Source organism: Sarcophilus harrisii, chromosome 3, assembly GCF_902635505.1.
Source record: "Sarcophilus harrisii chromosome 3, mSarHar1.11, whole genome shotgun sequence".
In the NCBI taxonomy this organism is placed as follows: Eukaryota; Metazoa; Chordata; class Mammalia; order Dasyuromorphia; family Dasyuridae; genus Sarcophilus; species Sarcophilus harrisii.
Window position 1 is genome coordinate 378,521,487 of NC_045428.1, and position 60,948 is coordinate 378,582,434.

At 36.0% G+C, this 60,948-nt stretch overlaps 1 protein-coding gene across 1 annotated transcript; it reads left to right on the forward strand.

The window, feature by feature from the left end:
• The first annotated feature begins 27,441 nt into the window (after window positions 1-27,441).
• On the forward strand, window positions 27,442-60,735 carry NEMP2 (nuclear envelope integral membrane protein 2). The gene is made up of 9 exons (XM_031960303.1): window positions 27,442-27,639; window positions 46,292-46,404; window positions 47,292-47,523; window positions 47,672-47,744; window positions 49,386-49,479; window positions 51,804-51,918; window positions 53,961-54,186; window positions 58,008-58,184; window positions 59,279-60,735. Exons 1-9 carry the CDS (start codon window positions 27,513-27,515, stop codon window positions 59,496-59,498), a joined length of 1,377 nt encoding a protein of 458 aa, XP_031816163.1. The 5' UTR covers window positions 27,442-27,512; the 3' UTR covers window positions 59,499-60,735.
• Window positions 60,736-60,948: the final 213 nt, after the last annotated feature.

Below are 60,948 nucleotides of genomic sequence, written 5' to 3' on the forward strand. Positions count from 1 at the left end.
CAGCCTCAGTTTATCCTCAATAATAATAAATCATTCTCATTTATATCTTGTTATTGACTTCAGAAGAGAAAGTGAAGCTGGTGACTTTGCACAGCCTTCCATCATTATAATCCAATTCACTTGCACCTCCCTGATATCATGGTCTTATTCAAGAACAAAGGACAAACAACAACCCCGAGGAAAAGTAGGAGCTGGCCCACTGGGGACCCAACTGGAACATTTGGGCAACCCACCTAATTTCTTTCCTCCTTCCATTCTTTTTCATCCTTCATGCTTTTCTGCCATTCTTCCTCCCTCCCTCTCTTCTTTCCTTTCTCCTTTTCTTCCCTATCCCTCTGTCCAGGAAAGAAAATTTTGATTACTGAAATCTCATAAGATATTGAGATTTACAGGCTACGTTCCTTTCTCAAGAACCATACCTTAAACACAAATCACTCGGGCTCTCATTGATTGGCCAACAATAGATTTTAGATCAAGTTGCACTTCGTCATTGTTTGGGCCCTAATTGGCTTGAAGTGAATGTAAATAGCAATTGTTTCTGTTTTGGCCAGAAACCCTAAAGATCTTTCCTCCTCAGATTGATTTTTCTTTAACTAGGTAAAAGAGGCCATGCTCTTAATCACATAGGTGGTTGCCTCAGTTAAACTGAGACATGTTAAAGTTCTTAGTTTAAAAAGACCAAGGTCTCCCACTGCATTTAGGATCATATCTAGTCATCTAGATCTAGATCTTGCCACTGGATCCAAATAGCTCTGAAGGTGAAAGCAAAGTTGGTAACTTTGCATAACCTTCTCACACTTAAATCCAATTTACTTGTATATCATAGCATCACCTTCCTGATTCATGGTCCTCTTTGAAAAAAAAAAGAACAAAGAAATAGCAACAATCCTCAAGGTACTACATATGAGCTACGTTTGGAAATGTGCTTCAGGTTGGTGTTTCAGGCAGAAAGGCTTATTTATGAATTAGCAAAGATGGAAACATTTCATTTTGTGTTTGCAGTGTGGAGGGATAAGTAAGAGAGTCAAGGGGTAAATAGGAAACTATTTGAAGAATAAATATTACTATATGCCCTTGACTCAGGAAAGATCTCAGAAAGAGATGAGTTTGTAAAGGATCTTTGAATAAATAGCATTTTTTTTTTTATCTTGTGAACTATACAACACTTTTGCTTAAATAGCAATACCCTCTTGGAATTTTGCTCATTAAATCTTTGTTGTGGTAATCAGTAGCCAGCAATGAATAAATGTCTGATGACTCTAGGTGGTGCTTATTCATTCTTTCATGTTTTTAGCTGATTGATGATCAGCAGATTTTCTTTCTGTTCCTCTTAATAATAACACTGTGGTATCTTTGCCTTTGCATAGGCTGAACCCAATACTTGGAATGTACTCCCTCATCATTTGCACTTCCCAGCATCCCTCACTTTCTTTATAGTTCAATTTAAACATTATCTTCTTATCCTTTCTTGATCCTTCCAATTACTAGTACCTCCCTGCCCTTAATCTATTTGAATTTTCAAAATGGATCAATGACATCACAGGATGATCTCAATTCTTAGGTGAATTGGATTTGAGTACAGCAGAGTTGAACAAAATCATTAGGCTCATTTTCTCTTCCAGAGTCATCAAAGTCTAGTGGCAAGACAAAAATTAGACATCTCATATTGTCCTGTGATATCCTAGTTGATTTTTGGCATTTTTAATTTCTGACCAAGCTCTAAGCACTTAAAGAGCTTGCTTCAACCATCTTCATGGTCATTGGAACAAATTGTTCTCATTTATCCATTTACCAGGGGAAATCATCACCTGTTTGTGCTAGACACCCCCTAACTCATTTAAATTACCCTTAATCTGGTTTAGCCCATCTGCCTTACATGGTTTACTGGGGTATGGCTGCTGTGCATGCTATAGCTTCTTAGAGCTATAGGTAAGCTCTAAGGTAAGAGTTGAGTGACAGGTGGACACCAAATGTAGATGAGCTGCCCCAAAAGGGCTCAGCAAGTCATCATACCAGAGCTGATAGTCCTCTTTGAACACTCCATATATTCCATTTTATATGTGCTTATATAAGTATATACCTCCTCTATAGAATTTATATAGAAATCTCAAAGAATGAGTTCTCCCTTCTTCTTCCTTCTTCTTTCTCTTCCTCTTCTTCTTCTTCTTCTTTCTTCTTCTTCCTTCTTCTTTCTCTTCCTCTTCTTCTTCTTCCTTCTTCTTCTTCCTCCTCCTTCTTCCTTCTTCTTCTTCCTTCTTTTTCTTCCTTCTGCTTCCTCTTCTTCCTTCTTCTTCTTCCTCTTCTCTCTCTTCTCCCTCTTCTCCCTTTTCTCCTTCTCCTTCTCCTTCTTTTTGTCTTTATATGTCAGTGTTTGGATACTTGTTGATTGATGCACTTAGAAACAATATTTAGCACTATTCTTTTTCAAAACAATCATTTATGAGTTAGGCATTGTCAAGAAACTAATAGGTTGCTACCACAATGAGTAGTCAAAACAAATAGATACCAAGTTAATATGTCACAAGCAGAAACCTGTACTAGACCCCCTAGTAATTAAGTTACTTCATCTGCAACTCACTGAATTATAGAAATACCTCCTATTTGATATTCCTGTTTCAGTTGCTTCCTTCCTGTAAAATAACTTATCTCTCTCATGCTTAAATTTAAACACATACATTTATACTGAGCACTTTCTACTATAACACAGGCAAAGTGGTGGGCTGATTCTAACTCCATTATAGTACTTTGTAGCTCTTACCTGGACATGTAAACACATACTTATTTTTTTAGCTTAGTTTGCTTCTGAAAATCTGATCTCATTAGAGCAATTCTAGATTCACCATCATATAGTTATATTCAAAATTTCTCAGTGTTTTAGGGGTGACTAAATTGAGAGGAAAATGTATTCTATTTACTCAAAACCTTAGCTAAGTCCCCATCAGTGCACTTCTATTTACACAAACTAAACAATTAATTATGACACTTTTAGAGCTTAAATAGTAACTCATTTAGTTATCATACTATATTTAATTAGAAGTAAGGCAAGAGAGATAATAATAACACAGATGCTTATATATTAATCAATACTTGAATCATCAAATACATCACAAGTCATGTGTAACTTTGGGCATCACTCTTCCGCCAATATACTCAGAATCTATGGAAAAGAGTGGATACACTGATACAATGAATCTGGAAGGGAAGAGCATAACAGAGGAATATCTAAATGCTCAGAGTAATTTTTAACTCTAAAATATAAGCTTTGATGTGATCTAATGAAGAACCTTTGTACCACATGAAGCTACTTTGCTGCCAAAAATTTACCTGTCGACCCTCCTCTCTCCAGTGAAGCAGCTATCCTGCTGACTCAAATCAAATCAAGTAACATTTACAAGATCTTTCAATTTACAATCACCTTTAAAAGGGTGTTTAAGAAAATGTTATCTCTTCATTAGGATAGCAGTTCTCTTGAGTCAAAGAACTGGAAAGCTCATCAGACTGGCTATCTTTAGGCTATAAAGACCAAAACAGACATTCATTCACCAAAATGTTACCTAACATTATACTAGCTGAAAAGGAGAGAGTTCACCACAAAAATTCATAGAGGTTGCCTCTCTAGGGAAGACAAGCCTAGCCAGCTCTTTTAATATAGCAAAGTGGCTGTAAGACCTGTCTTTCTCCTTTCTCTTTTTCCCTCTCAAAACAGAAGTGTCATTAATTGGAGACAGTAACTACAGAGAGCACCTTTTAAAAAAAATTCCAGGTATATTAAAGGCCAATCACTGGGATTACAATCTTTATACACCTAATCACAAAGCAGTAAAGCTGCTTTTCTCATTTCCTGCTATTTCTTCAATCTTTGCTTGTCTCCACCTCAGACTCTTCTCATAGACCTCTTATGCCTTTCAATGGCTTAAATTAAAGCATCCTGGCATTCACTGACTCACCTTTCACTTAAAAGGGTAACTGTACCTAATTTTCCCTTATGATATCAACAATCCTTTTTAAAATCATATTTTGTTTCCAAATATTATGTGTGTATATATGTGTAATGAGAAAGAGAGAGAAAGAAAGAGAGAGAGAGAGAGAGTGTGTGTGTTTTAAGCTCTTAAATCTTAAACAAGTTATATACAAATGCTGAGGAATAGTTCTTTATATTATTTTCCTAGTTTTTAATAAATTATCACATTCTTTAAGTCTTTCCAAACTATTAAACAATTTACATATGCTTGAGATGCCCTTCTACATCTTTTATAAGATGATTTAAGTTTTTATCTACTTCATAGTTCATTTTCTGTCCCAAACTGCTCAAATTCTGTCTGAAAGCTATTTCTCTTTGTAAACTTATTTTTGAAGTTTTTTTTGAAACCAAATTCTTTTTCCAGATATTAAAATATTTATCTATAATCATGGTGATGGCTTACATCCTTAATTAATTGAATTAACTCTTTTCCTTCACACAAAAGTATTTTTTTCTGTACTTTCCATTACTTAACTACCTTATATGAAAAGAATCTTTAAAGACTATACTTGTTACAATTTTATTATCAGTTGTAATAAAATGTTACTAACGTAGCTTCCTTCAAACCAAAAAAATGGACATCAACTAAACATTGAAACATATATCTCTATTTAACATCATTGGATGGGTCTATACAATGCAGAGAATCTGAGAGGCAGATAGGTAACCCACTGGATAGAGTTCCAGGCTTGAAGTCAGGAAGACATGAGTCTAAATCTGGTCTCAGGCACTTACTAGCTGTGTGACCCTGGGAAAATCAATGCTTTTAGGCTTCAAGTTTTTTTTATCTGTAAAATGGGGATTGTTAATAATACAAAATGCTTAGCACAGTGCCTGACATGAAGTAAGTGCCATAGAAATGTTAGCTATTTTTAATAACCAGCCAGCTCCCAGTTCCTAATTGGTCATCTTCTCTGGCAATGGGAATTAAGAATAGTATTAAAAGAAATAATTCATATGAACTAGGATGGTGAATAATTGAAATCTGCAGAAGATGCCCTGTTATTACTGGTCAGTCATATTTGATTCTTCATGACTCAATTTTTAGGGTTTTCTTAGCAAAGATACTGGAGTTGGTTTGCCATTTCTTTCTCCAGTTCATTTGGCAGATGAGGAAACTGAAATAAAAAAGGTTAAATATCTTACCCAGACTCACATAGTTAATAAGGCTATTTGAGATCAGATTTGAACTCAGGAAGATGTCTTCTTGATTCCAAGCCTAGCATTCTATCCACTGTGCCACTTAGCTGCCCAGGAGTTACCTTAACATCATTTAAAATATTGATTTCATTCTACTTATCTTTCTGTTTTATTAATTACTCACACTAGTAGTTCACTAGTAACAGTTTAAGTTTAACCTCCTTTCCTTGTCCTTCTGCCCTTCTCTGTAGAAAGGTCATAATGAATAATAAAATGGCTTATTAGAAAGATAACAAAAGAAAAGCAAAATGAATCATATTAAAAGGAAATACCAAGCTTAGTAAAACAGGGAGGAAATAGATATAATTTATCGTGTCAGTATCTTTGTGTCTTATACCTAAGCTTTAAATGATAAATACCTGAGAAAATTTTTGAGTTAAATAGAAGTGTGTGTGTGTGTGTGTGTGTGTGTGTGTGTGTGTGTGTGTGTTTGGGGATACAAATCTCACACTGACATCTGCAATCTGAATTCTAGCACTAATGCTACTTCCAACCCAATTCAGTCCAATTTTCCTTTCAAAAGCATATCCATCTGAATTACTCTCAAGTATGCTTTAAAATGTGCTTACCAACTCCAGCTTAAAAAAAAAAAAGGATAATTGGATTCAAAAGCTTCCTCCCTTCTCCCCTCCCCCCGCCCTCCCCCAAGTATGAAGGGCAGGTTGAATGGCTATTACTGCATCTCAGATTAAATGTAATCTTGTTTCCTGTAATGAGAAGTTAATTTCTTGAACATCGAAGAGGTAAACATGAAGTCTATAAAGTGATATGAACAAACTTTACAAAATGAAACAAGCAAAATATAAGAAAGTCTCACAAAACTCCAAGGAAAAAGATTTATGATTTCAAGTTGTCCCTAGAAGCAAAAAGAATTCTTCCTTTTAAGAAACAAAGAAGACTAAAAGAAGTTTTATACCCCAAACTCTTTGTAACCTGTGCTGGTGACTTGAACTCTTCCTTAAGAATTATTGTTTGCCACTGGACTCAAATTTGGAGGGCAAGGAGTGCTGAATTTGGATACATTCCCTTACCAGGAGTCTTGGGTGTGCACTCTCACAATGAGGCAAGAAGCTGCATGCTAGGAAATGGAGAGGTAAGGTACTACAAGATCTGTATGTTGCTTTATGAGTCTGGGAACTTATTCCTCTGTTGTCCTTCAGAATCTGAGGCAGATATGCACAGAGCACAGCTCCTCGGGGGAAGAAATGGTCTTCCAATGTCTACTATTATATCCAACCCAAGCTCTATGGATGTCTCTGGATTTCCTGCTTGCCATGGGAAGAATTGCAGTTAAAAGCGATTGGGGCTAGACTTGTGATCAGTATGTGTCTGAGTAACTGTTGATTATTAAAGTTGAACTTATATGCTTCCATGTGAGCAACAGCAAGTGCTCTCATCTGATATTGTTGGATCAGCCAACCCAGATACAATGCAACCCACATCAGCAAGGAGAGATCACAAAATCAATCACAAAAGCTCAGTGTCAAAAAATAATTCTTTGCTCATTCATCAATGCAGAAAAGAATATCTTCCTCTTACCTCTCTTTTCTTGATTTCTCTTGGTATAGTCCATGACCTGGAGTTTTCAGACACAAATTTTGCTACTATTCCCTTTCGACAAACTAATGGGATTAGTTTAGGAATTTTCTCCAGTAACAAGTAAAAGAAAGTTTTGAGGAGATGGTTCCATAGAGAATCAAATAAGTTTTCCCTCCCATTTTTGCTTTGATCAATAAACTATGTAGCCATACTATGTTGAATACTTTCTGTGAATGTGGAGGGTAGAGAACAAAAAAGGAGAGTTGGAATTTTAGTTTATAGACTTCATATTTTTAATACTTTGAGCAACATTTCATGCTATGCCCTTGCTAAATTCTGAAATCAAGCACTGTGAGTTTAAACTACTATGCATTGGGCAACATCTGCCGGGGGAGAGTCTTCTGGAGTCCAATTGTCTGTGACATTATTCTACGTAGGCATCAGAGAGGAACTAAAGTGGTTACTGCTCCAATGGCTGAAGAAGAGTATCACCTGATAGGCGACTCTGACACTGCACTCCCCCCTATAATTTAATATAGTAATATTAAGCACTTAGCACAGTGACTGGCACATAGTGGGTATATAACAAATGCTTCTTGATGAACTAATATACTTGTTGAGTCATTCAGTTGTGTCCTCTCTTCATCACCTCATTTGGGGTTTTCTTGGCAAAGATAGTGGAGTGGCTTTCCATTTCCTTTTCCAATTCTTTTTACCAATGAAAAACAGTGTTAGGTGACTTGCCCAGAGTCATACAGCAAGGAAGTATCTGAAGCCAGGTTTGACTTCAGGAAGATGAGTCTTCCTGACTCTGGGTCTGGTATTCCATCCCCTGTTCCACCTAGCTCTCCCCAACTAATACACTCTCCCCTATATATTTAAGGACAGAATCCTCTGCGACGGTTTATTTTACTCCTACTACTCCAGTATCCTGACTGTCACATATGGCAATTTAGATATCATACATTAAAAAAAAAGGGGGGGAGAGGGAGGACTAAGAAAAAGGTACTATAGTTATAAGCCTAATGCAATTTAAAATGAAAAAAAAAATTCTGTAAATCACTTGCTTTTCTTAAATGAGATATTGATTCTTTTTTACTAAATACTATTTTTTTCTGATTACATGTAAAGATAGAATTATTTGTATCTTACAAAAATGAACAGAAAAACTATGTCTTTCCTTCCATTCAAAATCACAGATCACAAGTTTCACAAATTTGCTTTTTTTCCCTAATCATCCCCACAACACAGAAATTAAAAACAAAGGCACTTAATGAAATAACAAGAAGAAAAATATCAGTAGAATATTTCCCACACACATCTAGGGTTCTCTATCCTACAAATATACATACCACCAAGGATATTAGTAACTATATATAAATAGCATAGATAGAAGAAATATTTGTGGTCAGAGCACAAACATAACTATAAAATTACTTGCATCTGGAGTAGACTATGGGTGGGGGGAGCCACATATGAGAAGATGACACTTCGGGGGTATATATAGATACAAAATAGAGATTGAATGACTTTATCTACCAGGGCACACTCTTTAGAACACTGGCCCTCCCCCAAACTTGAAATTACCATATCAGTCAACAATACTCTTGTCACACTATAATGCTAAAAGGAAGAGAAAGTTGTAGACTGGGAAAGGGAAGAAAACATCTGGATACCTAAGTAGATTCATCCTAATTAGGATACAAGCCACTGGCTCAAGTTGCTGAATTTCTAAAAATGAAATTTCAAGGATTGTCACAATCAAGTTGAGGACTTATTCTTTTTTTTTTTTTTTTTTTTTTTTTTTTTTTTTTAAAGTTCAGCTTCATCCTAGGGCCTTTCAAATCATAACTAAACTTCTCATTAGGCAGTCTCCTAAATGGTAAGTAAACAGTTGACAAAATTCTCCAGAAAGGTGAGTATCTTTGAGCTGTTGATCCTATTTTAGTAATAGACCTTAAATGTTCTGATATCTTTAAATATCTTATTATCCTGGTCATTTACATTTAAATAAGGGTTATCAATAAAGATGACCAGAGTCCCTGCACCTTGTCAGTGCACCACTTCCTTTTTAAAATGTGAGGGGAGAATTTGAAGTTTTGAAATATGTAAGGTGGAAGTGGGAGAGAGATAAAATCTCTTTTTATTTTCAAAAGTTCTCCCTTGAATTCCCATTCTATTCTAGGAGGAAAGGAAAAACTAATTATTGTACAGAGTTTGTGCAATGGGGGTGGGGAAAAAAACAAAAATCTTTCTTTACCAATGATCTATTTGTGTATGAAGCTTATTAAGAAAGAACATAATGGTCATCAAGCACATTACAGCTTTTTTTTTTCTCTCTCTCTCTCTAGGCCATTCTTCAGCTTGTCCCACTAAGTGTGGGAGTGAGAACAAGTCCTAGCATGTGAATAAGATAACAAGTGAGTAGGTGGACAGGTGGGAGAATAAATGAGAATGTGGGTGTGTGGGACGGCAAGCTGGGGAGAGTCAGGCCAGTGGAGAAGGTCTGGCAGGTACATGAGATCAGGTGGAGGTGAGCTGGGGAGAGAGTGATGAGTGAGTAGGTGGATGAGTGGGAGAAAGAATAAACAGGAACAAAGACCACCTTTCTCAAAGTAATTTGAAGCTCTTAAGGGACTCTTCCCACTGAATGTTTCTTTAAAACATGGAAATTTTGATGTTTCTTTCAGGAGACTATAACTTGAAATCTGCTTGCCCCAAGATCATATAATATTTGAACTTACTATATTATGAAAATGGATTTTGCTTTCTATCCGTTTATCCTCTAAAGTACACTAGATTTTTTTGTCTTTTTGTTGCTGTTGTTAATGCAGCAAGCACTGTATATTGGGAAGAAAATTTGAGTCATAAGATTTGGACTGGAACCCTTTCTGCCACTAATTAGCAATATGACTTTAGGTAAGTATTTTAAACTCTTTGAACCTCAGTTTCCCTCCTACCTACTTCACAGGATTATATTAAGGATCAAATGAGAAATCATTTAAAAAAACATTGTTCAAGCACATTATAGTCAGTAAAATGAATGCAAATGTAAGGTGTTTTTATTATAGTTATTTAACTTCCTCCATACCTTGGAAAGTATACATAAGGACTGAAGAATTTGAGAATAGATTGTAAGATATGGCAGAAGACTATCTAGCATGGACATTCTGCTTTGTTCATAGAACATACCTGTGCTCTATGAACAAAGCAGAATTGTAGTAGCTTAAAAGTAACATGAGATGGGCAAATTTAGAGACATCTCCACTCCAAATGTTCATGTGAACTCTTTCTGCTTGACCTATAATAGAGCAACAGTCAGCTATGCTGTATTTTGATCCCAACACAGTGATGCCATTTTGATCCTCTTTGAGCACCAAGGATAATAACAAGCCAACATATGGAATGAATAAATCTATCCAAAAATCAAATATATCAACTCTCATTTCTCTTTGTCTATTGACCTTCTTTCTACTCATTCTTTAAAGCCCAATTCCAATTCTACCTCTTTCAGGGATCCTGCCTGGAATTACCTACCTTCCAGCTGGCAACAACTCTGCCTACTCTCCCACATTGTTTTGTACCTTTCTAGTGAATTTATCATATAAAATTGTGCATGTATTATCTATGTGGTATCTCATCTACTCTAAACTGTGAGTTCTCAGAAGTCAGGTAATTGTGTCTTATCTAAACTTTGCATCTCCTCAAGTCCTTAGTACAATGGACTATAGAAGAGCTTAATAAATATGTGTCACTGCTATTGTTAACATTTTATAAAGAGATGATTTTACTTTTTTTCTTTTTAATATTTAGATTTCACTTAAAATCAGAAGGAATACTTGCCCAGAAAGAAAATTTTAAAATTCAATCAAGTTGTCTGAAACTAAAATAGAAAAGAAATCTAACATATACATATATATAAACAGTTATGATATTTACTCTAATTATTATTACATTTAGGAAATCATGCCACATATGATGTTAAAAAAGTGTCTGAACTCAGACACTTAACACTTCCTAGCTGTGTGACCCTGGGCAAGTCACTTAACTCCAATTGCCTCAGGAATTCTTTAAAAATTAGATCTTCAGTTAGTATTCTTTCAGTGTTCTTGGTCAGATATCCCAGGTAGAAATATAGGACTGAAGAGAACTGAAATAAGCATGATATCAGATAGCACAAGACCTGGACTGCTACTGACACTGTACATATTATGTATATACCATTCATCAGTCAGAAGCTCTTGGCCCTGATTTGACGTAGCCCAGAGAATGAAATGTGGCTAAAAATATGGTAAGACCAATAGGAACACAACTGAGAGACTAGGTGGAACTAAGAAAAAGGATTGGGCAAAGCTTCAAATTTTGTAGGAGAGTGAGTGAGGAGGTTGGTAGGCCTTAATTTTTTTTTTTTTTTTTTCCGTTGAATTCCAGGTTAAACTAGATATCACTAAAGTAGTATAAAAACCAATCCTTTCTCACTTCCTTCCCCTTCTCTGCCTTCCCCCCATTCCCTCCCTTATTCCTCCTCTCCCCCTCCTCCCTTTCCTCTCCCTTTTTCCCTTTCCTCTTCCTTCCTCCCTCTTCCTCCCCCTTCCTCCTCCTTTCCCCTCTTCCTCCTCCTTTCTCCCCTTTCATTGTCCTTCCTCCCCCTTCTTACCTCCCTACCTCTCTTCCCTACCTTCTTCCCCCTTTTCCCTCTTCCCCCTTCCTTCATCTTCTTCCCTTTCCCCCTTCATCCCCTTTTTTCCCTGTCTCCCTTCCTTTCTTCCCTCCTTCTCCCCCATTGTCTTTCTTCCCTCTACCTACTTCATTCCCCTTCATCCTCCCCCTCCTTCTCCCCCTCTTCTCCTTTCCCCCTTCTCCTTCTCCCTTTCCCTTTCCCCTCTTTTCCTCCCTCTCCCCCTTCCTTCTCCCCCTTTCCATCTCCTCCTTTCTCCTTTTCCCTCTCCCCCTTCCTTCTCCCCCTTTCCATCTCCTCCTTTTTCCTTTTCCCTCTCCTCCTTCCTTCTTCCTTTCTCCCTCTGCTTCTCCCCCTCTTCCCTTCTCTCCCTCTCCTTCTTCCTCTCCCTCTTTCCCTCCTTTTCTCCCTCCTTCCTTCCCTCCCTCTCTCTCCCTTCTTCTCCTTCCCTCTCCCTCTCCTTCCTTCCCTCTCTCTTCTTCTTTTTCTCCCCTTCTCCCTCCTTCCCCCCTCCCTTTTCCCTCTCCCCCCCTCTCCCTCTCTCTCTCCCTCCACCTCTGTCCATCTACCTGTCTGTCTCTCTCTGCAAATGGACAGACAAGTGATATACACAAATTTTAACATCTCCCCCATGGTACAGAATGAAAACTATTTTTATGGCCTAGGATATAGCTAGGGTGAAGGGACCAGGGACTTTACTTCAGGGTACCTGACACCCAGGGGTTGTGCTTCCTTGGGAAGTGTTGCCATACCTTGAGTTTCTCTGCCAGCTGCATATTCCACACCTGCTGCATGACCACCAGCTCTGAGCAGTCACCTCTCAACAGTGTCATCACTATTTCACCCATTTCTTTGGGGATCAATATATAGCAGATGCTTTTGTGCCCTATGAATTTTGTGGGGAATTTCATGTTATTTTCAATGGCACTTAATCCTGTGATATATCACTATGCCTCCTAAATTATTTCCTTTGAATTAAATTATCTGCGGGGGGAGAGGGAGAAGGAAGTGTCACTAATACACATTCTCTTCCTTTACAGATGTGCTACAGATACCTAGTACAGCTTCAGTAAACCTAGAACAACTATTGGATGCCCTCTAGGGGACACCTAGAAACTTTTATTCAGGAGAGAAGGCCCAAAACAACTGCAGTAGCAGCTTCTTGATGCCTCTTCCAATACTAAAGAAAAAATAAAACAATTAAAAACATGACAGTGTTACTCATGATAGTGTCACATGTGGATTGTCTATAAGTTCCATGTGGGTCTAAATCATGTTGGAAAGCTCAAGGGAAAGCACAATGAATAGGAAAGGATCTATGCAGCAGGTAAAGCCCTGGGCCTGGAGTCAGGCGGATTCATCATCCTGATTTGGAATCTGACTTTCAGATACCTACCAGCTGTGTGACTCTGGGCAAGTCACCTAACCCTGTTTGCCTCAGTTTCCTCATCAGTAAAATGAGCAAAAGAAGGAAGAAAAAGCAAATTACTCCAATATCTTTGCCAAGAAAACTCCAAGTAGTGTCACAGTGTTGAACATAACTGAAAAAAATGACAAAAAACCCAAAAAACTAAATATCATATATGGAAGCCAAAAAGTTAATGCATCTTGGGCTGCATCGTAATTTCCACGACTAGGGAGTTGATAATCCCACTGTTCTCTGCTTTCATATCTGTTGTATCATATTCAATTTTAGGCACCACAGTTTAAGAAGGGAATTCATAAGCTCAAGAGGTTTCAAAGGCATGAGGGGAGAAGGGGAACCAAAATGGAGCCCTAACAATGAAACTCTAAATAATATTTGGATCAAAGAATAAATAATAAAAGAAATTGGTAATTATGTGAAAGAAGCAGGGAAGGAGGGAGGGAAAAAGGGAGGGAGGGAGAGAAGGAGGGAAGGAGGGAAAAAAAAGAAAGGAAGGAGGGAAGGAGAGAGACTGACTTGGTTTCAGACACTACCACTAGGTGGCTGGGGGACCTCGGACAAAAAAGAAAGAAATGAAGGGGGAAACCATCCAAGATTTAGAGGAATTATTTTAACTAAGTTGGTTAATTATCACTAAGCAAAAAAAAAAAGGAAAGTCAGCAGAACACTGTTGACATGGGTGGTTTCCAGTGACACACCTGCCCTGTGGTAAGAGTGGGCAAATTCTAACCTGCAGTTCTGAGGACAGAAATGGGACTCTGCTTCCTTCTTTCCTTTTGGCTGCTCCTTGAAAATAGAATAGCCTAGCCTGTCTAAGCATTCCAGGAGACACCCTGGGGAGATTAGAAGGGTGGTAGCCCATTTAACTTAGCTCTCTGACAGCTTATGGCCTCAGAGAGCTGTGTGACTCACTTGGCTCCACCTCCTTTTTTATGTCTTTTTTTCTACCACATTTTTTTATATTTCTCTTAATTACTTCCCTAGGTGGGGCCCCTTAACTACATTTCTTTCTAACCCTGTCATATAAAATGTTTGTTATTTATGAAAGTTGGTTGATTAAAATGTCCTTTAAAGTATTTTGAAAAATCTAAACAAGAGGAGCCATCTAGGGAAATAGAAGCATTGGGAGTGGGGGGGAGGGTGTTGGGTCCTCACTCTGTTTCTAAGGACCTATCTAGCTTGAGCCCATCCCTTCACTTCTGACTCAGTTTCTTCATCTGTAAAATGAGGAGGTTAGATTGTATGACCTCTAAGATTTCCTCTACACAGCAAGTATACTAACAAGTGCTATTCTTCCATCTTTTCCTTTCAACTCTAAATCCATAGCCTTAAGTAAATAGATGAGAGAAAAAGTGAATAATTAAGCTGAGTGTTTGGCCTTTTGATTCAATATGCAAATACCTGAGAGAATAAATAGATTTGTCATAAGTACCGAGCAAAGAAGAAAATTCATTTATAAAAACATTTCCAGATGCTATTTTTCATTTCTATCTTTATTTTCAATAAAGGTTTTGGTAGGTGACAAAAAGATCGGTATTAAGAAAGACAGCATCCTCATATATAAAAAGAGTGGGTTGAACAAGATGATAGTGAAAATTTCTTCCAGTTCCAAATATTCTATTTTAAATATAATAACCATAAAATTACTATGTTGATTATCTTCTTGGCAGCTACCTTAGTCTCTTTCATAAAGTTAGAATCTTTTTTAAGTCCATCAAACAAATATACTGGTCAAAAAATCATGGAATATTTCAAACTAATCTATGTAGGCAGCTGGTTGGCTCAAAGAATAGAGTGCTAGATCTGGAATCAGAAAGACCTGAATACTCTTCAGCATCCTGGGTAAGTCATTTAACTTGTTTGCCCCAGTTTTCTCAACTGCAAAACTGAAACTGTAATAGTGCCTATTTCCACAGGTTAGTGTGAAACCCAATAAAATAATCTTTGTAAAATGCTTAGCACAGTGCTGGGCACATGGTAGATACTTAATTAAATGCTTATTTCCTTGTTGTTAAGGACCATGCCTAGGTGAAGGGGAACGTCATTTCTCTCAGAGCCTCCACAGCTGTGTAACCTAACACTTGAAGGAGTTGCATAGCAGCCTTAACTAACGCAGATGCTCCTTGTGGATTGAGAATGAAATAAATTGTAGGCAAGAGGGAAGAGGAAAGAGGTCAGAGAACGCAACTGCCTCTCAGTCTCTTTGTGTCATTATTATCCTCTCACATGAAGTAAGAAGTCTGAATTAGACCTCCAGCAGCCACTGGCAGGTGGCTTCCATATCACAATACCTTGCCCCTTCAAACCTACTTTTCATCCATTAACCACAAAGACCCTGCACGAATCAGATGTAATGATACAAGTAATTTCATGTAAGTCAATATACAAAAATATACCAAAAAAGGTAAAAATTGGGAAATGAAGTAAGCTAAAATACTAATATTTCCCCATTTCCAAAATATCTTTCTAACCATAATTAAATAATATAGAGATACATGAATAAATGAAAATGCATTAATTGCATACTAAGTTCTTGGCAACATGTAGGCAAGAGATTCAAAAACAGAAATAAGACAATCCCTGCCCTCAAGGAGCTTATATTGTAAGAGTGGGTATGACACACATATAAGGGGATGACAGCCAGGGAGTACAGGAGTTGTTTGGTGAGTCACAAGATTTATGAATGAAGCAATAAAGCAGCTTATTGTCTTTTCTCTGCCAGAAGCAATGGTAATACTGATTTGATTACTGTTCTAAGAACAAAAAATAGGAAGGTAGGTGGGGAACATATGTATGTGTGCAAAGTTCAAAGCAAAATATCCTGGGTTGTCCAGGGGGAATGAGGCTTGTTCTGGGGCCAGTTAAACATAATCCTTTATGCATGTTATGGTTTACCCAGTAGCCAATAAAGAACCCACAGTGTTCTAAATTGAATAATTTAACTCATCCCCAAAATTAATATTTCTGCTATTGAAATAGGTTGACAAAAAAAAGCAAAGTAGAACTTTTGTCATTTTTCTTTCATAAAATAAAATATTTGGGCTGCAAATCTCCTAATTGCTGCTCTACTTCCTGATAGTCCTCTCCCACAATAATGTACAAATTCAGCATTCATGATGCCCATCCAAGATATATGACATTGCTTCTAATTATGTAACAAATCTATATTCACAAATCTAGACAAAGAGAAGCATCCAGGTGGCACAATAGATAGAGTTCCAGACCTGAAGTCAGAAAGATTCATCTATTCAAATTCAAATCTAACCTCAGACAAATCTGTGTGACCCTGAGCAATTCCGTTTGCCTCAGTTTCCTCATCTGTCAAATGAACCGGAGAAGGAAACGGCAAACTAGTAATTTTATCAAGAAAACCCCAAATGAGGAAACAAAGAATTGGACACAACTGAATAACAGTGAGCAAAAAGAGAGAACATTCAAACCAGAACAAAGAAATTATCTTGTGTTTGCAAAATTCCTCTTTTTCAGGCTCTTCCTTTTCTGGTTAAACTTTATGCAATCTTTTTAGTTGATCATGATTTATTTTTAGAAAAATGAAAAGAGGAGAATAAGCTAAAGAAAAGTTCCTTTCAATCTCTAAAATTATATGATTCTAAAACTCAAGAAGCATTGAGATAAAGAGAGTTTAAATATTCTTATCCTAGGAACTGTGAATGGAAGCTAAAGGAGAAATCCCATGTTAGAAATGAATTAAAAATTCTGAAAAAGGCAAATTGGGAAAAGGACCTAATTTAAAGGACAAATTCAATGTTCAACACACATTTATTAAGCACCTAGTGAGTGCCAGGCACAGTGTTGAGACCTTGCCTTCAAGAAGTTTATGAGGGTTAGCTATAGACAGAATAACTAGGAAATGATTAAAAGTGGGAAAGTTTTGGAATTGAGAGTAGTCCAGATCCCAGGCATGCTAATATTTATATATCTTTGGAAAGTCAATTAACTTTTCTTTCAGTCTTTTGTGCTTTCCTAGCTCCCCAATTCCTTGCTTGTTCAAGACTTCTATTGATCACTTAATTGTAGTGTGGAATCTTAACTTTCCTTAAGCTCTTACATTCTGGAAACCTCTTGGTCAGTGGTACCCACTATCCCACAATACTCTGTGGAAACCCAACTTTTCAGCATTTCCCACATTTCTAAGGGCAGGGAGTGGACCACATGGTTTCTGAGGTCCCTTTCAGCTCTAAATCCTATAACAAAGAGGGGAAGTAAAAGCAGGAATCTAATGGAACTGGTTTTTATCTGTAAGAAAAAGTCTTAGACTACACACAGCAACAGTCAAGATCATAGTAGCAGAAACTCTAAACTCAACTTACAACGTTATCTAAGAGAATAATGGTAGAAAAGATAACTATGGCAACAACACAGAAAGGGATCAAAATAAAATGAAAATGAATGATAGAACTCATACAGTGCAATACTTATGATGAGTTCATCAGAGCTCCAGGCAACTTTTGGTTTCTTTTACTATAACACATTGATTTTTTTAACTTATGTCTAGCCTAAAATCTTCTTGCAGCTAGATGGCACCATAGTGTACAGAGAGTTGGGCTAGGTATTGAAAAGCCTTGAATTCAAATTTTTACTTTTAGGGGCAGCTAAGTAGCACATTGGATAAATCCTTGGCCACATGGAATCAGGCAAACTCTGGGTTCAAATTCTGCCTCAAATACTTACTACCTAAGCAAGCAATCACTTAGCTTTGATTGACTCAAAAAAAAAATTTAGATGTTATGGCCAAATCTGTAATCAGTGAAGATGTTATCAGTGTCTATCTCCCCAAGGTTGTGGTGAAGATCAAATGAGGTAATATTTGTGAAGTGATTGGCGTGTCTGGCACAAAGTATCTATATTCCCTCTCCAATCCACTTGTGTTTTTGTGTCCTATCTCCTTACAAAACTATCCAATCAGTCAATGAACATTTATTAAACACCTACTGTGTGCCAGGCACCTTGCTAAGCTCTGAGGATACAAAACGAAAAAAGTAGTCCTTGACCTTGAGAGGTCCATAGTCTAATAGAGGAGACAACATGCAAATAACGACCCACAGATTGGAAACAATCAGAGAGGAAAGACATTAGGGTTATGGAAGATCAGGAAAAGCTTCCTGTAGAAAGTGAGATTCTAGCTGGAATTTGAAGGAGACCAGAAAGTAGAGACAAGAAAGTGCATCTAAATTTAGTTCTTGACATTTTTTTTTTAACTTGATGCATAAGTTCTGAAAATAGATATCTAAAGAAGGGGAAATGATGATATATAATCTCTGTTATCTTAATAGCACTCACAGGTTGTACCAAAAATAACAGTCTCAATCTTTTATCAAAGAGCATGCAGTAGTAGAAGGATGTCTAATACTTACTGTAGCACCTGGGAGTTACATCTCATATCTGATTCATCCTGTGTGATTGTAATGCTGTGACAGTTATTGAAAATTAATTAGCTCTGAAGTGCAAAGAACTCTAAGAATAAGAATATAGAGGCTCGAAGTCAAATTGTGATTTCTTTCACTAAAAGTAAAAAGCTGAACAGAAGAACTAAAACATTCAGTCAAAATAATTCTGAAAAGGTTACTTACTTTACACAAATATACACATTTCTGTTAAGCATATTGTCATATGTTATCAATATAAATTACTTAATTTATAAACAATACAATATTTTCACCTTGATTAGAGATTTGTCAAAACTGACACCCACTATACAAGCATGAAACTAACAAAAACCTGGAAGTGAAAATATCCCTAAGAAAAAGATGAGACAACAAAACAGTTTTCCAAAGAAATAGTCATGGTTATTCTAGACAGCACTGAAAGGGAATGTAAAAATTGTCTAGTGCAACCCTCTCATTTTATGTCTCAGAAAAATGAGCCCCAGAGAGATCGTATAAGTTGCCCAGGCTCATAGCTAGTTAATGAGAGAGCCAGAAATATATCTTAGATTCCCTGTTCAATTGTGGGGAGTTTTGTATTTGGGTTTGTTTTTTTCATTCTGCCCGACTAAGCTATGTTTCCTAAAGGTGTATCGTCTTAATGAGCTCTAAAAAAAAAAAAAATTCACACCTGTATGTGACTTCTAAAAATCAATGTGTTATAGTAAAAGAAACCAAAAAATGAATGTTATAAAAATAAATAATATTAATAATAAATTATGTAGTTTTAAGGGTTATAAAATAATTTGCATACAGGACCAAGATAGGCAACATTAAGTATTATTTATCTAATTATGCAGATGAGGAAACTGAGGTTCAGAGAGATGAAGTGACTTACGAGGTAACAAAAAAATGTCAAAACCAAGATTCATATTTCGGTGACCTGACTTTGAATCATATGTTCTTACCACCATTCTGTACCACCTTCTCAAGGGAAATGAAAGTGAAAGTGAATTTAAAAAAAAAAGTAAAATGAAAGAGAAAACCCTTTTTATCAATTTGGAAAATTGAAGAAGAATAACCACTGGCAAACTAAAAAAGAATGATTTTTAAAAGGTGGTATACCCAAAACTCCAGTTCTTTAGGAAATCAGAATAAGGAAAACATTCTCCCTAAATTGATGGTTATGTATGTAATTGATGTAAGGGTACCACCAAGCAGTGCTCTGGATCACCCATTCTGCTTCTAATAAGTGTGAAACATGAGAATGCCGGATGAGCTTCTATACGAGAAAAGGATTGATTCAGTGATTTTTGTTACTACTCTTAGCTGGATTATCAATCAATCTACAATGTAGGCATCAATATAAATCTGCAGATATCTTTGGGCATGTACTCCAACATTGAAGGGTGTCAGGGAATCCCAAAATGGTCTCTGAAGGGCAGAAATAAGAATTGGAAAGTTGGGAAATTTCAATGCTACCAGAGATGTAGCATCTCTGCTCTGTTGGAGAAAACCCAAAAAGAGATAAATTCATTTGACTGATAGGAAAGGCTTAGAACCCACTGCCTGAATGTCATGACTATGACAGATTAGAACTATCCTTGAGAAATTCTCACCTTTTTGAAGGTCATTCAGATATATGATCTAGGGATACCAAGAAGTCTAGTCTAAATCTCCCTTGCTTCTTTGCCATACTTTCTTCCCATGCACCTTCCATAATCCTCTTTTTGCAATGACCACTTCCCATTAATACAGTCCAGAAAGACAATCCTACCCTCTGCCCAATTAGCAAAAAAATTACTACCACCGCTCTCCATGAGCACAACAGAGAAATTAATCTTTTCAGCTTTAGAACTCCCACTCTGGAGTTGAATTGTCTTGATTGGTAAATTAGTGCAGACCACTCCATCTAGGCAAACCCAGACCAGACCATACTTCAAATATGACTATTCATCCATGCTACTGCATTCAAATTTAACCCAAGAATTTCAACTTTTTATTCTGAGAGCAGTAATCAAATCAACTTCCAATTTCTACTGGAATGATGTCAATTAATTGCTCTATGAATCAACTAACTATCCCCGTGTCTCCCCAGATCAAAACTTTCTTTCTTGGCTATCACTCTCCCTCAGACATTGAATTCTATTAAAATGGGAACTGAATCATTGTATATATATTCCTAACCATGTAGTGCAGTTCCTGGCATTAAGTAAGCACTAAATATATGCTTTATCATTCATTCAGTTGTTCTTCTACTCTTTTCTTCATTAGTCTACAACTACCTACAATGAATGCAAAAGTCAATTGTTCCCAAGGGGCTTGTAACTTAACAGGTATCTTATACCCTCTCACTGGGACTGTCTTGATACCTTCAGATTTAACTTGGTCTAGCTTCATTCTTTGAGTAGTATAAAATTCCCAGCTTGTTTCTAAAGCACAACATCAAGTTTTGTGTAAGGCAACCAGGGTCTACACAAAATATACAAAATGATGAACTCAATTCAGCATTTACAAAGGGCCTATTGGATGCACAAAACTCTAGGTAAGATACAGAGTTTAGACAAGTCACAGTCTTTGTCAAGTTTACAATCTGATTTCCTATTCATCTCACAGGGGTAAATTTATACAGAAAATATGTTCTGGTCTTTAAAAAAAAATCAAAATACAACACATAAATGGGCTTGGCAAGAGATTTCAGTCTTGGCTACGGCCTGCTTACTTGTCCTGATAAATATGTATTTCTTTCCTAGCTTCTTGCTGACTCACATTAGGACTTACTTTATCACACCACAGAAAAAACCTCTTGGAAGCTCACCTCCCTCCTGGCCTGCTCACACTGGAAGTCCAGGCCAAGCCACCCCCCCCATCCCCACTCTCCACCACACACAACGATGTGGCTTCCCCTTCTGATTAGCTCATTCCTTCCAAAACCTCTCATTTAAGGAGGAGGCCCAGTTTAACCAAATCTTTATTCCTATACAAACTATATTGCTGACTCATCTCCATAGGCTTTCTTTATCATGACTCTACATCCTTGCCCTTTTACAGCTTTCTTTTTATGTTATTTTCCCTTATTAGAATGTAACCTCTTACAGGGCAGGAATTTTTCTCTCTATATTTATATTTATGGCATCTATTAAGTTCTAAGTAAATGTTTATTCAGTTACCTGAGTTTGTCTTTCTGGAGAGAAACTAGGATTGATAGAATACTAATGTACAAAGAGTGGGGTTAAAAATTGAAAGCAAATGTTTAGGTCGTTTAGGTCGAGGTTCTGTTGTCTTGTTCTCAAAGAGAACCGATGATATTAGAGGGTGATGACTTGCAAGTGAACTAGATTTAAGTGAGTCAGGAGTGTGCAAAGTCTCATGGTCTCCTTCAGAGTCACTGGAGTCCAATGGAATGGCAAGACGTAAGTCAGAACGACTGGGGCTGGCAGCTGTGGGACATCCTTGCCACTGAATGCTAAATCAAAGAGGGATAGAGTATTGTTAATGGACATACCTGCCCAGAAGGGGTTAGTGGGAATACCTGCAGTCTATAAACTGAGACCTAGAAAAGACTTTAACTTAAAAATGTGGGTTTCCCACTCTGATTTCAATCATTAATTCTACCAATACTCAAACCTCTTCAGACTTTCCCCTAAATTGATTTGCATGACAAATAGGACTAATTTTTTTTTTTGGGGGGGGGAATACTGAAAGGAAATTTCTTACCCTAGCTCCTTTACAGTTTTGCTAAGTGGAGTCTTTGGGATAATCTAAAGAGTTGTAGGGTAGCAATTCAGGGATATCCTAGAAGTTACAGGAAATTTTGCACCATAACTGATAAATTTAGATTTTGATTAAAAGGCTCTGAGAGGAATTTAAAAAGGGCTCTAAATTTGGGCTTTCAAATGCCTAATGATTTCTCCCACTGGCTGGATGCAGCTGTCTGGGGTTGTTTTAGCAAAAAAGCAGTCTCTGAAGCTATCAAAGTGGGAAATTCCTAACTTTTAGCTCCACAGGTAAAAATCAGCTGGTATTAGCAGACTGCAACAAAATTAACAGCTTAGTGAAGAAGCCCAGTCACAATAAGCAGAGGTCAATAGCCCGTCATTTGATTGAATGCTACCCCACTATTAAGGAATTCCTCAAACTAGAAATCCCAAAATCCTCCTGGAAAATAATTCTCACCTTGGTCCTTGTAACTGGAGGTCAACAAATCAAGAAGCAAGGCAATAAGATAAAAAGTTTAATTAGTATTAAGTTTTGTATAAGGACAGAATATCAGGTTATTTGAGGGGAGAATATCTTAACTTTGAAGTTAATTGTTAATTGTTAACTTTGGTGTCCTAGGAGTCAACAAAGATCAAGTTTATTTTGATAGGGATGAGTCTCTGCAGTTAAAACCAAAAGACCATCATGGTTAATTTCAACTGAATATTGAAATAAGACTGGAGGTCTTCAAGATGGTGGAGGCCTCCTTGAAGTTATTTCAGGGGGCCTATCCTATTGTTGAATAAAATACAGATTAAGAGTCTTATCTATTTATGAAGAGGGGACCCTGAAACTCTGAAAATCCTTGAAGGAGAATATCTCCTTCAACTCTATCTCTGTGAGGGACCCTGCCTCGAGGGACAAACAGTTTCATCCTTGTTAGTTAACAAGCCATAAAGTGCTTGATCACAGTGTGCCATTGAAACTGTCCCTTGGGGCAGGGTCCCTCACAGAGGCAGAGTTGAAGGAGATTTTCTCCTTCAAGGATTTTCAGAGCTTTGGGGTCCCCTCTTCATTTACACAACTCTGTAACTTTCTTTCTTTGACCTCTAAGGCTAATGTTTCTGGGGAGATGTTCTCTCAAAATCATAACACAAGTTTTATCCCTTTCCTCCACACCACAAAGTACCCCAAATCCAGGGTAGATGCTGGGGGTACCCAAACATAAAGTGGAGACCGATATATTATACAATATAATTACATATAATTTGAGACTGTTAAGATAAAGGATCAATGTCTTTCTACTGGGGAAACAAGCTAATTGATAGTATCAAACAATTTTCACAAGATTATAAATATGATAACAAATATTTCTCAGGCATTGGCTACCTGTTGTGCTATGCTTTGAGGGAGAAACAAAGTTAAGCTAGTAACCAGTCCCTAAACCTAACAGTAGAGTAGTAGGTTAAAACACAAACATAAAGGCTAGAATACACATTACATAATAACCTACATTAGAGAATCACATAGCAAAATACTATGTGAGCTTTAAGAAAAAGGTCATTACCAGTTGGGAGTGGAGATTAGGGAAGAGTTACTGGAAGATGTGACATTTTAATTGGCTTTTAAAGGATTGGAAAGAATTCAACAATCAAAGAGGTTAAGAGGAGATAGTAAACAAATAATCTTAACAAAAACAGAAATTTGAGAGCACAGTGTATAGGCAAGAAGGGAGTGATATAGACAAAGCTAGACAAAAAGTTGCCAAGTGTCATGCAAGGTTGTAGACTATTTTGAATATTATGAAGAAATTATCTATTAGAGCAGTGATTCCCAACCAAAATTCTACTTTAGACAAGTAAAATGTCTAGATTTTGTAAAGTCCTTAAGGGCAGGGACTATTTTATTTAAAAATAACAGCTAGCCTTTATATAATTACTATATGCCAAGCATTGTTCTAATAACTTTCTTTTTTTTAATTCATTCATTTTTCAGTTATGTTTGGCTCTTTGTGAGCCCATTTGGGGTTTTCTTGGCAGAGATTCTGGAAGGACTTACAGTTTTCTTCTCCAGCTTATTATACAAATAAGGAAAGTTGTATAAGTATATACAACTAGTAAGTGTCTGGGGCCGAATTTGAACTCATAATCCATGTGAGGTTTTCTTGCTAAAGATACAGGAGTGGGTTGCCATTTCCTTCTCCAGTTCATTCGACAGATGAAGAAACTGAGACAAACTGGGTTTAGTGATTTGCCCAGAATCATACAACTAAGTGTTTGAGGTCAGATTTGAACTCAGGAATATGTGTCTTCTGACTCCAGTGAAGCACTTTAGCTTCATAGTTGCTCCTATAAACACATTTGATTTTCACAATAAACCTGAGAGATAAGTGCTATTATTAACTTTGCAGTTGAGGAAACTGAGGCAAACAGAGGTGAAAGGATTTCCTAGTATCAATTAATCATTTCTTGAATGTCTACTGAATGCCAAGAATTGTGCTAAGTACAGAGGATACAAAAGTGGCAAAAGAGTTTCTGCCCTCAAGAGGCTTATGATTTGCGTAAGTCCCATAGAGCTAATTAGCCATCTGATATCTGAGGTTGAATTTGGACTCAGATCCTTTTGAAAGAAGACCCAGCACTTATCCACTGTACCATCTGGCTACCAATTTTGTCTTTGAACAGTAAATATTTTACAAATGCTTGTTGATAAATATACTATCTATAGCAGACTTCATTGCTCTTGGCTAGGAACTTGGGAGAAAGGATTCCTGAGTGAGTGTCACAATTAATCAATCAAAAACAGTTATTAGGCACCTGCTATGTATAGGTACTAGGAAAAGCAAAGATAAACATCCTGGAAGTCTCTAACCTCAAGTAGTTTATATTCTAGTAGAAGAGACAACATGTATGTATATATATGTATAAATACAAAATACATACAATATAGACACAAGATAGGGATGGCAGTAGCTAAGGGTGAGAGGTTGGTGGGAGGTATTTCTATTAGTGCATCAGGAAAAGTTTTGTTCCAAGTTGTGTTGAAAGTTCAAGTAAGGAGGACTGTGAGACAGGAGAAGGAGGGAGGACATTCCAGATAAGAGGGACAGCTAGTACAAAAGACAGGAAATGGAGGCCTGTGTGTGAGGAAGAGAGGATAGTTGGGAAGGACTGTAGCTTACAGGAAGAGAGATGCTGTATAAGGAAGCTGAGGAAAGTCATGTTATCAACAAACAAGCAGCAGAGGGGGAAAAAAGTCATTTTTAAAAGTAACTGGAGCACCATTGACCATGGAAGTTTTGCTGACTCTAAGTACATGGTAGTTATGTGACTCAGTGGATATAATGCTGGACCAGGAGTCAGTCAGCTCTAAGTTCAACTGTGGCCTCAGACACTTACCAGCTGTGTGAGCTTGGGCAAGTCACTTAACCCTGCTTGCCTTAATTTCTTCAACTGTCAAATGAGCTGGAAAAGAAAACAGCAAACCACTCCAATATCTTTGCCAAGGAAACCCTACATGGGGTCATGAAAAGTTGACACAATTAAAAAAATATGCTAAAGATTTCCAATTGAAAAGCCATATACTAGATTCTAAGTGCTTTGAGGAGAGGACTAAGTCTTTTCTTTGTGTTATCCATGTATTTAATGTAAATATTCAGTATATGCTTGTTGAATAAATCTAGGAAGGAAAAAGATACCCACAGAATATAATTACTTCTAAAAGTTTATTCATGGTATAGAAACTTGGAATTCATTGCTCAAAACTTAGTTAAAAAACAAATACTCTTGCATTAAACCTTATCCAAAATGATGCAATAATAAATATTGTACACTTAAACACTCTCTAAAATATATGTATTTGTTTTATTAACAGCCTTTGGAGTAGTGGGATGATTCTATTCATTCCACTCTATTCATAATCTTTGACAAATATTTACTAGGCAAGCATCCACTATGTGAATGGCACACTATCAAGCACTTTAAATATCCTTTCCTTATTTTTTGGTACATTGCCTTGCTGCCTCCCACTCTGCTGCCATTCTAGGCACACCTCCATGAAAATCACTTCGTTTTTCAAGATATCACCTGTTTCTTTTTGCCATTCGCCACTGTGATATCCTAATTCTAAAAATTATATAAGTAAATATGGCTAGACTAAAAAGGTACCCACCTCAAGATGGTATAAACACAGAATAACAATTACATAAGAAAACTACACAGTTTTGGAGCTAGCTAGGTATGTTACAATAGAAAGATCACAGAATATGCAAAATCGTGGCACCTTGGTTCAAACCCTGACACTACCACTTGACATGTGCGTACCTTGGGCAAGACACTTCACCTCTAATCCTCAATGAGGGTGTTATGCCAGTCTTCATAAATCCTACAGTCCATTACTCTTAGATCTATTGGAATTGATCTCTTGACTGTTTTGACTATCGGGACCTTTTCATCTCTGTTTCTTGCATTCTCTCTGGCTGAGCCCCATGCCTCTAACACTGTCCCTCCTCTGATAACTGACAAACTCCCTGACCTCAAATGCCAGCTAAAATCCTATCTTCCATAGAAAGCCTTCCCGAAACCCTTATAATTCCTATCTATCCTGTATATAGTTTGCTTTGTATAGAAGCCTGCATGTTCTTTTCCACTAGACGGTAAATTCCTTGAGGGCAGAGAATGTCTTTCCCCTTTTTTTAATATCATCGCTTAGCCCGTAGTAATCAATTAACTAATTTTATTAAGCTACAGAGCGTGATTGATTTTCATTAACTCCTAAATAGCTTAATAAATATTGATAGATAAGTTTTAGGTTTCTCTTCAATACAAATATGTGATCTCATGTGAAGGTATAGCAGAACAAAACAAAACAAAAACGGTGTGAGGGTTTTAATGAGGAAAAGGGAAGGACAAACACAAAAGCCGCACTTGCTAAAAAGTGGAAATAGGTTTCCACAAGGTGCCAGGCTGTTCATAGCCCCATTAGCCCAGTTCAACCTTGGGGATTACGGTCAGGAGAGAACCGCTGGTGGAGAAGCGGACTGGCTCTCTAAAGGGAGTCACTAAAGGCTGTCATGTAGACTACAAAAGTAGTGGCGGTTCTCGGGGCCGCCTCCAGGCACTGCCTCGGCCAGGAGAGGCAGTCTGCAGCTCGCGAGCTCAATGGGCAGTGTCGCCTGCTGGGGTACCAGTTCCCATCCAGCCTAAACCTGGGACCAAGGCCCGCAGCCTGGTCCTTCCTGGGGATGCTGCAGGGTCTCAGCCGCCAGAAAAGCCTCGGGCCACGGAAGGGGAGGTAAAAAGCCCGCGACCGCAACAACTACAATAGCGGCAGTGGCTGGGCGCGGCTAGGGAGGGGCGGGCCAGGCGCCGCAGTCTCCCCTCGGGCTCCCTCAGCAGCCCCCTCCCCAGTCATTCCGGTCCCTTCTCGCTCTCCACTTCCGCAGCACCAGATTGGGGTGGTTGCTAGGCGGCGACAGCGGCGGCGGAAGCAAAATGCAAGTTTGGGGCTGAAAAGGGGCCGGAGGAGGAGGAGGCGGTCCCAGTGAGCGGCGCGACCGGGCGCAGGATGCGGCGGCGTTCTAAGCTGCCGCCGCTGCCTTCTCTAGGCCAGTGTCTGCGGCTCTTCTGGCTTCAGCCGCTACCCTTCCTCCTCGTGGGCCTGGCGCAAGGGGAGGAGGTGGCGGCATTGTCAGGTAACCGCGCAGCCTTGCTCGTTCGCCGCTCTTTTCTGTCCGTGCTTCCTTTCCCCCGCCCGGCTCGCAAGGACATCTTAGCCGTTGTGCGCCTGCCCCTTCCGTGGGAGGGGAATTTGCTCTTCCAGTGGAAGCCCAACCCCTGATAGCGGGATTTCTGGAGGCGGGCTGGTCTGGTTTGGTTCTGTCCCGCCTTCCCCACCTGGCCAGTTTCCCTTATGTAGGTAAGGGACCCCAGCCAGATTTGTTGGAACACCTGAGGGTAGAAGATGGGGTGCAGCTCTTTTTTTTTTTTTTTAAACCTCCTCTATCTCTCCTTCCCAACCTGCAGTTAAACGCACCAGCTTAAACGGCCTCTCAGCCCCTTTCCTGTGTGTAGCATTTCTCACAAGCCGATTTTTTATGTTGCCCTTCTGTCTCAAAAGCCTAGACTCATCCTGCTAAGTGTGGTGTCTCCTTTATTAAGTTTCACTATATGGATGTGTCAGAATTTTGAAGGCCTGGGTTCCAAAAACCTTTAATCAGTGAAGCTTCCTTCCTACGTCTCCCAAGAGCTGTCTTTGGCCCGTGACCAAGCTGTGCAGAACTAATGGACACCTGCCTTCCGGACCCCAGATGACAATCTGTGGTTGGGGCAAGCCGGTTTCTAACCCATTGGTTTTCATTCCTATCCAGGTCCCGGAAACCTCGTTTTTTCCTTTTAACTTTGGATTGGGGACAGTGTTCACCAGATTCATTGTGTAAATCACCCCTGAGAATCAGTTTTTGCATCGTGAGAACTTCAGCAGTATGGCTTTTGATCACCCAGATTCGGGGTTGAATTAAATGATAATATCATTTCTGGCTCTTAAAACTTTTTGGTGATTTATTGTACACTCCTATTTGCCCAGAAATTCCCATTCCAAGAAATGGGAAGCATCCAGGCAGGCCTCCACAAAATTTCCTTACTCAATTTGGAAGGAAGCCAGTCAGTTAAACAGGAAGAACTAGAGGCTGGATGGCTGTAGAGAACAGAAACTTTAAGTGGAGAACCACCTAGGCTTTTCAGTAAATAGGTGGAGTCCTTAGAAACTGAGGTACTTAGGTGTCTGAGATGTTCAGTCTGTGTTGTCGGTGAAATTCACACCAAGTCATTTTCCATTTCTTAAATTTTTTTTTTGTTGACATCTCTGAACTGAGGAAGTGTGTCTTTGAAATTGAAAGCAGATCCCTGGGCACATCAGTTTCATACTTTCTATAATAAGTCCTCTGGAAAAATAAAAATATTTAAAAACATCTGTTTAAGCAGGTTAAAGAGAAGTCATAGAGATTGTGAAATAAATATAATTTAGCATGCATTGATCTCACTTGCCATCTTGCTTTCCATCTCTCTTTAATAGACAAAAGACAAACATCTCCCAAAGTGAAACCCAACCAGTGAAGAAACCAAAAAACATTTAAAGTACATTTTGATAATCATTAGATTCTTGTTTTTGACTTAGTCATATTTTAAAATATCTATTTTACATATTAAAAAAACTTAAATTTTATGAAAGTACTTTACCAAATCATCTGAAGAAGTAAGCTCAACCAGTGAAGAAACCAAAAACATTTAAAGTACATTTTGATAATCATTAGATTCATGTTTTTGACTTAGTCATATTTTAAAATATCTGTTTTACACATTAAAAAAACTTAAATTTTATGAAAGTACTTTACCAAATCATCTGAAGAAGTAAGTTCCAGGATTGTTCTTGTTGTCACAAAGACTTGAATTCAAGACCTCTCTTTGACACATGTTAGCTATAGGATCATAAACAAAGTTCTTAACCCCTGTGGTTAATTAAGAACAGTGAGTCTGGAGCATAGAGTGAGGCTGAGGACTTTGTGTAGCTCTGCCCCACTCATAATCCAGTCCAAGTACAAGTCAAGACATCACCTTCATGATGTCAATGAACCTCTTTGAGAGCAAAGAATAAAAAAACAACAAATTACATATGAGGTGCTGAGATGAATGTGATGTCTCAGTGGAGTGAGTTTCCACACTGGTATTCTCTACATTTACAGAAATCACAATTTCTGCACCAAAAAACCTTGACTGAAATTTTTCAGGAAGTAGTTTTAAGGTTGCCTAAACTTTGGGAAGTATCTTTTTTTTTTTTTTTTTAAGATATCCAAAAACTAACTAAAACTATTATTTCTGTAGTTTTGGCTGAAGCTTTTTTTTTATTGAGTTTGAATGAATTTTAAATATAATTTTGAGTAAAATAAATAGAATAGTAATAAATAGAAGCATATGTTGAGAATTTTCAAACCAACTTCCCTAATTTTATTCATTAGGAAACTGAAGCATAGGGAGGTTAAATAAAGATGTCAACAAATATTTATGTTTGTCGACCTACTCCTGTGAGCTCCTATTATGAGCCTGGCACTGTAGTGAGAGGTAAGGATGCAAAGAAAGACAAAAATCAGTCTCAATTCCCAAGGAATTCACAGTCTAATAAAGGGAGACAGGCCACATATTTGCAATATAGACAGGATAAGACAGGATAAAGAGAAATTATTATTGGGAATAATCTCAGTGGGATAATGCTAGCATTAAAGGTAAATCAGGAAAAGCTTCTTGTAAAAAACTGGATTTTAGTTGAGATTTAAGAAAAGCTGGGAGAGGAAGATAAGGAAGTAGATTATTCCAGGCATGGATGATAGCCACTAAAAAGGCAAGTAGAATCAAAATGGAGTATAGTGTGGGAGGAACAGTAAGCTTGGAGGCCAATGTCACTGCATCTCAGATTGTGTGGAGGGGATAAGAAGTTGGAAAATTTAGGAAGGGGCTAAATTAATGCAGAACTTTAAAAACCCAAGAGAAGATTTTATATTTGATTCTGGAGGTGATAGGAAGTCATTTTGGTTGACCTTTGTTTTAGGGAACTTAGTTTGGCAGCTGAGCAGAAGATAGATTGGAATGGGAGACTTGAGGCAGACCAGAAGGCTATTGCAGTAGTTTAGGCTGAGTTTAATGTGTTCCTGCCTCAGGATGATGCAGTGTCAATGGAAAGAAGGAGTTGTATATAATAGATGGGAGGATAAAATCAACTGGACTTGACTACTGATTGAATATGGGTAATAAGAAATAGTGTGAAAAGTTGAGATTTTGAGCCTGAGTTTAGAGGATTGACTTCCAAAGGTCACAAGGCTTCAAACTCAACACTTTCTGGTTCCAATTTCAATGCTATTACTACATCACAAATGAAGAAGGTGCTTCAGAGAGATGAGAACTTATTAATTGGTTGATGAGATTTATTTCTGAAAAAAAAATGTGAATCATAAATAAGTGATTTAGGGAGGGCCTTACTGTTTAAAGAAGACCTGAAATAAATAATAGTGAAATTAATTATATGTATTTTGGAAGTTTGGCTTTATTTGGGATTTATCTATACAAAGATTTAATGAAAGGATAGGCCTAAAGAGCCAAGTCAGAGGATGAGATGTGATTGACTGATCAGACATGATGTGTTTGGTGTGTTGAAATTTGAACAATGAATTTGAAGATGCTGGATTCCTATCACTGATACTTACTCACTGTCTTCTCATGATCATTGTACTTATTTACATTCTTTAAGTTGTTCTTTTTTGGAGTGTTTTAAATCAAATAATTTGCTTATTTTATTTATAGAAATACTTTAAATGTACCTTCCCTTTGAACTTTCCCTGTTTTTTTTCATTATTTATTAGGTTCATGTTTACAAGGAATGTCATTTTGGGTTGTGTCTTCAGTTCCTTTATCATTCACCATCTTTTATTATTACATTCTTTTCTGAGATTTCTCAAGAAGGCAAAATAATCTTGTGTTATTTGAGAGTTTTTCCTTTGTCATTGAAGAGCTTCTTCCTGGCCACTTATCTTTTTAACTGTTACTCTGTCTATCTACTTGTTTATTTGTTCATTCATTTAATTTATTTATTGCCAAGACAATCAGGGTTAGATATCTTGCCCAGGATCACACCACTAGTAAATGTCAAGTGTCTGAGGCTAGATTTGAATTTAGGTCCTTCTGACTCCAAGGTGGATGCTCTATTAATTGTGTCACCTACCTACCCTGCCCCTGCCCATTTGCAAATTTGTTGCTAATCATTGAAACTGTTAAATACTAAATATCTTGAAGTTTAAAGTGTGGTTTGTTTGTTTTTCCTAGCAGTTCTTTATAGGTTTTGTCATTCCATGCTTTGTTATCCATAATCAAAAGTTCTGGATAGTTTGCTTTTATTATTTCTTATATGTGGCATTTGATTTTGGTTTTGTTTCTTTATGATAAGACCTTGGATCTAGAGCTGGCACAGACCTTAGAGACCATCTAATCTAGCAATCTCATTTTGTAGATGGGAAAATTGAGGCCATGTTCATACAGTTCCTATGCATCAGAAACATGAACTAAAATAAACCCAAGGGTTGTTAACCTGCCTCTGCTTATTTTCAAGGTCAGCATGAAATTCAGGGAGCATTGTAGAGAGTGATTTTCCTGGAGTTATAAAGACCTGAGTTCATGGCCTCATTCTTTTAACTTTAAAATGAGTATAATAATAGTACATAGGATTGTTGTCAGGATCAAATGAGATAATATTTATAAAGCAGCCTTAAAGTGCTACTTATTAGTATCATTAGCATTGCTATTATTATTCTTTGTAGTGAGAGAAGAGATAAAGAGACTCAGAAAAATTGATTAATGGGCAAACTGGCTGATCATGTCACCAGGATTCCCTATTTATTTGTCATAGCATTATCATCCTTGTGACATTCAAAAATTGGAAACCAGTCAACCGATTAATAAGCATTCATTACAGATTTATTAATCCCAGATAGAGGATACCTATTGATGTTCAATCATTTTTCAGTTGTTTTTGATGCTTTGTAACCTCATTTGGGTTTTTCTTAGTGAAGATACTGGTATGGTTTGTCATTTCTTTTTCCAGCTCATTTTATACTTGAGGAAATTAAGGCAAAGAGCATTAAGTGACTTTTCTAGGATCATCAGCTAGTAAATATCAGATGCTGGATTGAAGTTTAGGAAGAGAAGTTTTTCTGATTTCCTGACTCCAGATCTGGCACTCTGTTCACTGTACTTCCCTGTCAACTAGGGAATGACTAAACAAATTGCAGCATTTAAATAAAATGGAATAAGATTGTACTCTAAGGAATGACAAATATGAGGAAATCAAAGAGATTTATATGTGTTTGTGCAAAGTGAAAAGAATAGAACCAATTGAACAATATGCATGATAACTACAATAACATAAGTGAAAATGACACAAAATTGCTGTGCCTTAATTGCAATGACTTATGTTGGTCCCTGTCTAAAGAAGAGGAGAGTTGATAAAATGGGGGCTTGGAGTCAGGAAACTCTGAGGTCAAATACTGCCTCAGACACTTACTAGTAGGTTGACCTTGAACATGTCACTTAACTTTCTAAGCCTTAGTTTTCCCATCTGTAAAATGAAGGTGTTAGTTTCATTGGCCTCTAAAGTCTCCTCCAACTCTGAGTCTATTATCTTATGATCCCTGTAGAGTACATGGAATTTGGTTATACAGTAATGCATATGCTTCTGGATATGATTACTTTAGTGATTAGGTTTTGGAGGATTCAATAATGGGGAGTATATCAGGGAATAATTTTAGTATTTTTTCAAGGGGTATAAATAAAGATTATTAATGGGCAAAAAATGTAAATCTTGGCTTGGCATTTGAAATAAGCAGTAAGCTGGGCTCAGAATTGAGTAGGAAGAAGGGATCAGTTTAAAACTCATTTGGAAATTTGTGTAGTGCTGTCAGTGATCTGTCTGCTGGCTGCTGCAAAAGCTCGTCCCTTTAGCACCAGTCTTCCCCCAGAAATACCATATAGCTCTAAATCACAGACCACTAAGTTCTCAGAAGAATTGAAATTATAATTAATCCAAAGGTCAATAGAAATACACATAGTGGGAATGAGAAGGCTGTAGCATGTTACTAATAATGACTCCTTGAAAGAAGTGGTATAAAAGACATTATTGACCAAGTGTGAGGAATTTAGGTTAAATGCAGTGTGCCTTAAAATAATGAAACAATTGTTTCAAAGGTAAAACATCTTAAGAGGCAAAAGGGAATCTTCATCTCTATTTTGGGCATGGTTGGGAGGAGAACATGACAGAAGGAGGACCTTTGAAGCTTTCTAGGTGTAAAGTCCTAACACAGATTAGTGATGAACCATCTGAAGCATCATCTTTTCTAATGATATAGATTTGCAGCAGCCATAATAGAGAACTGACCTAAACTATAGGCATCTATGCAGTCTTTCCAAAGCATTTATTTAGAATATAGAAATCTAGATTTAGAGCTAAAAGAGACTTTAGAGGCCATTTAGTCTAAATCTCTCATTGTATAGATGAAGAAACTGAAACTCAGAAAGTTTTTAAGGGAAAGCTTCCCAAGGCTGAGTAGATAATACAATTGGTACCCACTTCTCATGATTCCTTCAGAACAAATATCTATTACCAGAAGTGATCTCAAGATCAGTGCTAGGAGTTGTGAAGTCCTAGGCAAGAAGTTGACCTTAGTAGTACAGTTGATGTTGATATCGTTGTTTATCACTAAAAGAGCAGAAATGAAGGGTGCATTTGAGATATGAATAGCTTATTAAGAAACTAAATCAGAAAATAGGATTTGGGGATAAAAGAAGTGATGGGCTCTTTACGTAAGGATGGAGGATCTAATGAGGACAAGTGAAAATACATTAAAATGGAAGAGTTTGGCAAATTAATCTAGATAGATTTTTTAAATTTAAAATTTTTCTTTTTAAAAAATCTATGTAGTTTTAAATGCTAAAGGGGAGGGAGAGGGAGGAAATTGTACATATATGTATGTATATGTGTATATATCCACCTGCCAGATACTACAATAGAGTAAAAATCCCAGCATAGGAGAAAATTAATAGAGATCTTAATAATTCACAAGAAATGAACCTGAGATCTTAATGAAAGGAATTTAATTTTATATCATAGACAGAGACTATAGAATCATAGATTTAGAGCTGGAATGAACATAAAAGTCCTGCCATCTCATTTTACAGTGGAAGAAATTAAGACTTAGTTATTATCTATAATATTTTTGTTACAAAATTACAAATATTTTTAATGTTGACAATATTAAAAAAATATTTAAGGGTGGCACAGTAGATAGAATGCTGGGCCTGGAATTAGGAAGATTCATCTTTCTGAATTCAAATCCAGTCTTAGACACTTACTAGCTGTATAACTGTGGCCAAGACACTTAACCCTGTTTGTCTCAGTTTCTTCATCTGTCAAATGTGCTGAAGAAGGAAATGGTGAACCAGTGCAATATTTTTGCCAAGACAATTTTAAACCGGGTCTTGGAAAGTTAGATAATTGAAAAACAACTGAACAATAAATACTACAATTATTAACATAGGTAATACTTTGTAGAGTGTTTGTAAACCTTAAAGTGCAATATTAATGCTAGTCAAATAAATAATATAAATTTGTGTATAAAACCTTATGGGTTATTCCTCCTTAGGAGGAATAGATACTGATAAGGATCCAACACTATATATGAAAACATAGGCAATGACATTCCTTGTAAGTAGATGATCTCTATTTCTAGGTTCACTAGCTATACAAATAAAGTTACTTAAAAGATACTAACTTTACTCCTTTTGTTACAAAAGACCTGGATATAATATGTAAATATACTAACTACATAATTCCAAATTATACACAGAAAGCAGTGTATGTTAAATGAATAGTAAAATATGTTTGTACTTCAGTGAATGTTCTACAATGAAGTGTTAAACTCAAAGTAAATAATAAAACTAATGAAAATTAGATTTCCCTTTGAGATAATACAAGATAGTTCTTAAGTTACACTCCTCTAAGAAAATTATTGCATCAAAATTCTTCTTTTCCTTAAAACAAAACAGATGTTTCTGACTTTAACATTACTAATTAATAGATTTATACCTTGGTCCCACAAACTTCTGCATTATTGTTTAATTATTCTCTTATTTTGAAATATAAGATTAATAACCTTGTTTTATACATGAATATGTACCTATTAAGGGGCAGATGACAGTCAATTATATATCTACTTAATTATTTAGAATATGAAAAAGATTATAATTTCAGACAAAAACAATAAGATCTTGTATACTTGTATCCTGTAGCAGTACAAAAATGCTGGAGTATTGTAACAATGAGATTCTTTATATTAAAAAAATTAAATATATATATTTAAAATATTTTTAAAATTATATCTAAAAAAATACCTGCCCTAGTTAGAGAGATTTATTATGAAAGGAAAAAGCAGCAATATGATTATAAAGCATCAAAGCTAATCCTCCAGGCCTAAACCTAAGGATATGGAATGACTCAACACATATATAAAAGGAAAAAAAACACCACCCTTATTTCTGCTGGGTTTCAAGTAAAAGTCATAGTTGTATGACAGGCTATCACAGTAAGCACAGAATTAACCAGGTGGGAAAATTTCTTGTATGGAAATTGACTCCAAAGGGTTCTACCAATTGGAAAACTAAATACACTTGGTATAACTGTAAACTGTTCCAAACATTTTAAAGAACATTATATGCCAAGAGTTCTAAAACTGTGTTTGTCCTTTGACTCAGCAATACCATTATTAGATCTGTTTACTAAGGTGATCAGGGAAGAAAAAAAATAACACACACACACACATATAACTTTTTATTTTAAAAATATGTGCAAATATAATTTTCAATATTCACCTTTGTAAAATCTTGAGTTTCAAATTTGTCTTCCTCCCTTCCCCTTATCCCCTTCCCCTAGATATCAAGTAATATTTTTCATATTCTTTTCCTAAACTTTCTTTTACTTGATCAGTTCAAAATTCTGTGTCTCATGCTATCTATAGAATTAATCTTCTTGTCACTGAATTTCTCCTTTATAATTTTAGCACATATTTTTAAACAAAACCAGTGACTTATTAAACTTTTATGGTCTCTAAGTTGCACGGTTTATTTCAACTCCGGCAACTTTGCCATTAATTTACTTATAATAAATTCTGTTGAATTATTGCTAATTATTTTCAGTTCTATTATTCTCTCAGAGATGAAAGCATCTCATCTTTCCCTCACTGTCCAGAAGGGAAAATCTTAGTCCTAGTCCTAATCCTGATTGCATGGCTGCAAACTTCCATTAAGATGTTCTTAGCAATTATAAAACTCTTTAACAGTTTATTTAAGCCTGGTCTATTCAAATAACAATTAAATTCTGTTATATTATCTACAGAAGTAACACAAAGTATTTTTTCAAATTGAATTTCACTTTCAATCAAGTTGTTCCCTTAAGTAAACTTTTTTTTGTGTGTGCAGACAAAAAGTAAGATACTTCTTAAAAATTCAAAATGTAAACTTGCTTTGAAATTTATTCCAAACTGATTTTTCCCTTCTTTGCTCTGTACCCTTGTGATATTGAGTAGCTTTCATATATATATCTGTGGTGATCTTCTTAAATTTGTCTATACCCTTCTTGTACCACCTAAAACAGAACCAGTTAAGAATTAATACTAGGTAGTTCCTAAGTACCACTATTTAAATGAAAGCTGCAACCTTTTTTTTTTTTTTTTCACTTCTAAACCTCAGTGATGTAGTTTTCAAATCTGCTTCTTTCTAATCACTAAAATGACCTAGCTCTCTTAGCTGTGAGATATAAAAAGCTGACACTCTTTAGAGGAAGAGTGATAAAGGATTCATTTACCATTCACAGTTATTAATTTCCTTTTAAACAAAATGCTAGTCTGAAATTTGCTAAAATATTTTAACTTTTGTAAAAAAACATTCAAACCACATTTTCACAGTAGAGAACTTACATTTTAGTCACAAACTCAGCTTTTAATTAGTTTATGATGGCATTGCTGTAAATTGGGGAAAATATCCTGTTTTCCTTGTCTGTGCTTCTTATGTGTCTTCTTACATGGCCTATTAAAAAAGAGAAAGTTTTTTTTCCCCAAGAAAAGTTTTTACTTTACTTTTACTCTTCAGGAAAAGAGCTAGATTGACTTTTAAACATAAATAATATGACAAAAGAGACATAGAAGTGCTTGTTCCTTATCTTTCCCTAGAAATTTATGAGAGTTAAGCCTCTCCTAGCAGATTGAACTGTTTTAAAACACTTTCTGGCTCTGTCCAAGAGCATGTATTTATTTAAAAGCCACACAGAAGCACATACTTTCAAATATGGGACTTAAGAGCAAGCAGGTTTCTATTCTCAATTGGTTTATTAGATGGTTCCAAATATCATGCTATAAATGCACAGAGACACAAAGACATGGAGCTCCTAAGAAATTAATGTATGTTAAAGATCTCTTGTCAGGCTGATTCTTAGACTTTTCTCAGTATTTTTTCATTGCACTCCATCCTCTTCCCCCACCCCCGCTCCCCCTCTCCGCCCCAGTTTTCCCTGATAAAAGCTGAGGGCTAGTCTTTGAAGGAAAAAAATCCTCCCCTAGATATCCAGGAGCTTTCCTTGGAGAATGAAAAATTCTCCATGGCTTGAATTCTCCACGGTTTTGGGCCTTCCTCTAAGGGCTGCCTTTGGGGAACAAAAAAACTTTCCCAAAGCTTTAATTCCTTAAGCCTTGAAAAATCAGTCTTATACTTTCCCCCTGTACTTAGATCTGTGGGGAATAAAAAAAAAAAAGTTCTCTGAGGAAGTAGCTAAAGGTTTGTCTCCTTGGCTTCCCCCCCCCCCCCTTCCCCAATCTCTATATTGTTAGTTATTTCCAAATTATCACATTGACCACAAATAAACATACAAGATATAAGCAAACAAAAAGCTGCAACTTTTCTCAACAATTATTATTGTTATTAATTATTAATCTACTTTAACCTTAGAGTTAAAGCTATGGAATTTGAGGTTGAGGGGAGAGCCAGTTCTCTCCCTTTTCAGGTAAAAAGGAAGAAGTTTTCAAGAAAAGCCTTCCTTTCAGGTGAAAAAATTTCACCAAGGAATGCCTCCCTCAAAAAAAGGGTAAGGAGTATGAACCTCTTTCCTCCAATTTCATTACTGCCACCAGTTTGTCTCAATAAATTTATTAAAAGTAAACTGAGATACAGAGGTCCACACTTTTACTGATTTATTAGCAGAGCACAAACTTATTAATAAAGTGGATCAAATAGCTACCTCAGGCCAAAAGATCCAGAGAAGGAGGCACAGCATCTTATTATAAGCATAGAGCAAAGAACAGAACAGGGTAAATGAGGAAAATAATATATTGATTATAGGGTTGGCAGCATTGTGGGGTTGAAGACAATAGGATGGGTTACATTAAGAAGAGTGGGCCAAGCAGCCCCCTGCTTTTTCTTAGAGGAATGCTCTGTTGATTTATGAGACCCATCTGTATCCTGAGGCCATTGATAGTGGACCAGGATAAGGTTCTCTTTAATTGTGAAAGGATAGGCAAAGACCCAGCAGTATATTTTGTAGAAATGTACCAGATCAGTTTGTAGGCCTTCAAGGTAACAAACAGATATCTTGGAGTTTTTCAGGAGCTGAAGTTCTGAAAGTTCACTAACTCAGAGAAGTAGCTAAACTCCTTTGATTAAGAAATATACACTAAGCCCACTTGCAAGTTTAAAAATAGGGAACCAGATTCCCTAATGTCTACCTGCATCCCTCTAGGACAGCAGATTTCCTTGAGGCAAGAATAGAACAGTGATTAGCAGGAGAACTGAACTTCTGAATTTAGTTTGTAGAAAAAGAGACAAAGAAATGTGCCTGAGCAATCATACAAAATGGGGCTGAACTATAGAATAGGATTAATTACACAATGGGCTCAATTATAAAATGATAATTAATTTATTGTAATTCATCTTTGTAATTCATCTGTATTTTTTTTTCTGACAAAGAATCCACCCAGTGTACTACTATTGACCTTCCTGTATGTCCTTTTTTATTAGAATGTAGTATTTTATTTTTCCCAGTTACATGTAAAACAATTTCTTTAAAAATTTTATTAAAGCTTTTTATTTACATATGCATATGTAGTATATGCATGGATAATTTTTCAACACTGACCCTGGCAAAACCTTCTCTTCCAAAATTTCCCCTCTTTCCCTTTAACCCTTCCCCTAGGTGGCAGGTAATCCAGTACATGTTAAATATGTTAAAATATATGTTAAATCCAATATATATTTATATAGTTATCTTGCTGCGCAAGAAAAATCAGATTAAGAAGGGAAAAAAAAAAACAGAAAACAAAATACAAGCATACAACAACAGAAAGAATGAAAATGCTATGTTGTAGTCCACGCTCAGTTCCTACAGGTCTCTCTCTGAGTGCATATGGCTTTCTTCATCACTGAACAATTGGAACTGTTTTGAATCATCTTATTGTTGAAGAGAGTCATGTTTATCAGAACCCATCATCGTATAGTCTTGCTGTTGCCATGTATAATGATCTCCTGCTCATTTCACTTAGCATCAGTTCATATAAGTCTCTCCAGGCCTCTCTGAAATAATCCTGCTGATCATTTCTTACAGAACAATAATATTCCATAACATTCATGTGCCATAATTTATTCAGCCATTCTCCAATTGATGGGCATCCATTCAATTTCCAGTTACTTGCCACTACAAAAAGGGCTGCCATAAACTTTGTAAACAATTTTAAACATTTGTTTTTAAAACTTTGAGTTACTTCCTCCCCTCCATTGAGAAGGGACTTGTGATGTTATCCAGAGTATTCTATAAGTTGTGTTGCGAAAGAAAAAAAAAAAAAGAAAAGGAAACATCTCCCTCCCTGCCCCTGTCAAAAAAACTTCAAGAAAAATGAAGTAAAAAAAAAAAGTATGCTTCAATCTGTATTCAGACACAGTTAGTTCTTTCTCTGGGTATAGTTAGCATTTTTCATCATAAATTCTTCAAAAGAAGTCTTGGATCATATTATTGTTGAGAATAGCAAAGTCATTCACAGCTGATCATCCCACAACATTGCTATTGCTTTGTATAGAGTACATTTCACTTTGTGTAAGCTCTTGGAGGACTTTTTACTTTTTCTGAGGCCATCCTGTTCATCATTTCTTATAAAACAATAGTATTACATCATAACCACAGTACAGAATTTATTTATTTTCCATTTGATGGGCATCTCCTCAGTTTCCAAGTCTTTGCCATAAGAAAAGAGCTGCTATAAATATTTCTGTACATATAAGTCCTTTTCCTTTTTAAAAAATCTCTTTTGGGATACATGCCTAGTAGTGGTATTGTTAGATCAAAGGATATGCATGATTTTATAGCCTTTTGGGATATAATTCCAAATTTCACAATTCCATCACTAATGCATTAATGTCTCATTTTTTCCTGCATTCCCTCTAATTTTTATCATTTTTCTTTTCTGGGTCATTGGCTATTCTAACAGGTATGAGATAATACTTCAGAATTGTTTTAATTTGCACTTCTCTAATCAATAGTGAGTTAGAGTATTTTTTTATGTGGCTACAAATAGCTTGACTGGTTTGTCTGAAAACTCTTCATATCTTTAAATAATTTATCAATTGAGAAATGGCTCTTATTTTTTATACATTTGACTCAATTCTCCATATATTTGAGAAATGAGGCCTTTATCAGAGAAACTTGTTTCAAAATTCTTTTCACAATTACTATTGCTAACTGTATCTTCCCCTATTTATCCTCTTTCTCCTTTCACCCTCTCTCTCCTTTCACCCTGCTTCTTCTCAAAAGTGTTTTGCTTCTGACTACGTCCTCCCCTTTCCTACAGGGTAAGATAGATTTCTATACCCATATTGAATATGTATGTTATTTTCTCTTTGGCCAATTCAGATAAGAATGAGGTTTACTCACTTCTCCTCTCCTCTCCCTCTTCTGTAAAATCTTTTTTTTGCCTCTTTTATGACAGATAATTTATGTATTCCATCTCCTCCTGATCCGGCTCCCCTAGAACATCCAAGTTTGCTCTGCCCTAGGATGCTCCCTAACTCTTCCCTAACTCTTTAGACCCCACACTTGCTTCTTCTTTCCCTCTCTTGCCTCTGACTTTTAAATAGTGCCTCTTCACTTTCAGTCCCTACTAGATCTTTTTTAGTTAATCTGTGTGTTTTTATGAAGTAAAGTGCTCCTTTTGGCTGTGAGAACTCTGTGAGTTTTTCACATTCTAAACTGCTCTCCCAACATAGTGCTTCATCAGTCTCACCCTGTTACTTTCGATCTCTTCCTGTCTAGGGGCTCTTTCCAAACCTGCAAACAAACTTATGTCTCTCCAGTCTTGAAAACCCTGACTTAATCTTTTCACCTCTGCTATTGTTCTACATCTTTTCTTCCCTTTATGGCTAAACTTTTCTGTCTTTTATTTCTGAAAACCTATTATAGATGACTCTACTTTCTCTTCTCTTGCCCTCTTTTTTTTTAACTCTTTACAATCTGGCTTCTGATCTCATCATCCCACTTAAATTGTTGTCTCCAAAGTTAAATTGTCGAATCCTATGGCCTTTTCTTATTCCTCATTCTTGATCTCCCTTCTGTCTTTACCACTGTTGATCACTTGTTCCTTTTTGAAACTTCCTTCTAGATTTTTGAGATGTCATTCTCTCTTTGGTCTTCTTTTACCTATCTGATCCTTCCTCATTCTTCTTTGCTGAGTCTTCTTCCAGTTCATGCCCTCTAATGTTAGGTGTCCCACAGGCCTCTATCCTGGACTCTCTTCTCTTCTTCCTCTGGTATACCACTTCCCTTGGTAATCTCATCAAATCTTTTGGATTTAATTACCATCTCTATACTGAAGATTCTCAAATCTGCTATCTTACCACAAACTCTCTACTTACCCTGGAAAGGCATCTCCAGTTGCCTTTCAAATATCTCAAACTGTATATCCAGCAAACATCAGGTCCAAAATTAAAACTAAACAGGCCAAAACAAAAATCACAATTTTTCACCCCCCAACAATCTTTCTCTGCCTGCCCCCCCCCATTATTGCTGAGGGAAATATCATCCTTCTTAGGATGTCTTAGACTCAAAATCTACCTCTTATCCTTGACTCCTTGTCTACCATACCTCCTATCTAATCTGTTGGTGAGTCCTACCAATTTTACTTTCTCTCCAAAAAGGCTCTTTTCCTTTTCTGACATAGATTCTACTCTGGTACAGATCTTTATCACCTCTTTACAAGAGTTTTTAAAAGGTCTGCCTACCTCAAGTCTCTCCCTAAAACTGAGTGGGTGTCATCAGTTGGGGAATGGCTGAATAAGTTATGGGATATGAATGTAATGGAATATTATTGTTGTATAAGAAGTGTTGAGCAGGCTAATTTCAGAAAGGTCTGGAGAGACTTACATGAACTGATGCTAAGTGAAGTAAGTAGAACCAAGAGAACATTGTGTACAGCAACAAGATTATGTGATGATTAACTCTGATGAACTTGGCTCTTTTCAACAATGAGGTGATTCAAGGGAATTACAATAGACTTGTGATGGAGAGAACCACTTGGGTCCAGAAAGGTGACTATGGGAGTGGAATGTGGATCACAACATAGTTTTTTTACCTTTTTTGTTGTTTGGTTGCTTGTTTTTTTTTTTTTTTTTCTTTCTCATTTTTCCCCCTTTTGATCTGATTTTTCTTCTGCAGCATGATAAATATGTATATATGTTTAGAAGAACTGCACATGTTTAGCCTATATTGGATTACTTGCTGTTTAGGGGAGGAGGGTAGGGAGGAAGGAGGGAGAAAATTTTGGAATACAAGGTTTTGCAAGGTGAATGTGAAAACTCTTTGCATGTATTTTGAAAATAAAAAGCTATTATTAAAAAAAAAAATTTAAGCCCCTACTCCAACTATCCTCCATTTAAGCATCAAAGTGATTTTCCTAAAGCACAGGTCTGATATCACTCCTCTATTCAGTAAACTCCAGGATAAAATACACCATTTTCTGTTTGGCATTCAATGTCCTTTAAAACCTGGCTCCCTCCTACCTTTCCATCATTTTACACCTTACTCCCTACCATGTATTCTTTGATTCAGTAATACTGGCCTCCTTTCTGTTTTAGAAACAAAATATTCTAGCTCTTGGCTCCAAATATTTTCTCTGACTGTTGCTCCTATCTAGAATGTTTTCCTTCCTCATCTATACATATTGGTTTCCTTTTTAAGTCCCAAATAAAATCCCATCTTTAACGGGAAACCTTTCCCAACTCCTCTAATTCAATGGTCTTCCCTCTGCTAATTATTTCCTATATTTCCTGTATATAGCTTGTTTGTATATATATTTCCCCAACTGATGGGTATCCACTCAATTTCCAGTTTGCTTTTTATCTCCTACATTAGATTGTGAGTTCCTTGAGGATACTAACTGTTTTACTTCTTTTTGTATCCCAACTACTTAGCCAGTGCCTGGCACATAATAGGCACTTAATAGATGTTTATTGACTATTTTCTAGCTATTCTTTGTAACTTCTTCTTACATACCATTTCTGATTTTTAAAATAGCACTTCAGGGTCTGATTTGATTCCAAATTTGGCAAATTCTCTGTTACTGATAATTAAAATAAATTAGTGTAGAAATACACTATAATTAATTCCATTTTCTGACTCTTTGTTGCCCTTTAACTATGAGTTTCACCTGTGAATGTTTTAGAGATGATGTGACACATTTGAGTTGCATGTCAAGCTTTTTGTGGACCACTTGTCATTTTTAGGGAAAGTATCTTCCTGACTTTAAGTTAGGAATACATGTCGATTCCCGTATGTAATTTTTGATGGTGGTTTTCCATAAGCCTCTTTAGAGAATATACTCTTCATGTTTCAACTATGCAGATAACTGAATAGAATTAGTAGTTATATACTTTTGAATAGTAGTGCTGGTTAAGGAAATCTCTTGATTTAGAAAGGAAACATCGATTTTGATACATTTTCAAGATAAAAATATAGATTAAAAATATTGTTACAGAGACTCATAGAAAGAAGAAAAGGAAAGTAAATCGAGTTTACTAGTCATTATAATACTGTTTTAGTGATAAGCTGTGCCTGACATAGTACAGATTTTCATATCGGAAAAATGCAATGTTGTTATGACAGAAATGGTAGACATACATATAGAAAATTCCTTTGAATCAAAAATATTTTTCTTAGCTATAATTTTATTAATCTTAACTATACTTTTTATAATGAAATGGGGAAAACTTGCTTAGGAAAGATTAATGTACTTAATTGATGAGTACAAGAATTTGTGATCATTTAGCAAGTTTTTATTAAACTCTGGCTAGTTGCTAAGAATTCAGATATAATTAATGAGATCATTCCTCTATCAAGGGCTTTACAATCTGGAAAGAAAATAGGAAGTGTATGAGTATAAATAGAATAAATATAAAGCAAATTAATATAAAGTAGTTAAATATAAGATAACTAGCAGTTACCAGCAGTTCAGAGAGTTAGGAAAAGTTTCACATCAAAGATGATACTTGATTTACATTTTTAAAAAATTTCAATAGCTTTTTATTATTCTAATTACATGTAAAGATAGTTTTTCAACATTCATTTTTGTAAGATTTTGAGTTTCATATTTTGTCTCTCCCTTAATTCCCTCTCCTCAAGACAGCAAGCAATCTAATATAAGGTATACATGTACAATCATTTTAAACCTATTTCCATATTAGTCATTTTGTAAAAGAAAAATCAGAACAAAAGGGGAAAACTACAAGAAATGAAAAACAAACAAAAGATGAAAATAGTAAGCTTCAATCCACATTCAGTCTCCCTAGTTCTCTTTCTGTATATGGATGGCATTTTCCATCCCAAGTCTATTGGAATTTCTTGATCACTCCATTGCTGAGAAGAGCCAAGGCTATTATAGTTGGTTATCACATAAAGTTGCTGTTACCATGTACAATGTTCTCTTTGTTCTGCTCACTTTCCTCGGCATTAATTCATATAAGTCTTTGCAGGCCTTTCTGAAATCAGCCTGCTCATCATTTCTTATAGAAATTACATTCATAAACTATAATTTATTCAGTCATTCCCCAACTGATGGGTATCCACTCAATTTCCAGTTTCTTGTCACCATAAAAAGACCTGTTACAAACATTTTTGCATATGTGGCATTTTTAAGGGAAAAAAAAATCTTTGAGTTTGAAATGAAAAGGGAAATATGTTCCAGATAATGCAAAGACACTAAACTAGGTGATAGAGTACCTTGTGCAAGAAACAGGATGCAGAATTGAAGCTTAGGGGACAGACTGGGACTGCATATTTTAAAAAAACAAACAATTAGGAGTCATCAGTATAGAAATGATCATTTTACCTATGGGAGCTAATGAGATCACCAAGTAGGAGTATAGAGAAAAAAAAAGTTGGGAATCTATCAGAGAGCTTTGAGTAATACCTGGAGTTTGCGGGTATTCAACCGCAATTGTTGAACCAACAAAAGAGACTGAGGTTATGCGAGGTGTGAGGAGAACAAGAGGGAGCAGTGTCATGAAAAGAGAGGAAAGCGTGAAGAGAGTGGGATGAAGCAGGTAGGTCAAAAGTTTTTTGAAATGCTATGGTTCCCAAAGCCATGGGATTAAAAGGGAACATTTCTTAAACATTTGTTTTTCATGTTGTTTCAGTTTCTGTTTTATCTCTCTTCTTCCCCTTCTCTTCACCAGCACCATGTAGAATTCTGAAAGAAATAGATATGATAAAGAGTTTAGAATCAGTCTGTTACTGCTACAACCAACTTGCCCAAATGGAGTGGAAATACATTTGGTCAACCATTCAGGTAAGGCTCTACTTTTAAATCATAAATGCAGAGGGATGAAAAACAAAAACAAAAATTTTGTAAGAGGACCACTTTTTGGTATTGAAGATGTATTGCCAGGTTAGCAAGCAAACTTGACTATTTTGCTGCTGCTGCTCCCCATCATTGGGTGACCCTTACCTCTTCCCCCCTATTAAAGAACAGCAAACAGAGAACACAGCATACATTGGCAGCCAGGATTTCAAGTAAATTCTTAGGGAACTGTCACCATCTGCCTTACTCTATAGCAGATGAGTCAGGAAGATTTTAGATTTGATACTGGTGCCTTTCTAGTAGGCTTGGAGTAGAAGGGAGAATTGGTATTTTATCTTCACTGAAAAAAAAGAACAAAAAATCCAATCGTTGCTTTTTTACGCTATTAAAAAACAAAATAAGATAAAAAAAAACATGAATCCTATCCTCCTATAGTCCTGACAATGCTGCCCATCTTTTATTACCTGGTGCTATGTTGATTAACTAAATGATCATAAAAGGGAATGTTTGCCTGCAATGTATGTCCTTTTTTATTAAACACATGTCCATGGAAAATTCCCAGGATTTCATATTATGTTACTGTATGTATTTTCTTCTTAATCATCTGATTATGGATTCTCTTTGTTTTGCCCATTAGCTTCAGATTTCTTGACTTCTGTTTTAAAGAAACTGTTAGCATGCTCTTCTCCCTCTTCCTCTCTCCCTGTATCCCTCTGCCTTTCCCTCTGCTTCTCTCTTTCCCCTTCTTTTCTCTAGTTTTCTTCTTTTCTCTCTTTATGCCCTCCTCCTTCTTTTCCATCTTCTCCTTTTCCTTTTCCTTCTCTTCTTTTTCTCCTTCTCTCACTCTCTCTTTTTCTCTCTTCCTTTTTTGATAGGTGAAAATTACCAGCTCAGACATGCTCAGCATTGTCTTTTTCATGGAAGAATATGATTGTCAGTATCCAGAAACTCTCCTGGCTTTTATCAAGTGTACGATTCATGCCTTTTGGAAACCAAAGGAGTCTAATGATATAACCTTTAATATTAATCCATATCAGAAGTCTTGGTGTTTCTATGTGAAGCCTGCCAAAAACATATTTCCGTATACATTGAGAGTGAATCGAAATAGTAAGTCAAGTTTTTAATATACATGGTAATGATAATATTTAATCTATCATTTCATCATAATTAACTGCCTAGATTAAACATTGAAAAGTTAACATTTTAATACATTCTGCCCCAAATCTTAATATTTTCTTGTTTTGTTTTGTTTTAGTTGTGGATACAAAACTATTTCTTCTGTTTGTGACAGGGATATTCCTTTTCTTTAAAGCAAAGACCTTGAGTAGGTAAGTCGAGTTTCTTTATTAATTTTGGCAATGAGCATAACTTATAATTTTAAAAAATTTCTTTTGTATTTTCCAGAATTCATTTAAATTCAACAGATTTTTATTGTGTCAACTGTATACAGGTTGCTGTGCTAAGTAGTAAATATAACTATGTATATCACCTTCAGAGCTTATAATGACATTGAAGTTGATTATATGTACTTTATTTTTTCATTTTATTTCATTTTATTTTTTGCTGAGGCAATTAGGCTTAAATGACTTGCCCAGGGTCACACAACTAGGAAGTGTTAAGTGTCTGGGATCAGATTTGAAATCAAGTTCTCCTGACTTCAGGTCTGATGCTCTTCTCACTGCATCATTTGGCTATCCCATTATATGTACTTTATAAAGCTGTGTTTACTATTTTTGCTCTTTTACAAGTCTTCATTAGTATGAATTCATTCAGTTCCAGAGAGATAAAATTACTTGCCCATGATCATAAAGATATTAAATAATAGAAAGTAACTTGAACTCAGGTTTTCCCCCCACCCCACGCTTGGATCTAAATTCAAAGCTTTTTGTTGTTATTAAATAATATCAAACTGTAACTAAAACTTATTTAGGAAGTCATTATTCCACTGGTAAAGGTGAAGGATGAAAATCTCTTCACTACTATACTTTTGCTCTTCTTATCTTATGCATCAAGAAATGACCCATTCAAATTAAACACATAATAGAAATAATTGAAATATCTCTTAAAAGGCCAGTTTTCAAAATTTTCAAAATTTAAGCATTTTGGATATCTTTGTCAAATGATTGCTTATTTTCCAACTTTATCAAACAGAGCATATTATATTTAGTTTAACATTTTCCTGCTGACTCAAGATCATCATAATGAATGTCAATTATTATACAGTATATTTTCATAGTCTGTTCATTCTTTTAGGGCTTTTGGACCCTTCCAAAAACAGTTTTGTGATGCTGTGCTTTTATGATTATTTTGTGTTCTTTTTTGTAATTCTTCTATCTTCTCTTTCCATAGTTTAATATCATTTCCTGTCAATGTATTCTTATGGCTTCTATTTCATATAGTGTTCATAGGTTTTAAATCAGTAGAGTTGAGTTGAATTTCATGTCCATCCATCCTATGGAATAAGAACATAAACTGTGTGATAACTGCCACCATTCTTTTCCCCTAACTACTGAAAGATCTTTTTGCCTTGAGGTTTGGCAGTATGTAATAGGTGACTGAGTTTGCTCTAAGTCTAAGCTCTGAATAATGGGTGTAATTATATTATGATCCCAATCTTCAGCCACTTCTTCTAGTGAGATGCCCATCCTGCTTAGCATGTTAATCAATTTTGGACTTAAACTATATCATATTAAATTATAAATATGTGCTATATTTAGCATCAATAACATTTCTCTTTAAAGTCACAGAATTTAATGCATCAAAGGCGAGCAAATATAGTAAATTTCAGTCATTGGTTGTATTCCTATTAAACAAAGAGAGGCATATTTAATATGATCCGCCACTCAAATGTGTAGTTTTTCTTTTAGGATTTTCTTTTTGATTACCTGAATATAGGTCAAATATCTGTATTTTGCACTTGAAAATAATAGTTATCAAGTAAATAGTATATGACTGTTTATCTCCAACAGGAGCACTGTTTTCTATTATTCTGCTGGAACCATAATGGGCATTCTTATGACCTTAGTCTTTTTCCTGCTGCTCATGAGAAGATATATTCCCAAGGTAGGTGTGCTATTTATAAAATTAAAAATGGTTAATGCACTAAGCATCAGGACCTGGGAGGGAAAAGGTTATTTCATTTATTTGATCCTACCAGTTCCTTATTCCATACTATATTGCCTCATTCTAGAAGCTGTCGTTAAAATGTTTGGATTTTCAACATATTTGGTAGAAAATCTCATTATTTTTTAACAGCTGAAATGTGTTTGTAGTTGGGGTATTCCTTTTGACATTCTTTGAAGTAATCCTTTTTTTACCTTTAGGAAAAAATTTAAATTACATGCTAAAATTCTCTTCCTTATTGAAGGGTGTGGGGTATAGTATCTTCACTTTAAGACTTTAAATTATAGTTTTCCCCACACCAGGTCATTGTATTTTGTCACAGTACATTTTCATACTGCCTTGGTATGTATTTATTTAGCAATCAGTATGATTTCCTTCTTAGGGGCAGTGGGAGGGTGAGGGAAGGGGAGGATTTGACATCAAGACCCTAAGTTCAAATCCAGGTTCCTTCACTTATTCCCTTTTTGACATTTATTTAGGCTACATTGTCCACCTTGGAGAATGAGGGGGTGTCACAGATCCTTGTGACAATCTGATGAAATCTATGGATTCCTTCTTAGGATAATGTTTTAATGGCATAAAATAAATTACATAAAATTACGATTATTGACTACACACATACACACACACACACACACACACACACACACACACATATACTTATATATAATTATCCAAATATTTAAAGAAAAAAACAAATAAACAAGTTCACAAACTTCAGGCGAAGTATCCATGAACTAGGCAATTTCCAAGGTCTCTTGCTGATCTAAGTCAGTGCTCTTGTGGCCAAGTGACAGGTAGTTCCATCAAGGCCTAATAGACAGCAGCTGTCTTATCAAAACTGCTAAAACTTTGCCTCTATCCTGGTTTAGACGAGATTTCAGGTATTACACAAACTCATTATTGAAGGCACTTCCCTAGCAATGCAGGTCTTGTAGCATCTTTGCCTTTTCATCAAGAGCTAATCTCATCCATAAATCCTGCAACAGTTCATTCTTCCAACATGTTGGTGGTATTTTTCTAGATTCTAAAGGAGTACATGGGCTATCTATCAGTTAACTTTGTTATCTCTATGTGATTGGCCTGGTCATATATTTCTTTGTTGGCATTTTTATGCCATTTCTCTTATTTAATTCATTACTAGCCTAATTGTGCCCACTGGATGCTATCTGTTGTCCTTTGATTGTGGAGATTGGAATATTCCATGACTCATAACCATTTAGTATTACCTGAAGAATATTGTTTAAAAAAAGAAGTTGAAGTCATTAAAGTATTTGGTTGGGAGCTATTCAGGCCATGTGCCTTTTTTCTTCTACCTGGGCCCATTTCATTGTCCATCTGCAATATCTCCCCAAAATACCACTGTTGGACCAGTCACTGGCTCAGTTTACAAACATTTGTCAAACTCTATGCAATGCAAGTACTAAGGATATAGAGAAAGTAAAAATAAAAAAATTCTGGTCCCTGCCCTTCAAGGAATTCACATTCTGATGGCAGAAACATGTCTAAGTACATGCAAGATAGATACAGATTATTTGAAAGAAATTGCAAAGGAAAAAATTAGCAGCTGGGGAGACCAGGAAAGCCTTCTTGAACTGACACTTGAAGGAACCAGGAGAAATATTAGAGGCATAGATGGAGGACAGAGCATTCCAGGTCTGGGAAGCAGCCAGTACAATATTATGGAGAAGGAACTTGTTATGAGATCAGTTTTATAGATTGATGATTCACTAATCCCAACTAGTTTTACATATCATAGCCTGGGGAATAGATATTCCTCAACTACAGACAGCTGTGGATAATAAGGTCAAACTATTTTGATCTTTGATTATGGATTTCATATAGGAGGCTTTGCAGGGATCAGAGGCTTGATACAATCAGCCCAATATCATCTTCAAAACTTTTCTAGGGAATCCCTCTTCTATTTAGACTCCATGTTGGACATCCTCCATCATGATGAACAACACCTTTTGCCCCACTTAATATGAATTATCAGAGGGTTGTTGACCAAAATTATCTCTGTCATGGCATCCTTCATGGAATATTATGTTAGTCTGACATACAGCTAGAGGATAGACATCTTTTAGGAGGAGTCTTCAAGGCTTTATTCCATCAAATAAAATTTTTATCATCAGTGGGTTCATTGTGATCTTTATATTCTTTATACCTTTCCATCAATTGATAATGAAGTCTAATGGAACAGTGGTTTTCATTTAAGGTTGAATAAATTGGACCATTCTTTATTTCTTTCCTCCCCCACACAGTTTAGCACCTTTGGGGCCCTCATGATTGGTTGTTGGTTCGCTTCATTTTACCTCGTATGCCAGTTAATGGAAGAACTAAAATGGCTCTGGTATGAAAACAAAACATATATATTAGGTAGGTAAATTGAAAGAAACATTTAGACTCTTATATTTATGAGACAAATATGGAGAGGGATTGTCCTAGTGACAGTTTTGAACATTAGAAAGGAGAGTTTTGAAAGAACTTTTGATAAGGAGCTTAGCTCAGATGGCGGGGAGAAATGGGGAATGGGGAGTAGGGAGGAACTTTCTCTATTAGCATAGGTCATAACCTTTCTAAAATTTAGGAAGTTGTCTTCACGAGTTGCTCTGGCCCTATGGTCAACTTGGGGATGAACTTTTCTAGAATTTAATCTGGGGTTCAGATATCATATACATAGTCCGTTAACAATCCCATGGAAGAAACTTTTCCTTTTCCAAGTAGTAGGACTTGGTATAATCTTTGAGAACCTAGAGTTTCTTTCATATTGATTCTGTAATGCATTGGAGTGGAAGGGTCTTGAAAAGTCTTACCAGATTTTTATGAGTGTGTTTTCAGAAGCTATTTTCCTATACATATATCTTCTACCTCAAAGCAGGTTTGTTTTTTAAAAATGTCTGGCTACAATTAACTAAAAAACTTAAATGATCTAATATACTTTCTGCCTACTATATTGGAGTTGAGCTCTAACCCAGATCTTTATTGTAGTTCAGAATCATTCTTTTAGTGTGACTTTATGTCCTTTTTTCCATTGACATAGTATGAAATCATATTTAACAACTTATGCAGTCATCTGTTGACATCCTAGTCTGATACTGAAAATTAAATTAAATTTTACCTCTTAGAAAAATGAGAAGCTGCCTAGATACCTGTCATTTATCTGACTCCCTGAGAAATGTCTCAAGTAAAACACCTTGTTCAAAGTCTTCACTGAAGGAATTCCAGAACTCTTGAAGGCTATCAGTCAGCAAGCATTTATTAAGCATTTACAATGTACTCAGTTCTGGAAATGCAAAGGTAGAAAAAAAAAGCAAAAACAGTCTTGCTCTCAAGAAGTTTACATTCTAAAAAGTTGGCAGTTTTTGCCAGTGGACACAAATTCAGGAAATTCTTATCAACATGGAAAAGCTTATGACCTGAGACTTTGTGAATATAGAAATGGAAGACCTTTGAAGTTATCTAATTCATTTTACAATTGAAGAAAGGAAAGACCTGTCAGGTCAGGAAAAATGGCTTGCCTATGGTGGCAGAGCTAGGATTTGAGTACAGATTCTCTAATTGTGTAGCCAGTATACCTTCACTGCCTCTCATGTATATCGTTGTCTGAGAACCCATAACCATGAGTTGGTCACCAAGTAATGACATTTTTTGACCAAAGCAACTCAAGAAGACAGTTGTATCAAAGGCATAGATTGCGGTCTGCACTGGGAAGGGGAGAATTTACCCACATTATAATGAAATCTGAATTCTTAACATAAGTAACTTGGGGCACAATATGGAATGGGGAATAATCTTGAGCATTCATACAAAAATCAATTTGTTGGGTCCGGGTTTTAAACTTTTGCATACTATAAGCACTTAACTTCTTACACAAGAATTTAAGAATAACCTGAGAAGGACCAAGCTGCATCAATTGATATTTTTTTGGTAATCCATAAAGCACAGAAAATAAGAGAGAAGATGGAACACTTTTATTTCAAAGTAAAATTTTCATGTCATGACAAACTTGATTCTCTTGCTATTAACCCACAACTTTGAAGAGCAATTTCACCTTCCTACTGAATAAAAGAAAATCTTGGAGATAATGGGTTTGTCTCCCAGAACTTTCAGAGTAACAAGTTGCTTGGCCGGAGAAATAAACCAAGACATCTGCTGGCCTGAAAAGCTTCTTGGATGATTATACCATTCAACCATGAATTTTAGGACAACTAGCCAGAAATACTTTCTCCCTTCTAGATTGGTTTCGATTGGCACTAACAAAGGGAAGTGAAAACATGGATTTCCTAACGTTATTCTGATGCTTTGGTATCATCTTACATTTGTGTTCCTCATATATAGTTTCTGGGGTCAGACTTTTCCTACCATTTTCCAGGCCCCTGTCCATGGGCTGATTTTTCTATCCTTTTGTGCTTTCCCAGGCTACATTCTGACCATTGGTTCCATCAGCTTTGCTGCCTGTTACAGACATGGACCACTCGTCAAAGAAAGGAGTATAAATCTCTTGACACGGATGTTACAGCTTTTATCCTTGGTCATAATTTACTTTGGTGTCACTACAGCCCAGGTTGCTTATGCAGTGATAGTTCTCCTGATTTCTTCTCAGGGTCTGCATTATCCAGTCACAGCGTTCTGCTGTGTGGGCAGGTTAGTACATCACTCCAGTGAATTTGACATTTTAAACCATGATAGTTTGAAAATAAACACTGGAGTTCTATCCAATTATGCCATCATATACACATCTACATATATGTCTGTCTGTCTGTAGCAAAGAACCTATTTATTATTATAATTATCCTCCCTCCCCTTCTCTTTCCTTGATACTTTTACTTTAAAGCAGCAGGAAGAAGAAATGCAAGCATTTGGTTTTGTTCAATGATTTACATTTTATTCAGGTCTCTCATTTACTAGGAATTGTGTCTCATTCAGAATGCAATGACAAGTTATTTGAAATCTTTCCTTCAGTAATTACATAAACTGGTTGACTACTTTAAGATAAACATGTGTCTTTCTGAAGGAGAAACTAATAGAGGAAGATTAATTTTACAAGTAAAATTAATATAATAATATAATATAATATAATACACTTGGTAGTCCCTTCCTTTTGAATTTTAGGTTTGATTTTTAATCAGTTGGTTGTGAATAGAAGAACTGAGAATGTGCATTTAGTGCTGACCCTGAGAGTCTGACTTGTAAATTTTAGACAAATCAGTGAATTTCTCTGGCCCTCAGTTTGCTCTTCTATATAATGAAATTGGATTAGATGTTCTTTGTGGCAGCTAGGTGGCACAGTGACAGAGCACTAGGCTTGGTTTCAGGGAAGGAAATGGCAAATCAATCCAGTATATTTGCTGAGAAAACTGCAAATGGGGTCATGAAGAATCAGACATGAATAACAGTCCAGCAGTGGTTCCTGGCAGTTCTAAAATTAAATGAATCAGTGATTCAGTCAGAGAAAACAAGGGGGCTGCTGCACCCCCTGCTGATAGCTTCTAGATCAAAGGGATATCAATAGCACTGTTCTTAGTCTAGGGCAGCAGTTTTCAAAGTATGATCCAGAGGTCCCTAGTAGGTCCCCAAGGTCCATGTTAGGAGGTCTACAAGGTCAAAACTATTTTCATAATAATAATAAGATGTCTTAACTTGTAATAGATATAACCCACAAACACAAACGTTCTTTGGGAAGCCCTCAATAATTTTTAAGAGTGCAAAGGGTATTAATGCAGATCAGCAACTATTCTGCAACTTATAGTCTCAAAGAGTTGCTGGAGGTTTGGAGAGATTAAAAGATTTGCCAGTATATATTATAAGCAGGACCTGAACCCCCAGATCTTTTGGATTTCAAAGCCATCTCTATCCATCATACACACTGCTTCTCTCTGTAGCTTTCTTTCCCTCCTTTCTTTCTCCTCTTTTTCTCTCCAAGTAGGTAGGTAGGTAAGTAGGTAGGGCAATAGTTAAGATACATAGTCTCTTTAAGGACATATCAGTCTGGTCAAGTTACTTCTCAGTGCATATTCTGAGCAATTCTCTTAAAACTCTAGATTTTAGAGATCGTGCTGGCCCATTTTTGTAGAGCACATTTCCTCCATCTTAGAGTTCCCTATACCATTGAAATGATAAGTCTAATCTCTACCCTGTAAATATGCACATATATGCACAAATAATTCTTTTATAGGAACATCAAATCAGCAACAATAAAAATATAACTCTGAATAAATAATTGTTATAATATCTTTTATAGACATAATGCCTTTCTATGAAAATACTGACCTGACAGATTTTTAACTAGGATTATTTCAATATGTGAAATGTATGATATCAAAATATAGGATTGTGAGTCTCTTTGGCATTATAGTAGTTTACCTGACCCTCCCATTAATTATTTAGGTATGGTTTTGGCTATGATGTTTATTCAGTTTTTAATTTTACTAATTATATGTGAGCAGGTAGTTGACACAATAGATAGGATCTTGGGCTTGCAATTGAGAAGACCAAAGTTCAAATTCGGTCTCAGATACTTACTGACTTAATGATCTTAGACAAGTCACTTAACCCTCCCTGTTTGCCTCACTTTCCTCATCTGTAAAAGGAGCTGGAGAAGAAACGGTAAACCACTCTAGTATTTTTGCCAAGAAAAGCCCAGATAGAGTCATGAAGAGTTAGACCCGCTTGAAAAGACTTAACAGCAACAATTATATGTACTGCTTCTGGAAAGCCCAGGAGAAAACATGAGAATCGTTAGGCTAAATCTTGTTGTTTGCCATATTCTATTTATAGATTGCTTTGAAATAGAGGGTGTTTGTAAAAAAAAAAAAAAATTAATAAACATTATCAAGCATTTTTTTCCTCTTTCCCATTTTCCCTACCAGCCATGGACAATTTTTTAAAAAATGATTATCATGGACTTACAAAAGGAAGAAGAGAAAAGATAAATTAGTCCTTGTCAAGTTTGAAGGAAACAATTAAAACGCTTTTTAAAAACTCACTGACTAATGTCATTAGTAACTTTCTAAACCTGGTCATTCCAAGTTTTCATAGTTTCCCCTTCAAGCAAACTAGATTGTGTCTTTATGCTACCTAGATGTAAAGAGGACACAAATATCTAGTCCCCTTCTCCACTCCACTGCTATTACACAGACTCACTACCACTAGGTGGAGGCTATACCCCACATTATCCTCTAGGCCTGAGGCCTTTGGTTAGCATGTGTGATTTGAGGAACTTGTGGTGAAATGTTTTTTTTTTCCCTATTACCTACTTGTTTCCCAAATAAAGATTTCCTGAGTGTTCTTCTTCCCTAGTGCTGCTAGCCTGTTTCTTTAATACTCCAAGGAAGAACCAGATCATATGTAGAAAAGCTATTATTTTAAATTCAAGATGATGAAAAATTATTAAAAGAAGGAAATTCTATATTTTCAGATTCTGTGCTTAAAGAACAAAAATGAAAACCCTCAGGATCTCATTTGTTTACAGGTTAGTCTAAAATGGTAGTGGTGGTGGTGGTAAGGCAAAAGTATAAGTAGGACTCAAGCTCAGTATCTGGTTTGAGGCCCTAAAAATTTTAAGATGATAGCAACAAAAAAAGGAAAAGTATAGATAGTGGAAAGCAGGGGTTCTCAACCTTGAGTCTGTGAATTTTTTTAGAAAATATTTTAACAACTGCATTTCAGTATAATTGGTTTCCTTTGTAATCCATTATATACTTTTATTTGATGGAATATTCCAAGTCTCATTGAAGTTTTATAAGCATGAAGAATTTTGGAACTCCCTGTATATTTAAAAACATTATGAAAAGAGGTTCGTAAGTTTCACTGGACAGCCAAAGGGGCCAATGACACAGAAAAAAGTTTGTAAAGGTATAAAGGTAATTTTTGAACTTCAGAAGACTGATACTAACTTTTCAAGCAAGTATTAGGAATAAGGGATGACCTTTATTTTTATAGCATTGTAAAATTTCCTAAGTCTCTATGATGTTTGAGCCTCTGTGAGATAGGTTCTATAGATATTATTTTGTTTTTTTCATTTTTTTTTTTTAGTTATGTCTGCCTCTTTGTGCCCCCCACTTGGGATTTTCTTGGCAAAGATAGTGGGTGGTTTGCCAATTTCCTTCTCTCATCTTACAGATGAGGAAACAGAGGCAAACAGGATTAAGTGACTTGCTCAGGGGCACATAGGTAGTAAGAGTCTAAGGTCAGATTTGATCTCAGATGGCCTGACTAGGCCAAACACTCTATCCAATGTGCCACTTACTTAACAATATTCTCATTTTAGAGATGAGGAAACTCAGAGAGCTAACTCATCAACTAATTCATAGCTATGGTCAAGATTCTGACCTAAATCTTCCTGACTCCAATTATAGCTTATTTTACATTATTCCAGAAATGTTATATGGGTCACAAAAATTGTAGAAGTTATATATAATTTGCATTTTCCATTTTGAATATATGACTTGTTTTTGTCATTTTAGAAAAGTCAAGGAATATTATCAGTCAAAAACACTGGTAATTAGGCATCTTACTGAAGAAGAATATCGGGAGCAAACTGAAATTGAAACAGCCAAAGCATTGCAGAAGTTGCGAGAGTTTTGCCGTAGCACAGACTTCCCATCATGGTTAACCATATCCAGACTCCAGTCTCCAAAAAAGTAAGAGAAATTTTCATGCTTCTTAAAAGCTTTCTTTGTTTGTCTAGGTAATGCAGTTGGATTAGATGGTTTCTCTGAGTTCCCTTCTATATCTTGAGCCTTTGATTCTCACTGGGTTAGTTAGATATCTGGGAACAGTATGATTTGTGTGTTATAGCCATTTCAGATAAAAAATATAAGCTAGACTATATTTAGAAGAATTAAACTTGTTTAACTTAGTGGAACGGAGCAGGGACACAAGGTTTTGCAAAGGTAAATTTGAAAACTATCTTTACATGTATTTGGAAAAATAAAATACTATTAAAAAGAAAATATGGAGTAGATTAGCATGTCTAATATTTTGTTTTCCATTCAAAAAAGAAGAGACTAAATACATTCTTTACTCCATTTTTCCTCAGATTCCTTGACTTCCTTAAATATTAGTTTGATCTGCTTTTATAGGGAAGATTTTAAAAATAATTTTCAGATAGGGAGAAGTAAAGTTGGTGGGTTATAAAGACTGTTAGCTTCCTGAAATATTGGAAATTACCTTTGAATTCATAATGAATATTCTTTCTCCCCTCCCCCAACTTTACCTTAACCTCTTTGGCTCATACTAAATGTCAAAAAACTACAATTAAAAACAAATATGGATTAGATCTGAAATGTCATTGTTATTAGGAATTTTCCCAGGAGGAAAATTCCTAATGCAGCCTGACACTTGCTTTTGGAAATCTCCTGGTATTGCTAAAATCAAATCACTTATTCAGGTTTTGAAATGGCCAATAAATGTCAGAGGATAAGTTTGAACCCTTGCTATTTTTTTTATCCACTGTATGTTGTTAGTTTAGATTTTATTTTTTATTGTTTTTAATAAATAGAATAAAGTTTAACCTTTGACCACATCCAATATTAATGTTTCTTGAAGCTTCCCAGGATACATTTCTCTAAAAGTCACCTAAACATCTCCAGTTTTTTACTCCCACTTTAAATGACTGAACTAAAGGCAAATTTAATCAAAGAGCTGTCAAAATACCCAGAAAACATATTATCTGTTGAGTAACACTTTCGATTTTAATGTTAAACTTTGTGTAAATTTTTTTTTTTTTTGGCAGATTTGCAACATTTGTTTTGGGAGGAAATCACCTGTCACCTGAAGAAATTAGAGCCCATGAAGAGCAGTATGGTATTGGAGGCTGGTTCTTGGAAGAGCAGCTCTTTAGCCCTGGAGGTTCCCAAGAATCCAATCAACAAGATAATTACTCTCAGGAAGATGAAGTAGTTGAAATTCAGGGGGGATCTCAAAGGGAGGAGGAATTAGTAGAGGGAAACTGAGGCTACAACATTTTCCCTGGAACACAGATGGGTCCCAAAGGAAAGGGAAATTAAACATTATAAATATCTTTTGTGCCTGGCAAGTTCTGCTGTGCTGTAGGTGGCAATCAAGATTCTTTGAAAGATTCCTTCTGAGTTTCCTAGAATGGAAACTCCCTGGGAACAATGGGAGACTTTCTTTCTGTTCCTCAGGAGCTTAGCCAGCATGAAGAGGTGCCTTGTCAATGTTGCATTAAGTCTTCTTAATCCTCACAGTGAAAGAGACTGTCTTCTTCCAGCAAATCTCAGTTCTCAAGTAGAGGAAGAGACCTTTGATAATGTGACAAATAAGTTTTGTACTCCATTTTTTATTTGATTTTTTTGATTTGTTTTAGGTGTTTTGGATAAAGGTTGATAACTCTGAAAAAGGAAAACCCATTTTCCTAATTTTTTTAGGTTTATTATAATATTTTCATGGAATATAATTTTATGATATCAGAATTACTTTTCATATTTTACTTACTGGTAAAGTTCAAGTAATGTTTGAGCATGTTTACAAACTTTTAATATTTGTACCATTTTTTTGTTGTTTTTTGAGAAAGTTTGACAGAGTGGGTAGAGAACTTTCAAACCAAGATCCAGGGTCAAGTCCCACCTTTTGCACATGCTGGCTATGTGATCCTTGACTAGTGCAACAACTTCTCAGAGCCTTAGAAAAGTCACAAAGACTAAAGAAGTCAATCTACCTTGATAGAGGAAGCTTCCTCACATGGAAATTCCTTATATCAATTACCTCATCCTATTTTTGTAGCAGCATCCCATGGATCCATGGGGAAAGACCTTTGTTTATGATTTTATGACATTAAATCAGAGAGGAAGGAAAATAAATGATAATATTTTTATAGTGAAGAGTTAGAAGTCTGGAACTGAAAAAATTGTACACAGGCTAATGGTCCAATAGCACTTATATATCGTAGTATTAATTCCCTTTTATTTTTTGTCCTAGACTTTTTTTCCTCTTCTAAAATTCACAAACATTTTGTTATGCTTTCTTAAAGAATCATTTCCTCTGGAAAGAAGGACAAAAGGCAGGAGTACAGTGGGGAAAATTAAAGCTGTGTTGCATCACTCAGCCAAGGCAGAGTATAATTTTACTCTCAGTGGGTAATGCCCAGAACTAGGGACTAATGCAGAAATGAATTTTTAAATGGTATTTCCTCAGCAAAATTGAATGTTTCTTTTTATAAAACCTTTGGGGTTTTTTGGTGATGATTTAATTTTTTCCCTCAATGACATGTAGCAACAATTTTTAACATTCCTTTTAAAAAAATTTGATTTTCAAATTCTCTCCCTCCCTTCTTCCTTTCTCCTGCCCTTTATTAAGAAGATAAGCAATTTGATATAGGTTACATATATACAATCATGCAAAACAGCTCTGGGTTAATCATGTTGTGAAAGAAAACAGGCCAAA

Coding starts and splice junctions, on each gene's coding strand:
- NEMP2 (XM_031960303.1), top strand. CDS start 27,513: ATGCGGCGGCGTTCTAAGCTGCCGCCGCTGCCTTCTCTAGGCCAGTGT. Junction 47,524..47,671: donor ATTGAGAGTGAATCGAAATA/GTAAGTCAAGTT, acceptor GTTTTGTTTTAG/TTGTGGATACAAAACTATTT. Junction 47,745..49,385: donor AAAGCAAAGACCTTGAGTAG/GTAAGTCGAGTT, acceptor TATCTCCAACAG/GAGCACTGTTTTCTATTATT.